At 30.9% G+C, this 72,089-nt stretch overlaps 2 protein-coding genes and 1 long non-coding RNA gene across 6 annotated transcripts in view; 2 read left to right on the forward strand and 1 right to left on the reverse strand.

Moving 5' to 3' along the window:
- The first annotated feature begins 20,683 nt into the window (after positions 1-20,683).
- On the forward strand, positions 20,684-53,544 carry LOC129974862 (uncharacterized). Of its 4 annotated transcripts, none has more exons than XR_008784986.1 (3): positions 20,684-20,941; positions 35,265-35,385; positions 53,132-53,544. It is a non-coding gene; the product is annotated as an uncharacterized LOC129974862 (long non-coding RNA). The 4 variants fall into 4 exon arrangements; XR_008784988.1 differs by lacking the exon at positions 53,132-53,544 and adding an exon at positions 47,922-48,269; XR_008784987.1 differs by lacking the exon at positions 53,132-53,544 and adding an exon at positions 42,923-43,005.
- Positions 36,840-38,589, forward strand: LOC129974861 (zinc finger protein 568-like). Its single transcript, XM_056087630.1, has one exon. It carries the CDS (start codon positions 37,286-37,288, stop codon positions 38,276-38,278), a length of 993 nt encoding a protein of 330 aa, XP_055943605.1. The 5' UTR covers positions 36,840-37,285; the 3' UTR covers positions 38,279-38,589.
- Positions 53,545-67,403: 13,859 nt separating the features above from the next.
- LOC129975871 (zinc finger protein 596-like) overlaps positions 67,404-72,089 on the reverse strand; it is a 6,441-nt gene continuing 1,755 nt past the window's right edge. Inside the window, exon 3 of the mRNA XM_056089126.1 lies at positions 67,404-68,822. Coding sequence (XP_055945101.1) covers positions 67,452-68,273 — 822 coding nt within the window. The 5' untranslated portion in view covers positions 68,274-68,822 and the 3' untranslated portion in view covers positions 67,404-67,451. The remainder of the gene's footprint in view (positions 68,823-72,089) is intronic.

A 72,089-nucleotide genomic window follows, 5' to 3' on the forward strand; every position in this document is an offset into this window, starting at 1 on the left:
ATTTGAAAAACAGGCTTCCATCTCTCCTATATATAGGGGTATCCACAGAGGTAGTTCGATTTTAGATAACCTCATTTTGCTGGAAACCTAAATACGCAAAGCATTTGTGAGGAAGAATCGCCGTGTCTCAATGTTCTTTATATCGAGAAAACATATGACTATGCATGGCGCTATATTATACTACTGACATTTTTTAACTTTGGTTTTAGACAAAACTTGCTAACTAATTAACGGTCAAGTTTTATTTATTTTATCATCGACTAAGTGTTCATGGAACTTTCTATGTTAATGATCTGCAGATCTCATGCGAAGGTAGCAACATGAATTTAATATCGCGGCAAATGCAAATGATAAAGTGGTAAATTCGAGCAATAGTAATCGCCACACTATTTTTCCTATGATGAATCGATGCTTTCACAACTGCAGGAAGTAAAATCTGAATTTATATCCTGTTATCCCCATTCAAAATAAGCCAATTTCAATTGCGACCGAAATATGCTTTTTGGCAGTAGTTTCTTAATCATAAACTCACTTTCCTTCCACATATTTAACTCTTGCGGATGAAATGTGCGAAAAGAATAGCGTAAAAGTACTCTATAAAGCATTTTTGTTCACCGATTGAAAGTCCCTTCTCCATACCCACCAAACGGTGTTTCTTTTCGAGCATAAGTTATGACTGCATGTTGGTTCTGCCCGCCCTTGTGTTTTTCCACCATTTGATACACTGTACCACTATTTTTAAAAATTGTTCTGGACCTTTTTGGCACTTCGCTAGTTGAAAGCTTATGTGTTATTTGTCACCAGTTGACTCTGTATTTGCGAAAGGTTGAAAAGACGAAAAAATTGTTTTTTTTTTCGAGCAAAAACCTATCCCAAATTCCCACGGATTCCTGTTTATCTTCGAAGAATTTATGTTTTATGACTCTCATACTCTTCCTTTTTGGGAGAGAGACAAAAACTTCCTACCTGACTCGGAACTTTACAATGTCGCCATTAAATCTTTTGATGTTTACTCCTTTTACCTTTGGGATATACTACTTTTTTCTTTTTTTTGAAACCTTTATTGGATTTAAAACTGTTTTTATAGTCCCAAATCTCACACTGAATTTAATATCTTCAAGTCATTATGTTTTTGAATTTTCACGGTTAATTGTTTCTGAAAGAACAGACCGATAGACAATCAACCCGCAGTGGGATTAGGTTCAAAATTTGACTGATGTCTACACTATAGATACTTTATCTGTATACCTAATTCTATCTCTCTAGCTCTCTTCATTTGGTAATTATCATGTTAACTCAGCGATTCTGAACCTGTGGGGTGCGCCCCCTTAGGGAGGCGCGAGCACACTAGAAGGGGGAGCGAGAATATCCAAGAAAAAATATTATTTAAAAAAATTGATTAACTGACTGAAAGGAAAGCATACATACACATAAAAACAAAATACATTTCGACATATTTAATAACTCATTAAAATAAAACGATTTACTTAATCAAAATATACCAAATTAAAAACAAATTTAATAACTATTAGTGACTTCCTTGGGCCTGTCTTGCAGAGCAAAGTTTTTCGAGAGAAGACTTAATGTTAGAAATAGTCACTCTTGCTCTTTTTCTATATTTAGCCGAGATCTGTATATTGTCTTCCAAGAAGTCACGGGCCGCGGTGGCCTGGTGGTAAGGTCTCGGCTCGGAGGGTTTCAGGTTCGAGACCCTATTGCACCGAAGAACCGTCGTGTAAGGGGGTCTGTTGCGCGTTAAATCCGTCATGGCCAAACGTCCTCCCACTGGTGTGATGTGGTGTGGAGAGGGGGGTGCCAGCTCAGGTTCGTCCTCGTCATCTGACCGCGGTTCAAAATTACGAGGTCCGTCCCAAAATAGCCCTTGTGTTGCTTCAAACGGGACGTTAATATAACTAAACTAAACTAATCCAAGAAGCCACGCCGGAAAATCCAGTTTAACAAAGGTAGGATGTTGAAAATGGTAATAGAATGCGAAATGCGCTTGTTTTTAGTGCAGAAAAATCATCCTCTACTCCTTCCCAAAATTCAAATAGGGATTTATTACTAAATTGTCTTTTAGTTTCGCCACTTGTCGTGAAGTCTATGAATTTTTCTTCCTCATCAATTGAGAGTCCTTCAGGAGTCTTATGAAATGGATCCCTAATCCACTCGTAACTTGCTATCAGTTTGTCGTCAGCAAGAAAATACTTTTTAAAATTCTTTGTCAGCATGGCTAAATGATTTTCAATGGTTACAAAAATAACTTTTACATGTTCTTCGTCAGCCTTGTAAGTTTTAATACAATCATCCTCATTTGCAAACATTGTTAGGTTTTTTTGCTTTAAATTTCTAAATTCCTGCTCCACAATTCCTACTTTCTACAAAAAGCATTACCTTTATCATTCGTATCCAACATAAGAGTATTTGCTCCTTGGAGTTGAAGATTCAAGTTATTTAATTTCTCGAATATGTCGACCAAGTAGCTCAATTTCATCACAAATAAACTATAGCAAAAATTTTCGGCATCCGGTCTGTTTTCTTTTAGGAAAATGAAGATTTCTTCTCTTAATTCATAAACACGTTGCAAAAATTTCCCACGTGATATCTATCTTGCCTCGCAATAAAATAGTAACACTGAATTTACTGAACCCATGTCTTTACAAAGTGCGGAAAAGATTCTCGATTTCAGGGGTTTCATTTTTATATAATTTACTACGGTTACAACCGTAGTTAACACAGTATTCAGACCAGGGCTCATTTCTTTCGAAGCCAAATATTCTCTGTGGATCATGCAATGTGTCCAGACGCACTGGGGCGAGTTTTTTTTACAAGTGCTGGTATACCTTGGAATCTTGCGGACGAGCACCATCGGTGCCTATTCCGACGCAATTTTTCCATTCAATGTTTGCCTCGTTCATAAAATCATTTAAAACAGCAAATAATTAAGCGCTGTTGTTTTAAGTTCTATTGGTTTGCAGAAAGGTATTCTTCTACTACTGACTATTATCACAAAATCGAACGTAGGCAATTAAATGAGCATCTTTATTATATTTGTTGCTTCATCAAGCTGTATTGAAAACAATTTGCGATGCAACTTCGAGAAAAGCTGACACTGTACATCTTCAGCTATATCACCATTGACGAACAACAGTATCATTTGAAAGAAGTATGGACTGCAATTGTTTTGAAAAATTATCTCCAAACTTAACTTCTACCATCTCAATTTCAGCTGGCAAAATAAGCTCTTCACCAATGGTATGAGGTTTTTACATCTGTCTATTTTATATAAACTTTGTAGAATGCAATTAAAGCTATTTTATTCACAAACAAAGTTTCTTTAAAAAATGATTTTTGCTTTTTATATAATTTTAATTCGAAGAATTCTCTGGGTTTGTTGACGTACTCACTATGAAGCGTTTCCAAATGTCGTTTAAGTTTATTAGGTTTCATGCTGTCTGCGTCCAACATTTTTGAGCAACTTATACACAGGGGCCTTTCTTCTTGATTTACTTCAGTACTGGTAAACCCAAAATTTAGGTATTCTTGAGAATATTTTCTTGATTTTATTTTCGGAACCACTCTCGTCTGTTTACTTGTTGATGCTTGACTATCGTCTATAGCTCGCTTACTTTCGCTTAAAAATTTATCCATGAGTCTGCATAAATCTGCAGCCATGAATATTTAATATGCCGAATTGCAATTAACACGAAAACATATATAACGCACACACATTCACGATAGAATCGATAGTGATAGAAGGATCGACTCGAATGAGACTGGCTGGAATTGAAACTTGCGTTAAGATAATTACAGGCCAGGCACCATCCATGTACTATTTGCGATCTCGAAATCAGCCGGTATTTTTCAAAATACTAAGTCAAACAAAGCCACATTTTGCAATAAAAGACATTCGACAGAAAGCAATTTGACTCCAAGCTTCCGTCCATGCATTATGCACGAGGGAACAATTTAATTTTTTGTCTCTATTTTCTTTAGATTTTTGATATCATTTCACTTTGGTTAATAATTTTCCTGACAAATTTTTCAAGCAAAATATTTTAATTTATATTAGAGAAAGTTTTAATTCTCTCTCAAAGTAAATGCAAAAAGAAGGAAATATGAGCTTTTATGAACAGCAGGTTTGTTATCCTTTGTTTGAATGGGTTGAAAAATGATATATCATGTAAATCCAAATTTTATTTACATTTTTTTTGTGTGTGTGTGTGTTTACGTGTTTGGTTTTTGACCGAAACATTTCTAATAGATGACTTCCTCATAGATCTTATATAACTTAAATACATTACTACTTTCTTTTATCGAGAAATATATCAAAGAAACTTATTTTAAAAATTAAAACTTTAAATTAATAGTTTTATTAAAAAGTACATCTTTTTCAGAATAAATTTTAGGAATTCACTCGTTTATATCTCTGTAATATTAAATTACCTTTTACGTTACATTATTTACAAGATATTATACTAGTGCTTTCATGTAATCTACTTTATCATTATGTTTTAATCCTTCATTAAAGTAATTTCTATAAATAAAAACAGAAAACATGTCTCTAATCATAATAATTGAAGCAGAATGTGATATTTAGCAATAATTATAGTAACCTGAATACAATAACACTTAGCCTACATAGCGCAACTTTGTTTCTTTAATTTTTAAAAAGGCCAATTCCTCTGAAATGCACATTACACGTTTATAATTAAAACTCTGTCTTTGAATTCTTGAATTTTTTTACAAAAATTCCAAAACATGATAAGCCTGAAATAAATATTCTAAAATAAGACGCATGTAACAGTGTTTTAATAAAGGAAAATACTTTATATTTAATAATATGGACAAAACATTTCAAAACTGAATAATTTCTACTTGTGTATTAGCCACATACCAACAATCAATTACCAAAAGATGTCATGTTAATCTATTCAATGCATTCGCTAATATCATGCAAATAAGCGAAATACTATTATAAGAGATTGATACTATATATTCCCAATAAATACGTGTATGGCTAATATCACTATTCCTAGGATGAAATCTGAACAATAATTGGTTGCTAGGAATTTTCACAAAACAAACTTAAAATAAAAATGCAATACAATTTCTAAAATATAGTTTCTATAAAAATATACAAAATAGGAAAGGAGATATTATTAATATAAAAGGTAATACCAGATCAAAAACAGAAAATGTTGGATACTTGTGTGTAAATCACATACCAGAAAATAATCACTAAAAATGTCATGTCTATTGCAACCAAATGTTACTCACCGAAGATGCTAAATTAGTCTGTTGAAATAATTTGACAACGATATGAGGTTAAAGTTAAATTTTTTCAAAGGCATGGATTTCAGTTAAACGTTTGTCAACAGTGCGCCATTAATACAGAAGTTTGGAAAAGAATTAAAACGTTTTGACACTCTTTGTCTATAAAGTCTCATTTCACTGGATAAATAACTTTTCTCTACAATATCCTGAAACATGTCTTGCATAATCAATACAGAAAAATTCATATATCCTGTTTCCGAGGATTGCAGGTATGTATTTCATTTGAAGGAACAAGGTTAAATTAAATTAACAGAATCATCATTAAAACATTTATAATAATTATATTTATAACACTATATGCCGAAAACCAGCAATAAAATTTTGGTACTCCGCTAAATGCTAACTAAATTTTTCTTTTTAATTACTGAGTAGTGTGTTAGTGCCGGAACAAGTATTTTATCTTAATAAACACGCTATATAGAAAGCATTATTGACAAATATTCACACGGGCAAGATCAACAGGTCATGCATCAATAATCATTCTAGCACGGATTCGCAAAATAAATAGATGATTTATGTCTTCATGGCACGTGGTAATTTTTTTCTGAAACATTTGACCCACTTAAGGTTAATTTTGACGGAATTAGACAAATTGGGATATTCTGTAAGATTTCAAAAATCTACTATCGCAGCAAAGAAAAGAAAATATTTAAGACATAAAATAAGGGAAGAAAAACATGGGTCAGATATAGGAAAGATTTTGGCGACACGAAGATTAGCTACTCACTATAAAGAAGGGATTTATTGCTAAATTTAATGAGCTTTCTTAGAACCTATATTAAAAATTATGTCAAGATTTCAGCTTCATTCTCTGATTTTTGTCAGCAACAAATTCTTATAGTCCTGATTTCCTGGTATTTAAGAATCGCGCGGAACGATCGCCTTTGCGTTTTAATGGTAGAAGAAACCTCGCATACAATTGTGAAATTAAGATGTCGGAACTAGAAATGGCTTTGTGTCAAGATACTGATACTAGCCCAGGGCCAAATGGAATCACCTATAACATGCTTCGCCGTTTGAATACCACTTCCCTTTCTAATCTATTAGAGATATTCAACAGAATTTGGAGTGAGCAGAAGTTCCCTTCGCAATGGCGCGAAGCTATTGTGATTCCCATTCTAAAACCTGGTAAGGATTCCTCCAACTCTCTGCATTACAGGCAAATAGCTCTGACGAGCTGCCTTTGCAAGACTTTTGTGCGCATGGTCAATGCTCGACTCGTACACGAATTGGAAAAACAAGGATGCATCTCTCCGTTGCAGAGTGGTTTCCGTAGAGGTAGATCTACTTTCGATAACCTCGTATTGCTGGAAACCAAGATACGGAATGCATTTGTCAGAAGGAACCACCTTGTCTCCATATTCTTCGATATTGAGAAAGCATATGAACGTGCTTGGCACTTTGGCATACTTTCAACACTTTTTAACTTTGGTTTTAGGGACAAGCTGCCTATTTTTTACAAATTTTTTTAACACATCGGACTTTTAGAGTTCGTTTAGAGAACTTTTATTCTGATCTTTTTATTCAAACTGAGGGAGTTCCACAGGGAAGTGTCCCCAGTGTCACACTCTTTATCCTTCATCTCAGTCAAATCCTTAATCATTTGTCTTCTTCTGTATCTTGTAGTTTGTATGTGGATGATCTGCAGATTTCTTATGAAGGTAGTAACATGAGCCTAATTGAGATACAATTACAATTTATCGTGAATAAAGTTGTGGCATGGTGTAGTAGCAATGGATATGCTATCTCTCCTGGAAAGAGTCGCTGTTTACATTTTTGTAAGAAGAGAGGGATTCATCCAGATTCGAATATTTGCATTGAGAATGTTTCTATTCCTGTTGTGAACGAGATACGGTTTTTGGGAGTGATTTTCGATCATAAACTGACTTTCCTTCCTCATATCTTATACCTGAGGAAGAAGTGTTAGAAGTTTTTGAATATTTTGAAGGTACTATCCAGAACATCTTGGGGAGCTGTTCGAACCTCCCTACTCAGTATTCACCAAGCAGTTATTCTCTCCCAATTAGATTACGGTTGTATGATATACGGTTCAGCTTGTGCGTCTGTTTTGCGGCATTTGGATACCATTCACCACTCTGCTTTAATGGTCTACTCGGGGGCATTTCAAACCTCCCCGGTAGACAGCCTGTATGCTATTTGTTACCAATTACCTCTTAATCTAAGACGAAAGAAGTTATCTGCCCTTTATCATTTTCGAAAAAAGTCTCTTTCAGATCATCCTATTTCCCAAACAACTTTACCAGTTGGTCTTCGAAGACTCTATGATGTCCGATCCTCTCACATTCTCCCATTTACTGAGAGGATCAAAGTAATTCTCCATGATTTAGATAATTATGATGTTTCCATAAAATCGCATGATTTTTCTTCCTTTCCACATTGGAATATCCCAAAATTTTCTTTTCTGAATCCCTTCTCGGGATTCTACAAAAGTGCAACTGCTCCAGTTGTTTTTCAACAGGTATTTAACTATCATCGCTGTCAGTATTCTTCATTGACACCAATATCCATTGATGGTTCCAAATCAGTTGTAGGGATGATGAATATTTTAAGAGCGGTTATTACGTAACCAATATCAAAAAGTCACAAATACAAGTGATCAATACTTTTCAAAGAGGGGTGTGATTCAAATCCTTGATACGATCTTACTGGTGATATTTCGATTACAGGTTTTGGATCACGGTAGAAAGTAACAATCGATACGATATCACTGAAATTTGCCGGGGCGGTGACTTTACTGGAAAATAACAATCGATACGATCTGTCCAATGGAAGCTCTCGAAAGAAATCTGTGATTGGATTGAAAAGTGAACGGACCGGTTATTCGAATTATCGTATCGTATCATTGAATTGCATATCACTGAAATTTATCGGACTGGTGATATCATCGGAAAGTGCGAGGCTTCACTGGAAAGTGCGAAGTCACCGCTCCACTTTACGGCAGTGACCGATATTCGTATTTGATGATGCACTATTCCATACAGATCATTTTTAATTGCTCGTGACATGATTGACTTTGATTACATGTATTCTGTTTACTACTGGCGCCATCTATTGGTAGAATATAGGACTAAAGTAAATATTTTAAAGAAATGACTCACCGTTTCCAGAAAATGGTTCACTTTAATAAATAAATTAAATAAATAGTTTTGAGAAAAAAAATAAAATTTAAGAAGTAAGCTGAAACAGATAAATTAATTCATTCACACGTTACTTAAATTAGTAAATTAAGTATTAATTACAATTAATAAATTTTATATTTAATATTAAGTAATAATTTTTAATTAATAATATGATTGAAATAACAGATATTTGGAACGCATATTTAAAAATAACAATCGCAATATTATTTGTTATTCAAAAAATCGTGGATTATGCATCTCTAATCAGTTGATCATGTTGGTTGTGGCATTGTTCTCCCATCTGGTGCTCTGAGCTATCGTATACATAAGTACTGTTCTGTATTTATTGCTGAGCTTGTGGCTATTTTTTATGCTCTCTAGGAAATTTCCTCGTTTGCTCACCGAAATTTTATCATTTATACCGATAGCATGAGTGCATTAGAAATTGTTTCTCATTACCACAATAAGATGCACCCGATTGCTAATAGAATTCTGTTTACTTTGAGACTTCTGAAAATCGACGGTTTTAATGTCATTTTTAGCTGGTTGCCAAGTCATGTTGGTATCTCTGGGAATGAGATGGCGGATTCTTTAGCTAAATCTGCAACCTATTTCCTAAGCCAAGAACTTCCATACTGTGATGTTAAGAAATCATTGGCAAGAATCGTGTGATGTTTATTTGCTTGGCAAGAATCGTGGGATCTATTCACCTACAATAAATTGCACTCCATTGCTATGTGGCCAACTCTTCCTATATGGGAGGTAGATGTCAAGCTAACACGCCTCCGTATAGGACATGCGCGCTGTACTCACAAACATCTGATCTTTGGCAAAAGGGCACCAATGTGTCAGACGTGTCATGTTGATTTAAGTATTAAGCATATTTTAATTGAATGCTCTGCTTACCATTCCCTTCGTGTCAGCTTTTTCAATACATCATCCGTAACTCTAACCGACTTGGTGAGTGAGAAATACCACCCAAATATCTTTACATTTTTAAAACCTATTCATCTTTTTCCTTGCATCTAGCTGCTTTTCAACCTTTTAATGTCTGTTAGTGCTTCATTGTGGAGTTGTATCATTTACCTCACACTTATACTTTGTTTCAAATGTATTTTCTTTCTGTGACTCAGAAATTTTAAAATTTTATTAGTTGATTGCTAAATTGCTTATATTTTGTGCATTTTATCTCAGTTGGTATTATACGTCATTTATTAGGTTCATATTAATGTGCTCTGAAATTAAACCATATGAATGACGCATTATGGCCTCACATGGCACTTCTGTCAATAAACCCTACATACATACCTATCATTCTCTGATTTGACTAAGAAACATAAATCTAATGTTGTCTCTTGAGAGTAAGTGGAGAAAGCTTCACTTTACAAATTGAAGGAATTTTTACATGAAATAACTGATTTAGCTACTTCTGATACCAATCTACCTATTAAAGTGCATTATGACGCATCAGATAATAAAGTAAAAAGATGTCTAATTCAACAAGATGCTAAAGAAAATTATAAACCGATTGCTTTTGCTAGTCAGAGGTTAAATTCCACTTAAATTTATTTGCTAGTTTTGTAAAAGATGCATAAGCAGGGTTATTTGGGTTGAACAAATTTGATACATGAATCTACTGGGCTAGAGTTGAAATTTTTTCGGGTAATAATTCTTTGAAAAATTTTAATCACACCATACCAAATGTCTTAAATTAACCATTTTGGTTCTGGCATTGCAAAGATGGGATAATTTTACTACACATAAGCCAGGTATGCAGCATAGAAGTGCTGATGCTATATCGTGATAAAATTAAGATTTTTATTAATTGATTTTTACTTGTTATATTAAGGCATTGTGGGAATATTGTCAAAGAGACGTTTTTTCGTGTGTAAGTAACTACAATATATGGACAATCAGTTATTTCCTGAGTAATCAGACATCACAGATCTGGTTCTGCAATTTACGGTACAATAATTTAATGCTGAACTTGCTGTTTCCTAGAGTACAATATGTTTTTTCATTGTACTTTATATAAGGGGCAGAAAATGTCTACTGTAATTAAGGAATTAAACATTTGTATTAAATGTTATGATCTTTTCATTCATAATGTATATTGTAGTATTTACCATTGTTGCATTTAGGTATAGTAGTAAAATCAGCCACAGGGAGTTAAGTGTACTTTTAAGCGGGGCGTCTGCGTCGATGCTATCTGGCACTTCTGAAAATCTGGTGAATAAAGTAAGTCGCCAAGCAAAGAGGAAGGGGTAGAGAAAGAGACAGAGGAGAGTCGGGAGAGAAAAGGGAGTCTACAAAGGGCAGAAAAAAGAGGATCTGACATTTTTTATGTGTTTACATGTTGTACTGTATTGTGTCCCATTAGCAAAGTGTGTAAATAAATAATTCTACATTAATCTCTGTTCTTGACGACAAATATATATATATATATATATATATATATATATATATATATATATATATATATATAAGCTTAACATAGTTTAATTAGAATATACATTAAATGTAACCAATTCATTATGCAAAAGATAAAATGTAACTTGTATTGAAACGATGTTATAAAAACGAAAACTCTCGTCCGTAATTTAACGAATTCATCGGAACTGAAAATTTTAATCGTTAAATCAAGAATTATATCGGGATCCAAAATAAATAAAAATTAAATAGATAAATAAAACCGCCGTATTTCACTTATGAAACATTCCTAATAAGACACTACACAAAAATCTTTCGTAATGGTGAGTACATGCCTCTTTAAATTTTTGTATTGAGAAAACGCAGGCGGCTTCTCCTCCACGTGAATCAATTAAAAACAAATTAAATTATTTTACAGAATTTAACAAATAATACTTTAAATTACTTAGAGGAAAAGGATTTCTAAACAAATTCGCAAATGTGAAATTTCATAATTTTTCTATCTTCAGAGTGTGCATAATTAATTAACTCCCTCCCCTCGAAAAAACTACATTCGCATTTCTCCTTCATACGCGCTAGCAAATGTGCTATTAAAAATCTAATTGGCTCAAACCATTCTCTATTGAAGACAGTGACTAAACATCCGGTTCTATTTATACACGTCGGTTAATGGTCCCTTAAATGTATTAGAAAGAAAATATTTTATTATAAGTTATGCAGGCAAAGGGTTTTATTTTAATTTAATAAGTACAGATTTCTTCAAATTTCATCGAAGAGAAAAAGACTTTTTTACAGATATCACAAACTACTGTTTCGTTTTCGTATGCGTCAATAAATGCTTCTTTAAATGTGCATTCTGAGTAAACGAACAATTACAGGTGCCACAAGCATAAGGTCTCTCCTTCGTATGCGTCTGTAAATGTCTTTTTAAGGAGCTACGATCAAAATATGCTTTAGAACATATATCACAAATGTACGGTCTCTTATTCGTATGAGTCAATAAATGCCTCTTTAAATATTTATTCCGAGGAAACGAGCGATTGCAGGTATAACAAATGTATAATTTCTTTTTCGTATGCGTGAGTAAATGTTTGGTTAAATTTCTCTTTTGAGAAAACGCTTTATTGCACATCTCACAAGGATACGGTTTCCCTTTACTATGTGTCAATAAATGTCTGTTTAAATATCCCTTTCGTGAAAATGCCGTATTACATACATTACAAACATGCGGTTTCTCTCCTGTATGCGTTAGTAAATGTAGCTTTAAACTTCCTGCTTGAGGAAACATGTTAAAGCAGATATCACAAACATATGGTTTCTCCATCATCCAGCTACCATCAAAATATGTTTTAGAACATATATCACAAATGTACGGTCTCTCATTCGTATGAGTCAATAAATGCCTCCTTAAATTTGCATTCCTTGTAAACGAGCGATTGCAGGTGTCACAAACATAACGTTTTTCTTTCGTGTGCGTCACTAAATGATTTCCTAAATTGCTCCGATCAAAAAATGCCTTAGAACATATACAACAAACATACGGTCTCTCATTCGTATTGAATCAATAAATGTCTCTTTAAATTTGCTTTTTTAGTAAAAGTGCAATTGCAGGTTTCACAAATATAAGGTCTCTCTTTCGTATGGGTCAGTAAATGTTTCTTTAAATCGTTCTCATCAGAAAATGCCTTAGAACACAAATCGCAAGCATACGGTTTTTCTATCGTATACGTCAGTAAATGTTTCTTGTAAGTGCTCCAATCAGAAAATATATTACAAACATAGGGTTTCTCATTCGTATGAGTCAATAAATGCCTCTTTAAATTTCCATTGTGGGTGAACGAGCGATTGCAGGTGTCACAAACATAAGGTCTCTCATTTGTATGAGTTAGTAAATGCGCCTTTAAAGTGCTCCGAAGAGAAAATGCCTTAGAACATATATCACAAATATATGGTCTCTCTTTCGTATGGATCATTAAATGCTTCATTAAAGCCCTCCGGTCAGAAAAAGCCTTATAACAAATATCACAAATAAACGGCTTCTCTTTCAAATGCGTGAGTAAATGTCTCTTTAAAGATCTCCTTTCAGAAAATGTCTTACAACACTTATCACAAACATGCGATGTTTCTTTCGTATGCGTCAATAAATATGTCTTTAAACTTCTTTCATGAGAAAACGCTTTACTTCTTATCTCACACGAATATGATTCTCCTTTTGTATGTGTTAGTACATGATTCTTTAAATTGACATTTGAGAAAACGCGTAGTTACAAATACCACAAGCGTATGGCTTCCACTTTCTAAGGATCAATAGTTCTGACTGTAAACATTGCTGCAGAGAAGACGCTTCACTACACATCTATCTCGCTGACATACAGTTTCTCAGTCATAAACGTGTATAAATTTCACTCCAAAATGCTTTAATCTGAAAATGGTGTACTATAATATTTAGTGTAATGCTTCAGAGCAAATCTGTTCATATAAAATTCCCACTTGTAATGTTTCTTTTTTTTAAAGCTTTATGAAATTCAGTTACTCATTCAATTGCATATGCGAGACATACGGCTGAAATTTTATATGTCAATAGGTATTTCCAGTGTATATACCAATCAGATGAGTTTTCTTCATTTGTAACATTCACTTTTCAGAAAGTAAATACTCTTGTCGAGTACAGCATTTATCACACTTATTTAATATCAGTCGTCTTCGTCGATTGTTTTGTTCTTTGGACTTATTAACTGTGAGTAATGTCATTAATTTTTCATAGCTTCATTTCCAAAGCGCCTTCGATGAAATGTTTTTAAACTGAAATTTCTGTTGCATCTCATCTTACAGTTTTGGAGACGATACATGTTTATGTTTGTTTCTTCAATTTCCCTGAAAAGAAATTCTGCATTAATCTTTAAAATTTATAAAAGCTTAATACAGTTCAATAAAAAAATATATTTAAAGTAATCAATTCATTATGTAAAAAAATGAAACAGAACCTTCTTCTCTTACAATTAAATGATATTTTTAAAAATTCTGCATTAATCTCTGTTCTTGATATGAAATCTCTAAAATTTATAAAAGGTTAATACAGTTCAATAAAAATATATATTTATAGTAACCAATTCATTATGCAAAAAATGAAACAGAACCTTCTCTTATAATTAAATGATGTTTTAAAAATGTAATATACTTGTTGCCTAATTGAACGAATTCATCGAGTCTGAAAATTTTATTCGTTAAGTCAGGAATGATATCGGGATCCAAAACAAATACTTAAATAAAAATAAATAAATAAAATTTCTGTATTTAACATACGGAGGTCTAATAAGACACTGCACAAAAATATCCCTAATTCAAAAATGGTAAACTTTTACTTTGGCACTTAAATATACAACGAATAATTAAGCAATATTTAATTTGAAAATTTAAAGTATCTTCTAAATAATGGATGGCAATTTATTTCATTCTTCGTGATTTGAAAACGTTGTTTTTCGATTTTTTTTGGAGAGAAGAAAATACAGCATTATTAACATTCTGTAGCATGGAGTAAATTTTAACAATTTCCAAACTATGTAAAGCATAAGAAAAAGTAAAAGTTTTAAATCAGTGTCTCTGCATCAGAATCGCTATTCTTTGGTTCCGTCTTACATGTGACATAGTCATTAGTTTCTCGGAAGCGATTTCTTGATCAGTTTCTACTTGTGAACCCGGAAATCTTGCTTTCTAAAAGCATTTTTCAATTGTATTTTTAGAAACTCGGTTCCACGATTATCTCACAAAATATCCAATGTACAGCATCCAATACATTGGTCTTGCGTTTTTTTTCTTCGCATTTTCGTCCCACGATGCAATAATTATTCTCATAAGCAGCTTTCTATAATCAACTTTTACTGAACGAATTATACGAAATTCAGGGGCTGAGGGAAAAAAATTTTTTGACGTGTTTTAAATTGCATATTGGTGAATATGCGAGACAATGACCGATATTATATATGAGTGATCTTCTGGTATTCAAAGACATATGAAAAACATAAGAAATCTGTAAATAGCAAAGAATTCATCTAGGATTTTTTTTTTTTTGCAGCTTATTTAGTAGGCAAGTTTTTTACATTTTCAAAACATCGCAGTTCTACAAATCCTTCTATCACAAATGCACCAAATTGCCAGTTCTATCAGCATTAACTGCAATAGTCATTTTGCTTCCCAATCTTTTGTTATATTTTTTATTTACATTCGCCTTTCCTCTGTTCAATTTCTTTTGGACTAATTTTTAGCTTTTCCTAAAACAATCGATCCAGCATCCAGCCAATAGATGTAGAAAGGTTGCAAAAAGTACAAAGTTTCAAAAGTACAAAAACACAAAGTTTCACATTGTGTTTTCCGGCAATGTTGAAGAGCTTTTTCATTGATTAGAAGCCCGTAATAGGTATAATCTTGGCATGAATGATTGAGTCAGATTCAAGAAGAGAAAATTTGCATATATAAATAGAGAGATGATAGAACAGGCATATACAAATAGATAGATGAACCGTGGCGTAAGAACCCTTTAAATTGGTTATTATCAGCTACTTTGAAGATCCATTTAATCTCCGAATCCGGCTGTTAATGTAATAAATGCCTGAACATCACACACAAACAGCACTTCTTTAATGAGCATTATAAGATAGAAAATGCGTTCCTTTTAACTATTTATAATAAAACGAATTTCCTTTTCAGAGAAAACGTTTCAATCTAAGTCATATTTCTATGGCTTATCATTCATATCTATCGAAAAATATTTCTTTCCATTTCATTTCTTTTTATTTAAAATTCCCTGCAAAAAAAAAAAAAAATTACACTGTTTACGTTACAGGCAGGAGTAGGGATTGCAATACCGGTATACCAGGATACCGAATACCGGTATTTTGAGCTATTTGTACGATTTTGTAATACCGGTATTCACAAGTTTAAATACCGGTTTTTCGGTATTTACTAGAAATTTTTAAAATTGTCTCCACTAAATGTTCATGAATCGCCAACATAGCAAAATAGTATACGTTTTTGCTTTTATATCTCCCTAATGGACGAAATTAATGGCTTAATTAATTGCTTAAATCTAAATTAGCGAAACATGGATTATCCCTGAAAGAAAATATTTTATCCATAACGACTGATGGAGCAACAGTTATGAACAAAGTTAGAAAGTTGATTGGTGCAAATCAGCAATTGTGTTATGCTGATGGAATTAGGAGTAATAGATATCAAAAAATAAAGAACAGAAGAATGCAAATACTGTGGATATAGAAACTTCGGATTCCAACTTTGAAGAGAGTAAGAGTGAAAGTGAGTGATATTGACAATGAAAATAATGACAATCTCATTGCTGAAGAAGATATTTCTAATCAGGATGAAATATTAACCAATCACAAATTGCTTCCTATAGTTTATAAAGTTCAAAAAATTGTTAAGATATTTAAACGTTCCCCTATAAAAAATGACATATTACTAAAATATATACTAACTGAAAATAAAACAGAATATATGTTAATATTAGATTCTAAAACACGTTGAAACAGTTTACTCCTAATGATGGAACGAGTTTTGAAACTGAGAAATCCAATTCAAAAAGCAATAATCGACTTCAACTCGTAAATTAATTTTTCAGATAATGAATTCGACTCAATATCCAGAACTGCATCAGCTCTACTTCCAATAAAACTGACTGTTGAGGCATTATGTCAGAGAGATTCTAATTTATTAACAGCTAATGCAACAATAAATTTCATGTTGCAGTCACTGAAAGAACAGCACACATCACTATCTGAAGAATTATATATTACATTGAAAAATCACACAGTTGAAAGGCATACCGAAATAGAAAATGTCTTATGGTATTTACTTAATTATAATGATTTTAAAAATGAAAATGAAAAAGAAGAAAAGAAAATAACCAATTCAAATCTGATTAAGTTTAGAGTAAATTTTCTTAAATGTTTTTACTCACAAACCTATACACATTCAGAAGAATACGGTTCACTTATCGAAGATTATGATGACATCAATGTCGATAGTGAAAATGAATTGTCTCTTGAGCAAAAATTAGAATTAGCGATACATAAAAAAAATTTCAAAGAACCAAACTACAATACAAAAATCAGCTATATCAAAAACCACCCGACGAGAAATCGATTTAGTTGAAGATGAGGGATATATAGGTAAATACTTGGAAAAAGTATATCGCTCATTCCTAATAGTACCACCAACTAGCGTAGATGCCAAAAGAGCGTTTTCGACAAGTATCTTTTTTTTTTTTTTTTTTTTTTTTTTGCGTAAAATTTTAAAATGTTTGCACAAAATTACGCTCCAGGTTTAATGATAGTACAATTGATGCATTATGTTTTTTATTATCAAATTTCAAAAAATTTTAATTGTACCACAGACTGAATAGTGATATTTACACTTTTTTTATGATTTAAATAAATAAGATGTTCCTTTACTTTTTTGCGACTCTTTATATACTGTTATATTTTATAAGTTACAAATTATTTTTTGTAACATTTACACTCTCTAATGAAACTGGCAAATAAAACAAAGAAACACCTGTGTTTTCTTTATTTTTCTAAAATTTCTAATACCGGTATTAAAACCGGTATCCCGGTATTAAGATCTGAAAAATACCGAATACCGGTATTGAAATTTTGGTCCGGTATTATAATCCCTAGGCAGGAGTAATCTTTCCCGCCTGAATCAATAAAAATAAATCTACATTATTTTACAGAGTTTAATACTTAATTCACAATATTAGAAAAAAAACTCTTCTAAACAAATTGTAGATATTAAATCTTAGTACATTTTTATCTTCAGTGTATGTGTAATTAATTATGAAAAAAGACCTACAAAAACTACATCCATATTTCTGATTCATATGCGCTCCAAACATATCATTAAAAAATGTTTTCGCTCAAAAAATGCCCTATATAAGTAAATGACAAAGATATGTTTCTTTGTATAAACGACAGTATATGTTTCCTTCAACAGATTGGATCGGAAAATGTTTTATTACACATAATACAGTCAACAGATTTTCTTTTTTATGAGTATTTACATGTTCCTTCAAATTTCGTTGACGAGTAAACTCCTTATTGCAGATACTACAAACATACAGTTTCTCTTCCATAAGAGTCAATAAATGCCTGTTTAAATGTACCTGAGGAGTAAATGTGTAGTTGCAGATATCACAAACATATGGTTTCTCTTTCGAATAAGTTAGTAAATGTTTTCTTAAGGTACTTTGATCCGACAATGCTTTGTAACACTTACGGCAAGCATACGGTTTCTCTTACATATGAATTAGTAAATGTCTCTTTAAACTTCCTTGCTGAGTAAAGGCTTTATTGCAGATCCCTCAGGGATACGGTTTCTCTTTCGTATGAGTCAACAAATGTTTATTTAAATTTCTCTTCTGAGAAAACGCGTTACTGCAAACCTCACAAACATATGGTTTCTCTCTCGTATGTGTTAGTAAATGTGTCTTTACACTTCTTATCTGAGAAAATAAGTTATTGCAGATGCTTCAGACATACGGTTTCTCTTTAGCACGCATCAGTAAATTTTTCTTAAAATGTTCCTTCCGAGAAAACATGTTACTGAACACATTAGAAACATACGGTTGTTCTTTGGTATGCATCAATAAATGTGAGAAGATTTTACACAGCGCATCTCACAGAATTACAATTTCTAAGTCATAAACCAGCATATATTTCACTTCAAATTGCTTTGATTTCAAAATAGTTTACTGCAGTGCTTCATTACTCTACATTCACGAGACTTACTGAATGCCTTTTGAAAACATGCTTTATATAGCAAAACTTAGAACGTAAAAGTTCCATCTAAATAGTTTATAATTTTTATGCTTTATGAAATTCAGTTCCAAATAAAAGATCTGCTACAAATGTATGGGTGAAATTTTACAGGAGTCAGCAGATATTTGCATTCCATTTGACAATCATGTGAGTTTTCTTTTTTCTGTGATTTTGATGAGCATAGCGCTTATTACACTTATTCAACATTAGTGTTGTGGCGAACCAGTTTGTTCACAGGAAATATTACTTGTAATTACATTTTCTCATATCTTAATTTCATTATTTTAAATTTCTGATATATTTATTTTTATTGTTTTGGAAATAGCGCATTTTTTTTTTTGGTTCATTGTTTCAATATACCTGCCTTTTTTTTTTCTCATGAATCTTTATTCTTGAGGTTAAAATTTAAAACAAATAGAAGATTACATTGGTTACATAAATATACATATTAAAATGTAATCAATTCATTAAACAAAAAATTAGACGCCTTCTTGCACTTCGCAAAAATAATGAAAATAATTTTCTTCGGGGAAGAAGTGTAGGGGGAAAAAAGCCCACAGATTAAATTAAAAGCAAATGACAGGAAATGAAGAAATAAATGAATTGTCTTTTTCAGTCTGCAAATAAAATATATAAAGATTTTCTTTTCTTTCTTTCTTTTCCCTCAGAAACAAGCCCAAATTATATAGGAAGTTCTTTTTGCAATGAATGTTAATTTCAATTAGTGTACTTATTACATTACATTATTACATCTATCGATTTTTTATTAAGTTTTTTTGCCCCCAAAACTAATTTACTGTTCAAGTTACAGGTACGAGTCTTCTCTTCTGGATGAATCAATAAAAATAAGTCTAAATTATTTTACAAAGTCTAAATGATACTTTCAATAGACGAGAGGATGGTTGGTTGGTTGGATTTTTTTGGCGCAAGAGCCATTTTTGGCCAAGTTGCGCCAAGCACATGGTATGAAATGCTACTAGATGAAAAAGAACTAGTAGAAAAAGAATGTATATCCATTAAAACTTAGTTACCTTTATTTTAGTACCAAACAAGGGGGCAATTAAGACTTTCAATGTACATTTTAAATCACATGCACTTTGATTATGATTGTGCTTATTATTCAGAGTAAATATTTATTTAAGTTGTTATTGAAATAAGTGATTAATGAAGACACTTCTTTGACAAAATCCAGTTACTATCTACTTTACAACCCCGTATCCAATTGTGGATTCGAAATCGTTTTTCGTTTGAAGATCCGGAATTGAAGCACTCTTCCGAAATGTAGAGACAATCAGTCAGGTTAGCACGTTAGCCAATCATATGTACGATTACATTGCTCATTTGATCAAAGTGGAGAAACAGTGTTTAACCCTTTCTTTGCCAAATTGCGATAATGCGCCAAAGCTGGCAACCGTTTTCTCTAGATTGGCAATCCTATTATGCTCTATGAGTGAACATCTGCTGCGTCGCTTCTGAATTGTAAATTAGTCTGTGATTGGGTAGTTTCAAAACTTACCAAAATTTTGTTTTTTTAAATCTTACCAAATCTTATCTCGTATCTTAAAATCAAATATAGCATTTCTTTTTCATTTTCATATATAGCTAACTGAAAATTTTCTTTATTAAAATAGTATTTTTACAATAATTTAAAAATAATAAAATTAAAAAAAAAAAAAAAACGGGGGTTCAGGGGTCTTCGCCTCCCTGAGAAGGAAAAAAAAAAAAAAAAAATGCTTTAAAAACTGTATTAAAAATAATTATTGATAATTTTGTAAACATAGCTTAAAAATAGCATAGCATAATATATACATAATAATAGCATTCTATATAAAGCTTAAGAAAATGAATAAAAAATAACAATGTGTTATTACGCATTTTTGTTTGTATCTAATTTTCCTAAAAACTATGTTTTAAATGCTCGTTTTCAGTTTTAAAATTTTAAATATAGCTATAAATTATTTAAAATTTAAGCTTTTAACATTGGTATTTTGTTTAATTTTTCAAAATCGTCTTCTCAAAAACCACGGTCTTGCGCCGTGTTTTTCCTCTCACCACGCTCTCCGAAAAACACGCAGCAAGACCGTTGTTGGCGATTTTTGAAAGTTGCCCAAGCAGGGAGTTAAACTCCGGTCGTACCCGTAGACGCTTCTATAGATGAGATGCCGGCGTTTGAATTCAACGTTTGTTTTTAATTTTGAAATAATTGTAAGTAAGTTTTAATAGTTTCGAAAACTCTCTTTCTATTTAAAAGAGCTTATTTTTAAAGTCGCTATATATGGCTAAAATAAGATAGTTGTTGTATTGAAAGTTTAATGTGCTTGCTTCTTCAGTAAATAAAAAGCGCGCGAAATATTGTTTTTATTTTTTTTATAAGAATCTAATATATATATATATATATATAAATGAGTCGTTTATTTTGAAAATGGGGCAAGTCCATTTTTTGTTATTGCGAGATATTTAACGATTTCTTTTTCAATAAATTTAAAAATATTGGTAAGTATTAATAGATATATTTTTTGTATTTTGCAATCATTTATTTAATTGGGAAATAATATTTCAGTTGCATCAGCCTTTTTTAAGAATAAAAACAAAATACTATTAAAATTTTTATAAATATTTATTAATTTGATAAAAAGGGAAACAAAACCAAGAATATTCTAGTAGAAAATATAATATAACAACAAACAATTCAGTTTTATAAGGAATTTCAATGAAATTATATATTTCAGTTTATACGTAGGTATAATCAATTTGAATTTTATTCAAGATTTAACATTTAAAAAAAATTCATGATGAACGGGAGGTATATATGGTAATAACTCTATCATATCCTTGTATTTTTCAGATGCAATAAATCTCCCTTTTTTCTTACATAAAAGATAATTTTATATTTCTGAAATTACTTGGAATTATTTACCTTCCTTGTTATTTTGACAAATCGATAATTTTAAATTCAAAATCTCTTTCTATCGAAGTTTTGTTGAACATTTTGTATGGTGCATCCCTTGTAAATCTGGTCCAGCATATAGTTACTCAATTCATGGTTTCTCCATCGGTATTTTTTTTTCTTTTTAAAACCGCTTTTTCCAAAGGTTGGGTTGAAAATAAATTTCCATGTTTAATTTCATATACTAAAAATTTATTATGTTTTCAACAATTTTGTATTACTTTATAGTAATCCTGGGAAATATGCATGGAACTGGTTTCTGGATTGAAAAGTTACTGGATAGTTCCACTCCAAAATCACGATTGTTCGGTAGAAATGAATGTCCTGACAATAAAAAATTTGTGATCAATTATATTTATTTCGTTGTCACTGGACTGAATAATTGGTAATGGAAGTAAACATTATTATCGACACACAAAATTAATATATACTTTTTATTATTTATAAAATACTGTACAACCACCAATTTTCAATATCAAAAATAGATAAATAGGAACATCCTAGATTTCAGACATGATGTCAAACGGCCATATTTCCTTCACCATAGAGCAACCGGAGCTAAATTTTGCCATAATATATTTGGTCAAATATAATTTCAATCTAAGATGGACTTGCACCACTTTCAAAATAAACAGATTTTCAATACTGTTAAGAGCTAAAACTTTCATTTCCCAAATATTAGATTCTAATTTTTTTTTTTTTTACTATCATTTTTTAAGTCATAAAAGTCAAGTTTTATCTATAACTGCCATTATCTCCATTTTTTTCAAAAATGAACTTGCCCCACTTTCAAAATAAATGGCTCATATATATTTATCATATTTTAACTAATGTTGTAAATGAAGCCAATGTTTTTTTTTATATGTAGATGACATTATTCGCTATGAAAATATATCATATAGGCGTGCAACAGCAAAAAAAAAAAGAAAAATAATCGGTTTGTTTTTCTTACATGTTATTTACATTCTTCTTCATACTGTTGTTTTGAAATTATATTGTATAAATTTCAATTTTCAACTAACAGTAATGACTATTCATATTATAATTTTAATCATTTTGCATATATTTCAACATGTAGAAACATAGAATGATTAGTAAATGTAAGAAAAATAAAATGTATTAAGTACTTATATCAATGTCAGAGATGTTATATATACTGTTTTACGTAATCCACTGGTAAACTAGAAATATTTGCATGGATTTTAAACTCAAAAATTATTTAAGAATCCAAAACATGGAAGAGTTCTCACTGGTCTGCTATAAGAAACTGACTGGCCACAGCAGAAAATAGACAATTGATTATTCTGGAATAGAACTGGTGGAAGGGTTTAGTGTTCCAGGCCTATAAAGTCAGAGGCCTTGTTAGTGTCTTGTTTCTCTCTAAGCATGAGAAAATCATTAAATCCAGCTTCTTTTATGGCTTCAACATATGTTAAAAAGATGCAAGAGCAGCAATAAAAAAGGGTTATATTTGGCAAGAAATTGCCCACAAATAATTCACATGCTGAGGTTTTTAGTGGAAATGGAACCAAAAATATATGAAGTAGATTATGTCAGTTCTGTTTCATTAATTAAGAAGCATAATATTTCTTTGAAGATAAAGATGCTAATTTAGAGAAAAGTTTTTATCCATCATAATAGTATTAACAGTTATATCAGTAAAATCTCATTTCCTATTGTGCATATTCCTATAAAATTTATTTTTAAGATAACAATGCAAACTTGTTTTGATTTTCTGTAACAAAACTCGCAGAAGCCAAATGTGATTGAGTTGATACCCATGGCACATGATTTGTTCATTAAAGATGATCACCCAGATTGATTTGGGGACAGGAAGGTTTTTTGAAATTCTTGTTATTGCTTTTTTGAGGGTGAAGATATTTTTTCTTATGTTTGAAAGAGAAACCCATGCCTTTCAGTGTGCTGAAGAAACTGAGCTCAAATGATTATTAATAAGAGTGTTTAAAAAACAGTTATTCAAAGTGTGAAATGTTACATGTGTTTTTGAGAAGTACTGCTTAAGTAAAAGTACTATCAATTTCAAACTATTATGAAGTTTTGGTAAAAATATTCACCCAAGAATTATCATAATTTACATGTTTTCCTTCCAGTCTTGAATTTTTAAATCTATTTGACTATATAATAGCAAATTTTTTTAATTATAAAAGTCACATTTTTGCCGTGAAAAATATTAAAGATTTTTGGAATATAGTACCTCATTTCATTCTGCTAAAACAATATAATCAGTTAATTCTATTATTCTAAGTGATATGATGTATAATTTTTATCTGTCTAATTCTGAGAGAATCAAAACAAGGGATCCAAGTTCAAGAATTTCAGAAATCATATATATTTGACTTCTTAAATGAAGGAGATGATGACTACAATTTGACAAAGATTAACCTGCCAACAAGGATATTGGAAAAAGCTCTTTTGACATGTGCCAATTTAGAAAATGGAATCTTGATTATCTTTGAAAGGAATGTGTGGGTGTTTATAATTATTATCCCTTTGTTTGTGGTGTGAGAAACACAGTGTTAGCACTTTATTACAGGCATGTTTAAAATAATTAAATGAAAAAGTATAATTTACGTCAGGGAAATTTACATCAGAAAATTCTTGAATAAAGGAATTAGGCTAATTTAAGCTAAACATTAGAATATTAATGAGGGTTTAATTTAAATTAATAGGTCATTACATTATATACGTGTTTTTATTTAAATTCCACTATGCAGATGTATGTATATTTACATGCATAATGATCTATTTAACAATTTATTGAATTATTTCCAAATTTAAATAATCTATAATTAAGTATTCGATTGGGTTTTAAAATGATTTTTGTGTGCTATTATATATTATAAAATACTTGTTCATAATGTTTATTTTTAGTAAGAAGTAATGTATGCAATTTTCGTTATAAAAATTATTTTGTATTCCTGCATTCTCTTAAGGCAATTACCAGCTATTAAGAAGTTGAATTTTTTTCTGATATAGATTTTTTGATAGGTGATAAATTTTTTAATATTTGAAAAATCTTCTACTCTTTAACTTGATTTGTTACAAACTAATGGAAAATCTCTACCGTGTACTTTTTTTTTTTTTACACAATACTTGCCATATCTTGTTTTGTGAATGTAAGCGGATTTATCATCAGGAGAAAACAAAACATACTAACTTTATAAATTACAAAATCCTACTTTGAAAGTTCTGACATTATGTTAATTAGCTGAAGGTTTTTAAATTACAGTTTTTAAAAATTATATTTATCTTTAATTTGCCATATTCTATTGTGGTAACCTTCTTCACTTTATCTTGTATGCATTGTTTTGTGAATTTAAACTAGATGATCACCATGAAAAACAAAATTTATTTACTTTAAAAGGGCAGAAATGTATTTTACAAATACTGAAATATGCTAAGGTAATTTAAATATAGTGTAGGGTGGAGTAAAATGATCTTAAAATAAGTTAGTGTCAACTTTTTAGAGATCATACTGAAGGAGTGGTGAGATTTGTTCCTGACAATCTACATCATACTGAAGGAATGGTGAGATTTGTTCCTAACAATGTGTAGGTAGAAAAAAAGTGCAAAAATTACCACTTAAAAAAGGACAAGGCCTAAGAATTAGATTGGTATGGAGTATAATTAAAAAAATAATAATAATAATTTAAAAATAAGTCTTTTGTAGTGGATTTAATATTACAGAAGATTTTTTGCCAAAGTACTTGCTTGTCTAGTTGGAAATGATTCCTTAATATATGAAACAGTATGTTGTTTCTCTACCAAGATGTAGTTAAAAAAAAAAAAGAAAGAAAGAAAGAAATCTTCTCTATGCTATAACGAGCTCTGATTTTTACTTTTCCTCCTCTTATAAAGTTTTTTTTTTTCTTTTTTGCTGTTGCATGAGCGTTATTTTATTATCATAAAAATTGATCCTTGATGGTCTTTTAAAATGAAAAAATAAATTCTTTGAACCATTAATACCGATTACAAAGATTAGATGAAAAAAATGTGGAATTTGATGACTGCAGACAAACGGGGGCGATCATGCCTTTTCCTAAATTTATTTGTTTTGGGATACTTATTTCATCTTGTATATAAAGAAGAGAAGCACCAATTTTTATGGGCAGATATCTACTGTTTCTTTAACTGCAAATTGTGAGAGAAAATAATATTTTTATTTTTATTCACTAGAGAACTGGCACAAAAAGGAATAATGTTGCAGTTCATATTTTGTCTAAAGTATGCATTATATGATGCTTCTACTTTTCATTCATTTTCTGATCTCTTTCTAAATTGCTGCACTATGTTTTTTTTTTTTTGTTTTTTTTTTTTTTTTTTGCCACTAGTCTTTTTAAACAGTAGCATGCTTTTTCCATTTCACATTCTGAACGCTCTTAAAGAAGGCAAGCAGCAACCAGATCTGCTATTAGAACTTCCTTGCATATTGTGTACTATTATTTTTGTTTCACTCTAAGCTGAAAGTAATAATTTTGAAAGCATATCGATTTTTGATTCTTTCAAAGAAGATAAAACAGCTTTTGGAAGAATAGAAATTGTATCGCATTCTTTTGAAACTGAGGGCATTTCACTATCTCCGTTCAAGTTGTAGCAAGTATATTGTGTAGCATTTACTCTATTATACATTCTTTTATTTAATCTTTATTAAAGAAAGTAAAGAGTGTCTGAGATATGAAAATTAATTATTTATGTTTAAAGAACATAATTTGCCTTAATTTTAAATATTGTCTGAAGTCTAGTCTAGGAAAAAATTGATGTGTATTGTAAATATTTGTCAAAGTGGGGGAGAAATCTTTTATCTGCACTTGGATTTTGTTATATATAGATAATGATTTCTTTTGTTAATTTTCTGGTGCTATACATTTATTTTAAAGTTATTATTTTAATAATTTTCTTGCTTTATCCTCTTTTTGAGCTGTATATTTTTATTCAAAGTGAAATATTATTTTTCTTCAAATATCACTATTGTTTGTAAATTGTTAATGTACAGTACATGATATTTTTTTCTTAGCTTCTAAAAGTTTTAATTTTTATATAAAATAAAGTCAAGATTTTTTAAGAAATTATAAATGCTAAATTATTAAAATTTCGGCTCTTGCTGTTTTTTGATATTTTAATTTTCACTTCAAAATTAAAAATATTATCTCGGACTTATCTTAGACTTCAAAAATTAAAAATATTATCTCAAAATGGAAAGAATAGGAAATTACTTACATTATGCTATTTGTCTGTATAACCGATCACATTAAAAGAATCGAAGGAATATTTTTCAGACAAAGAGGATTTTATTCATTAATTATTATTACCGGGAACACCTCATATATCTTTATTTTCTGAAATATTAATCAAGAAAAATAAACTTACAATATTATTCTGTGTGCAAATAAGAAATTGCTATTTCATAGCAAATTGGGCAATGCAAATAATTAAATGGAGAAGTTCCAAGAGTCGCCCTTTATCTAATTTATTTTTTTCATTATCTTTTCTTCTTCATTATTTAGTTGCATATGCACTATGTAAAGTTTGAGATGTCAGGGAACCGTTGAGACAAGGTATTTGTGTCATTTTTTAAAATATGACTAAGGGACAAAAAGGCCCCATGCACTGTATGTCATTTATTTGCTTCCTCCAGCTACTCTTGATGACTTGCTCACATCTCTATTTTAATCTATTTGTATGCTTTAATTGCCCATTCATTCATCCCCCACCCTCAATAAAGGCTTCCCACTTGTGAGATGTAAAAGGATTCTTACTAGGGAAAGGGGGAATACTGACTTTATAATATCTATAGTATCTAATTCTTAAAATAGTTTCATTAATCAGTTGAATAAATTTGATATATCTTGGCTGCTGGATTATATTATTTCAAGAATCTTTCAAAGATATAAAAAATTAGGTTTACTTTATAATATTACTAGCCGTCTTTGGCGACCAGCCGGTTCGCCAATCTTAATGTTCGTTAAAATTTTAATAATTAAATATTTTATGCAATTCCTACTTTAATAGCTTCTTCATCAAAATATTTTAAAACTTCAAATTTTGATATATAACTCACTCATAATATTATAAACGCCTTCAGTCATAACGTAATATGTATCTCTCTCATTTTCTGTTAGTTCCCGTAGAATTTATACTATAAATTAAAGTGGAAAGTATTAATCTGCAATTAATATAATAATATTTTTTACTGAAACAAAGTATTTTTTTTTCTTTGTAATATGATTACTGAAAACAGTCACTGAGCGTTTAAACTTTATGGGCACTAAAGAATATCTTTCCTAATTTATGTAATATTTCAAGAATTTGTCAACAAATTATTCTCAGATTCATCATGACCAGAACGATTAATTAACAATGTTTCATTTTAAATGCATCAAACACCAAGAAAATAAAACGAATCGCTTAAAATAATCGGTTGAAAACAGGTTAAAAAAGACTACTTAAAAAACGATGTACTTAAAACTATAAGCGTATACAAAAAATATATAACTAACATAAATACAATTTAATTACAAAAACATGCAACTAACCTAAAAATAATTTAAATCATCCGTTGATAATGGTTGTCATGTCAACAATCAGAACACAATGCGCATGCGTGAATTTTCAACGCTAGTTGGGGTAACGCTATGCAGATTAGAAATTTTTAATTTCCTTTATTCTGTTTTATTTTAATTCAAAAGTACTTAAAAATGAATCTGAAAGATCGATTCATTAACAATGTTTAATTTTAAATGCATCAAACATTAAGAAAATAAATAGAATCGTTTCAAATAATCAGCCGAAAAATCTTAAGCCTAGCCGCATGACTGTTGGGGAAAAAAACTGAGGCCGTACTCATTTGGCGGTGCGGAAAATGAACAGATTTTTTTGGCGGGAAAGTTAGTTTTTAATTAATAATTAAAATTCTAATTAAAAATTCAAAAAAAGGGCTATCCTATCTTTTAAGTTAGATCGGACTGCACACTGTGTGCAAATTTTATTAAAATCGGTTAAGTAGTTTAGGAGTCCATCGCGGACAAACAACGTGACACGTAATTTATATATATTAAGATTAAAAAATGTGATAATCCGACTTCAGTTATATTCTACATTCTTTGTAACGTTATTCCTCGTATTAATTACATACATATTAAACTGAATCTTTCTTTCCTAGCTTTCAACAGCAAAAGAAAATCACGTTATTAAATATTTGGCGAAACAGTTGAAGCAGTTTGAATTTTTTTTTGGCACGAACTCCATTGCTGATAATTAATCAAAATATTTTTAATAAATTGTAAAGCTTCGCCGAAAAAATTACAAGGCTAACAAATGCGTGTCTTGTAAAGCTCAATTTTTTTGTAATGGCAGTAATATATTTTTTAATCTTTAATTAATTGAAATATGTGTGTGTGGGGGGACCACATTGAATTCTCGAGCTTGCATGTTTCTGAAAGTAGACCGATAGGCCGTCAATCCGTAGTTCGATTTGGCTCACAATTCGACAGGAATTTATACTGTATATGTTAAATTTGTGTGCCGGATTTTACCGATCTAGCTCTCTTCGTTTTGTAATTATCGTATTAACCTATATTCGAACAGCCAGACAAACGGACTTCCTCTGAGCAGAGTTTACTCAAAATTTGATAGAAATCTGCAAATTTGGTTTAAAGACAGTACAACAAATTTCATCCGACTAGCTCAGAGTTTTTTCAGTTATCTTTGTCACAAACAGATACAGGTATTTTCTAAAAACATGCTTTTTTAATTCAGGGATTCGTCAAAATCTCGAGTTCAAAATTTTTGACAATTACTATACTTTTCCTATACTACGTATATGAGAAAGAAAAAATCAATGAATTTTATTAAAAAACAATTAGATCTTAAATATGAACTCCTAATTTGTCCCAAATAAGATATGCCATCTTATTAGGAAATTAAGTAAATTCGTATGTGAAGGTTCGTATGTTAATGTGTAATCTATAAATATTCTATGAATAACTATTTTAATCATCATTTTATCAAATCATTTTTAACCGAAGTCTATTAAAAATTTAGAAGTATCTGATATTATATAGATTTTCCCGCGATGAGTAATTGAAAGAAAAATTAATTTTTAAAAATGCGTTTTACGATAGCATAGTTTTAATACTGAATGCAGAATCTGAAGTAGTAATTATTTAATAAATTTAGTGCGCACTTGGATAATTGTTTTTGTGTAGCTGAAAAACTACCATACCTCATATATTTATTTTCTGTCGTCAATTGAAGTCGGTAATACTTCTATAGTATAATAATTGCAGCCTGTAAATTAGATTGTAAAAAACAGATTTTTAACGTTAAATAAATTTAATTCATAGTTATACAATTTATTTATTCCAGTGATTTATAATGAATTCACATAATATAGCTACAGTAAAGTAACTCTTCTTCTCATGTATAAGTAACTCATGTTAAAGTAACTCTTCTTCTTCTCATACATATTGCACAAAAGTGTCAAGAGAAAAGAGCGTTTTATTAAACTTAGTCGGAGAATTTGCACAGTGAAATAAATTTACCAAATTCCTTCCCGAGGATGTAACAGATAGATGGAAAAAAAAAAAAACCCCGATTAATTTTAGAACTGTTGTACATTGAATTCTGAATTAGGAAAAAGAACTCTATCGCCCTATCCATGTATAATATAAAAGTATATATAACTGCACTTGTAGGTAATCGAAATACTCGATGAAAATATATTTTTTTTTCTCGTAAGTTATAATAATACCTTAGACGAAAGACAAAGATTAGTAGGTAAACATGCGACGTCTTATTCACTTGTCAGCTTATTGATTATTCTGCTAAATATAGAGCAAATTATAAGCTGGAGGATCAACATTTAAATCTGATGTCTAAAAATCTGCGGACTTAACATAGTCGGCATCCATCCCATTGAGTTCTTAGTTGACCGATCAGAAATTTTTGGCAAAATGCGATATCCAAAACATAGCACATATTATAAAACGAATAAACGATATTTGAATCAGACGTCTAAAATCTGCTGATTTACATCGCATTTAATTCATAGTCGGCTTTCCATAAATTATCAGCAGAATGCGATATCTTATTCACCTTGTCGGATATACTGCCAAAAGTAAAGCAAATTATAAGCTGGATGATCAACATTTAAATCTGATGTCTAAAAATCTGCGGACTTAACATATTCGGCATCCATCCCATTGAGTTCTTAGTTGACCGATCAGAAATTTTTGGCAAAATGCGATATCCAAAACATAGCACATATTATAAAACGAATAAACGATATTTGAATCAGACGTCTAAAATCTGCTGATTTACATCGCATTTAATTCATAGTCGGCTTTCCATAAATTATCAGCAGAATGCGATATCTTATTCACCTTGTCGGATATACTGCCAAAAGTAAAGCAAATTATAAGCTGGATGATCAACATTTAAATCTGATGTCTAAAAATCTGCGGACTTAACATAGTCGGCATCCATCCCGTTGAGTTCTTAGTTGACCGATCAGAAATGTTTGGCAAAATGCGATATCCAAAACATAGCACATATTATAAAACGAATAAACGATATTTGAATCAGACGTCTAAAATCTGCTGATTTACATCGCATTTAATTCATAGTCGGCTTTCCATAAATTATCAGCAGAATGCGATATCTTATTCACCTTGTCGGATATACTGCCAAAAGTAAAGCAAATCATAAGCTTGATGAACGATATTTCAATCAAAACCTAAAAATCTGCGGATTTAACTTCTTTGACATCCATCATATTGCGTTCATAGTCGGCCGATGAAAAATTGTCCACAAAATGTGGCATTTTACTGACCTACCACCCTATTGATTATTTTCCAAATATAGTCAAATCTCTTTAACCGTTACTTGAATATTTCGACATATTAACTTTAAATTTATTTTTAAACTAGCCGCCTTTGGCGACCAGCCGGTTCGCCAATCTTAATGTTCGTTAAAATTTTAATAATTAAATATTTTATGCAATTTCTACTTTAATAGCTTCTTCATCAAAATATTTTAAAACTTCAAATTTTGATTATCATATAATTCATTCATAATATTATAAAGGCCTTCAGTCATAACGTAATATGTATCTCTCTCATTTTCTGTTAGCACCCGTAGAATTTATGCTTTAAATTAAAGTGGAAAGAATTTATCTTCAATTAATATAATAATATTTTTTACTGAAACAAAGCATTTTTTTATAATCTGATTACTGAAAATAGAGTCACTCAGCGTTTAAACTTTATGGGCACTAAAGAATATTTTTTTAAATTTATGTAATATCTCAAGAGTTGGTCAACAAATTTTTCTTAGATTCATTATGAGCAGATCGATTCATTAACAATGTTTAAATTTAAATGCATCAAACACTAAGAAAATAAAACGAATCGTTTAAAATAAACGGTTGAAAACAGGTTTTAAAAAAAACTACTTAAAAAACGTTGTACTTAAAACTATAAGCATATACATGTTGTCATGGCAACAATCAGAACAGAATGCGCATGCGTGAATTTTCTTCGCCGGTTACGTAACGCAAATACGTGATTTTTTCTACGCCAGTTGGGGTAACGCTATGCGGATTAGAAATTTTTAATTTCCTTTATTCTGTTTTATTTTAATTCAAAAGTACTTCAGAATGAATCTGAAAGATTGATTCATTAACAATGTTTAATTTTAAATGCATCAAACATTAAGAAAATAAGCAGAACCGATTGAAATAATCCGCCGAAAAATTTTAACCCTAGCCTCATTACTGTTGGGAGAAAAAAAACAACGGAAGCCTTTCTCGTTTGGCGCTGGGGATAATGGAAGATTTTTTTTGGCGGAAAAGTTGGCGGTGGGGAAAATGGAAGATTCTTTTGGCGGGAAAGTTAGTTTTTAATTAATAATTAAAATTCTAATTAAAATTTCAAAAAAAGGGACCCCAGGTGCACATTCCCGACCTCTAAGGTATACATGTACCAAATTTGATAGCTGTATGTCAAATGACCTGGCCTGTAGAGCGCCAACACACACACACACACACATTGAGCTTTATTATAAGTATAGATTACATTCGAGAAGATGCAACTCTCCAATACCATCCTGAAGTGGTGAAGATTTTTGCCGACGAATCTGTCAATCCCACACTGAAGGGGGACAATTGCCCCCCTGATAACGCCGCCTCTGGTAAGCACCTTTGCAGGGGCCTTTTGTCATATTATGTACTAAAACCTGAAAAAAAAATCTTTATTCCCTGAAGTGGTGCGACTAGACTGACGTATAAAGTATGTAAATCCTAGTAATTTTGTGTATAAAGGTACGTGAATTTTAGTTCAATAAAAACAAGAATAATGGAAGTAGTTGCTTTAGAGAAAAATATATGCAATAAATTACATAATTTTCATATATATAAGAACAAAATTTTTAAAAAGTGAAATGGAATGAGTTGTCTCAATGCCATTGACTTCATAAATATAGCTAAATATTTAATGGCCAAAATTGTGGAAAACTTTTTTGGTATAAAACTCCCCGCATTTTTTAGATTTGTTGGTTCATAAGTTATGGCATCAATTTCAAGATCATTTAAACAAAAATTTTATAAAATAATTTTTGTAATGGATATTTGTATTGGAAAACAGTAGTAAAGAAGTAAAAAGGAAACATAGAAATAATGACATAAGTAAAAAGTCTTACTTATGACAGTTAATTCTTATTTGGATAATATTTAGCAACAATTACGAATTTTGGAAGGTCGTACCTTATAGTTCATCAATGCGTTTAGTTCTTCAGTTGTTATGATGTCATTTATTGTTTCATTAATTGCGCTTTAATAACTAGATTACTTCTGTGTAACAAGTTTCTTAGTTTGCTTCATAGATTTTCTATTTTGATAAAGTTGCTAAATACGATTCCCTTAAAGTCAGCTTTTACATACAATTGCAACGTAACATAGTTGATTCCTGATAAATTTTAGATTCTTCATTCTCTAGAAAAGACCACATACAGAAGGTGGTAGTTTTGGAATGAGTATTTCATTTATGAACTTTGGGGCATTTATATTCTCATTGATCACACTAAATCAACAAAATCACCCATGAATTTTGTTGTCATATAACCCCAGATCATAACACTTACGGGGTGTTTAACATCATTGTAATGTAATCAAGTCTTACTGTTCGTTTAATTATCCTGAGACGACCACTTTCTGACTATTCTATCTAACTAATAGGTGAGACGCGGAAAGAAGTGCGCATTTCCGGAATTAACTTTATTGCTAAATGCAAACACCCCTCTTTTACTCTTTTGTCTCAACCCCATTTGGCTGAATTAAATTCATTCTAACGATACGCGAAGGGCTTTAGAATCCGTTGACAAACAATACAACACACAATACAAATATTTAACACTTTGTTATTTTTAATATACTGACTGGCACATATATGCATGAAAACGATTTAATTAGTTGTCGAATAGTATAGCACGCGAAAGCATCAGATTTTGTATAAACATTTACACTAATGGTCAAAAGTATTGCAAGTTTAAGAAATTTCACGTTTTTTCAAGAATAAGCCCCTCAAAAGTAATATATATTTTTTTTCATTTAAAGTGATATTTCTTTATGTCCATATGTTAAATTAGTCTAAAGGCAAGTTATAATTAAGTTATTGAACAAAAAAATTATTTAATTTCGAAAAGAATAAAATACAAACACAATGCACAGTATCGGAATTCATTTTGGTTCCTCAAGTTTTTTTTATCAGAAAAGATAGTAAAAGTGTTCAAGTTAACTGAAAAGCATCCAATATTTGGTTAGATTGCCTCTGGCTTTAATCTCAGCATCCATTGTATTAGATATGAAATCCACAAGGTTTTGCAACACTTCTTTCGTTATTTCATGGTGCCAAACTTTAATTATTGTTTTTTGAAGTTCTCATTTTATTCTTGAATTATTCTGTTATTTTCTTTCCCATTATATTCCATAACTTCTCAGTGGGGTTTAAATCGGATGACTTTCCTGGTCATTCGAAAAAATAATACTATGTTTTACAAATGCAGCTTTAACCTAAAATAACGAATTTCTCGATATAGATTCCAGAACTGAAATGAAATAAAATTTAAAATTAATTGTAAAGTTTTTCTTATCTTTTTCGATGTATGATAGGGTGCTAGAGTTGGCTGAAATATCCATTTCTGCCTTTGGAACATGTCACGAGCTCTACGGAGCAATTGATCCTTCAGTACACCAACATACTTGTCAACATTCATGGTTCCCTGTACAAAATTATGTCGTCCAGTTGTTTGATATGGTATGCACCCCCACACCATTATGCGTTCTAGACGTTTTGATGTACAAACTAGGTATTCTGGCCTCGTAGTCTCGTTTGCTTTACGCCAAACGTAGCCAGGCTTGTCAGACATTAAAGAAAAGTGATTTCCGTATTTGAATATAACTTGTCTCCATTCCAAAGTACTCCAATTTTTATGCACCTTGTTCCCTCCCCCCCTTCCAATCGTTTTTTCCATATTGATTTCGTCGATAGTGTTTTTTTCTTCTTCTAGGTACTCGTGCCTTATAACCATCTTTACAGAGACTCCTGCGAACTGTTCTGGGACTGGCAATGACAGACGTGGACTCATTCCATTCTCGATCAAGTGTAACTTTAATCTAATATATCTAAAGGTACTAAGGTTTTCAGATAATTATCTTAGAATTAATCTAATATATCTAAAGGACGCTACTCAAGTATTAAAGCAAAATTTTTCTTCCTGATATTTCAAGTATGAAAACACTGTATTATATAGTTGATGAAACAATGAAAACGATTTGAAATTTTCGCAACAAAATGTGTTATTAAAAACTAGACTTTAAAAAAATATTTTCACTAAACTACCAAAAAAAAATTGTCAGTATTCGGGGGGTGGGGAGGGAAATTGCACGGTAGAAAAACTGGTATCGTGAAAAAGAAAATTTTTATATTATTATTTTAAAGTGTTATAGAAATCAATTTAATAAAATAATACTGTTGAGAATTTTCAGGAAAAATATTAAAATTTTATTTTATTTTCAATTAATTAAAATTTTAAAAAAAACATTACTTGTTGCACATTCTAACCCTCCAAACAATATTTGTGCCAAATTTCGTTTCCCTTGACCAATCAATTTATTCTGTGGCACGACAACTCACACTGCGCGTTCTCTTTTATTCTAAGTAAATATACATAATGCAGTTCCTTTATCTCTTATGTAACTGGATGTAAATAGTTTAAAGGATGTGTTATTTCTTCTACAACTATCAAATTTCTTTCAAGTGCACCACGTGAAAAAACTTTATGAAACTCTATTTTTTTCTTTATTATCTCTCTTTCTCTCTCCTTTTCTATTTGTGTGAGCGTGCGTGCGTGTGTATTTAACTAAATTAAACTCGTCTATTTTTCAGACATCATGTAAAAATGTAATTCTAAAAGAAGTTTCTTTACTTTAGCTTAAGATTCGATAGTTTAACATTTACATTAATTGAATTAAATGCATAACCTAATTTTAACATATTTAAAGAGAATTTTTAGTAAAATATGCTATGAGACATTGACTTCTTGATATGAGATTTGATTGATTTTTTTTTTTTTCATATTTATACAAACATTACATTTCTTTAAAAAACATTTATAACTAAGACATGAAAATACTGTACGTTTTATGTATAATACACATTATTAAAAATAAATCGCATAATATAGTGCGTGTTAAAAATATATTGCATATTTCGTTATATACATAATACATATTATAATAAATTGTAATATATTGACAATATATTTTTATTTCATTTTTATAGGTTTGTAATTTTCTTAATTTTCATCGTTTAGTTTCAGGTGCAAAGATTAATAAAATTTTCTTTTGTTAGGTTATGGAACAGACGAAAAGAGCAAAAATATCGCCTATAAATCATCAAGATTAAATATACGAACGATAGAAGTTTAACAATTCCTGTTCGTCAGTCAATACGCTCAAGGTTAAATCTATGCAGTTAACGCTCTACTTTTCAACACGGTTTACAATCTCATATCATTGAACAGAAAAGCTATTACCTTATATATGCAATAAAAAAAAAGTAGTTCTCTGAAAATTTAAAAAAAAAAAAATCTATCGATTTTTGTAAAATATATATCATGCACAAGCAGCATATCTAATGGATACTTTTGCTTAACTTAATAGTACTTATGTTTTAATATGATGAAACCTTTTAATCAGATCTAACTTTTGTTGCAAAAGATTTTATAAAAAGCATGCTTTAACGAAGCATATTTTAACACCTGTGAAAGAAAAGCCTATCTGTGGATCATACAATATAAAATATTTTCAAATCAATGCACTCCAATTTGGAATATATGCAAGCTTACGAAAGAATTCTGCAAAATGTGTACTAAAATCTTTTCTGTGCAGGAATATATAATACCGCAAACATCGACGCATAATATTGAGAAACCATTTGTTTGTGATGTGTGCAATAAAGGGTTTTGTCTACGGGAAAGTTTAAAGATACATTTAAGGACATACGCCAGATAATCCATATGGTTGTTATATGGGCTATAAAGTATTTTCTCACAAAGGAAGGTTAAAGACACATACGAAAAAGAAACCGTGTATTTGTGATGTTTGCAATAAAGCGCTTTCTGTACTGGTAAGTTTAAAGAGACATTTAAGAACGCATACGAAAGAGAAAATGTATGTTTGTGAGATTTGCAGTAAAGCGTTTTCTGAACCAGGAAATTTAAAGAAACATTTAAGAATACATACCAAAGAGAAACCGTATGTTTGTGAGGTTTGCAATAAAGCGTTTACGGAAAAAGGAAATTTAAAAATACATTTACTGACGCATGCGAAAGAGAAACCATGTATTTGTGAGGTTTGCAGTAAAGCGTTTTCTCACAAAAAATATTTAAAGAGACATTTAAGGACGCATGCGAAAGAGAAGCCGTATGTTTGTGAGATTTGCAGTAAAGCATTTCCTCAAGAAGGAAGTCTAAAGAGACATTTAAGATTGCATACCAAAGAGAAACCGTATGTTTGTGAGATTTGCAATAAAGCGTTTTCTGAGGAAGTAAGTTTAAAGATACATTTACTTACGTATACGAAAGAAAAACCACATATTTGTGAGATATGCAATAAACCTTTTTCTAAACGAGGAAATTTGAAGAGACATTTAAGGACGCATACGAAAGAAAAACCATATATTTGTGAGGTTTGCAGTAAAGCTTTTTCTCAAGAAGAAAGTTTAAAGAGACATTTAAGGACGCATACAAAAGAGAAACCGTATATTTGTGAGGTTTGCAGTAAAGCGTTTTCTCGCGAAGGATGTTTAAAGAGACATTTAAGGACGCATACGAAAGAGAAACCATATATTTGTGATGTATGCAACAAAGCGTTTTCTCAAAGAAGTGGTTTAAAGACGCATTTAAGGACGCATACGAAAGAGAAACCGTATGTTTGTGAGGTTTGTAGTAAAGCGTTTACTCGAAAAGAAAGTTTAAAGATACATCTACTGGCTCATACAAAAGAAAAACCGCACCTTTGAAATATATGCAATAAAAGTTTTTCCAGTGGAAACATTTTATAAAAATATTTTCTGACAGATGCGAAACAAAAACTACCCTATGTAATAAGGCATTTACTGCAAAAGGAAATTTGCAGTTCCATTTACCGACCCATTCAAAAGAGTGGCTACATGTTTGTGATCTGTGTAATAATAAAGTATTTTCTGGTCTAAACATTGTAAGGAGATATTCATTGACGCATGCAAAAGAAAATCCTCATGCTTGCAAGATATGCAACAACACGTTTTCTTTGCGAGGAAATATGAAAGTGCGTTTATAGATTGATACGAAATGAAAATGTGAGCAATAAAGCATTTTCTAAACCAGTAAGTTTAAAGAAACATTTACTAACGCATGCAGGAAAACTCCGCATGTTTGTGATGTACACAAGAAAAAATTTTCTCGACGAAGTAATTACCGAAATAATCACTGACGTATAGTATTGAGTAACCGCATCGCTACAAATTGTAAACTTAAGGTGTTTTTTTTTCTAGAGGGAAATTTGTAGTTGCATTTTCTGACACATACGGAAGAGAAATCTTATATATGTATGTGAATGTTGTCCATAATATATATGTTTTTATGTACGGCGTAAAATATATATATATATATGTTTTTTTACTTAAAGGAAACATTAAGAAGAAGTTTTTTGCTAGTTAATGGAATACATATGTATTCCAGTTGGCCCGTGCATCGCATGATTAATATGCTTGCACGAGAACTCAGCTTAAACTCCGACGCCATCTTGATGAAAGCAGAATCATAGTAGAGCAGGTACTGCAATTAGAGGTATCTGGCCCTCGTTATCTCTGATTCCAGTGATTCTATTCGACAGCCAGATCTGGTTACTTAAGGTGGTAGAGTAGAATTCGAAGAGAACGCAGGAGTCGATGAAGGCTCAGGTACTGATTGCTTTGAAGATGGAATTTCAGCTGATGGTGGCTATATGATTGGTGCAGATGACAAATGACAATTTTCGAAGAATGCGTTCTTCACACGATAACTGCCGATCATAGATTCTTTGCCGTTCTTCTCAATTGTGAAGGTTTTATCAGTACGTCTGAGTACACAGTAAGGGCCATCATGCTGTGCGTGCAGGGTTTTTTAATTACGTCGTGTCGGACGAACACATAAGAGCAAGACTAAAGCTTGATATTTCAACACATTTTTATTATCATAAGATGTAGCTAACACAGGTTTGAGTTGCTCCATCACAGTTCGTAAATTTTGTCAAAACCCATGAGACTCCACGTTAAGTGAAGTGGTCTCAAAAATTCCGCAGATAGTTGCAGGGTTAAGACATATCAGTTTTGCTTATGTGCATCGGAGATCCCCCTTTAATGCCGTTCTGAGTCCGAGTAAAACTAGTGGAATGGATTCAGTCCATTTTGAGGGTGCGTGACATCTGAGACTGTTTTAAAGAACGATGAAATCGCTCGATTTATTATTTATCACAATTATTTGCAACAGAGCTCGAGATCGAAGTAAAATTAAAAAAGAAATTTAATTGCATATATTAAAAAGAAATTATGTATGTGGAAACTGTTAACAGATCTCATCTCCTGTATGGCACCATGTTGCGTCATGCATCACATGATGCTTTCCCGCCATTACTGGCAGACGAGAATTGGGTAGTGAGTCTGTAAGACGCACAGCTCACGCTCATGTATCTTTATGTGTTCTTTGTTAGCTTTTTCTAAAAAACTCTATAGCTCTTTATATAAAAACTCTCTTTTTCTATAACTCTAAAAAATTAAAATATCATTTCATTGGAATTTAACATAATTTATTTGAATTATGCAACTGAGATATATATATTTTAATATACAAATTTATTTTTTATTGATGCGATCAAATGATCAAACTCACATATTTCCATATTTCTTTATAATTACACTGTCAGATCTATGTATTTAATAGCACCAAATACCCAACTATATGTTTAAAAATATTCCTTGAAAATATATACTGGCACTGAAATATATATAACAGTACATTAATCAAATCATATTTTTCTTTAAATAAATAGAAAAACTTTCAATTGAGGCTTATTTATAATATAAAACAAAAAATATTTGCTGTATGTTACAAAAACTGCATCTAAATAAATAACATAGCATTGCATTTGGTATTCTGGGATATGTTTGTAAATAAATTGTTCTACTCTTAAATTAATTTAGGTATTTAATTAAATAATAAAAAATAAACCAATCAATTAGTTGATACAGGTGAGAAATTTATAATGTATTCTTTACTTGTGCCATAATCTGTCTTTATTTTTAATTCAATAACACTGTCTTAAAAATAAAAGGCATCTACATTTCATAATTCTAAAGACACATTTCCAATCATTTTTGAACATGCAGCATTAGCAATACAGCTCGGAAACTTGGCAAAGAAATCATGTGTACTGAAAAAACTGTTTTTCACTATGAGCAAAATTTTGCTACTGGCTCTAGAGTCTAGTACCACAACCCCCGATAGGGGGTCGTGCTAGTACTAGTACCAAATGTTGTGTCATTCAAGTTTTATTAACTAAACACATCTTTAAACCTTGATTATTATAGACAAACATTATTTATTTGCACAGTTAATTTTTTCAAATATTTTTTTTTTTCATTCATATATGACTGTATTAATAAAGCACATTTTGTTTTCTGTGTTCACATGATAGGTCTTAATGCTTGAGTTTTTAAATAAAATGAAATTTCTTTTAACTTAGGTTTGAAAATTAATGCTTTTAAAATAAATACTTTTCACATGTGAAACTTCAAGTGATATTATATTGTTCCTTAAAGAATTATGATTACAAAAGAAATAAAAATAATTATTAATATTTTTATTATTCCTATAAAATTTATTGATATGAAATTTGAGATGAATAATTACTTAAATGTATTTATTTATTTGACTCAAATGTATCTATCAAGGCTCTATTAGGGCCTAAAACGGGCCGTTGGTTTAAAGATTCCAGAAAAAACATTCAAAAGCGAAAAATAAGGTAAACAAAAAAGTAAATTGTCGTGTTTGCTGCTCGTGAAAGCTGTGCCATCTTTTGGAGCATGCACAGTTTTGCCTTTGGTAAATTGTTACGGGCGCGGACTAAGGTCTAGTTTTCAATTCCGGATCTTCAAACGAAAAACGATTTGGAATCCGCACTTGGATACGGGGTTGTGAAGTGCATAGTAACTGGATTTTGTCGAAGAAAAGTCTTCATTAATCACTTAAATAAATATATCACCACTTAAATAAATATTTATTCTGAATAATAAGCACAATCATAATCAAAGTGCATGTGATTTAAAATGTACATTCAAAGTCTTAATTGCCCTCTTGTTTGGTACTGAAATAAAGGTAACTAAATTTTAATGGATATACATTCTTTTTCATATTGCAGGAGTGTTTTTTTTTTATGCATTCTAATAGATGTCCTGTTAAACCAGCTAATTTTACCAGACACATGTTTAAACTAGAAATTGTATTTAAATAATTAACTCTAGCACCATACATTGCAGATTCCCTCAATGTTTATCAATTGGGTTCTACAGTTAACTTACCTATTACTGCATTAAAACTGAATTTGTCATTTCTTTCTATCACAAATTTAGTTATCTATATACAATAAGGGTTTTTTTTTACAACCTATCACTGCGGCTAAGAGTTCTTTTTCTATTTGACTATGATTTTGCAGTGTTGCAGTTACTGATGAAGATGCATATGCTATAATGTATCCCTTTTGTAGCAAAAAAATTTCCGAAGCCATATTGCTTAGCATCAATTGAAGTTGTTGACAGTCTATCTTTGTTATAAAATGATAGAACAATTTAATTTTTAGCATATATGTAATATTTGGTCTTCAAATACTTTTTCTTCATTTGAACTCTTCTCTTATTATTTCTGTGCTTTTTTATGGTAGAGGTAAAGTTTGAAATTCTTTTGCCCTTAAGTGATTGAAGGACGGCAGATGTTTCATGATAATTCATTATTTGAATTACCTCATTTCTAGATTCTATTGCTCTGCAATATTGTATATCCTGATCTGAAGGTGGATCCGATTTAATCAAAATGTTTTCTTTAATAGCTGTATCTTTTATACTGGTAATCAAAAAGTCTCTTATTAAGATTCCTTCTTGCTATTTCAAAACTACAATTTAAGTCATTTGATTTAATGATGAAAGAATTAACATTTTCATACTGAGCAAAAAAAATTTATATCCTACAATAATGGTATTTTTCTTGTAAGGAATAATCATTGAAACTTTTGTAACCATACCACACTTTTCTGAAACTCAGTATTTAAATCAAAGCCTATATTTATAAAACATTTTTCACCCCTTGGTTTAACAGCAAAACTTTTGCCTTTTTTTGTTTATTTTTCCTGAAGCTTCTAATTATATGAATAATCTTTGTTTAAATATCTGCCAGTTTTGTACTAAATTACTTTCTAACTTTAAATTTGATGACAATGTGGCTTCCTACTTGAAATATAGGAATATAATCCATATTAATTACAAAAGTGGAACAGAACTTAATCCAAAAATTAATTTCATTCTGTCACCTTGTTTTAAATATTGCTGTTATAAATTTGTTTAAAGGTAATTTATTTTAATTTCTTATACTTTTAGCAAAAATCTGCAAGTTCAGCTGCATTGACTGAAATGTAGATTAAAGAACATATTCCAAAGAAATTATTTTGTCCAATTTAAATAAGGTTTTATAGAATGAAACATGTAAAATCATTTAAGTATTTTTCCATATATTTTGTATAAATGCTTTTGATGTGAGTTTCGATATGGTATTACCTGTTGTAACAATAAGATTTCATTTCATAATGTGCATTTATTTTTAAAGTTAAAGTTAAATTTTAAGAATTATTATAAATTCTGTCAACTTCTAAGTCAGAACTTTTTATAACCAATAAATTTTGCAGTGTTTAAACTGGTACCACTGGTATTAATTGTTTATTATTAATTTTTTTTTACTAACAATTTTGTTATCAGTGCTGAATTAAGTTCTGTATTAACTCGTAAGTGAAACAAATTTTGCACCTCTCCCTAATCTCAGAATTTTACATTTAAATAGGCTAAATATATAAACTCTGTATGAAGAACTTTTAAGGAGCGAATATTGTGAAAGGCTTAAATATTCAATATTCATTTGGAGATCCTTTGAAAATGGTTTCATTATCTCTTGTAAATATTAGTATATATATACATATACATATAAAGTTTAATAAAAGAAGTATTGAAAAACATTAAGATATATTAATCAAAAATATTATTTATTATAACATTTACTAGAACATCATATCTTGATAGAAGGTGAGAAAATTTTTTCATTATGTCTAAACACATATAAATGTTTTTTTATTCTGAGACTAAACAGAATTATTGAAACTACTGAAAAATTTTGATACAAAATCTGAATGTTTTTGTAGAGAAGGGGTAGAAATTTATCACCTCTTCTTGTTCTCTACAATCTGCAAATAACGATTGTTTATTGCTGTTATTTTTCTGGAACCAGTGATTTCATTTCAGAAATTTATTATAATAATTTTCTGCTTTATTCTTTTCGTATATTGAATTTTTAATCTCTAAGAAGAGTAATTTCTCTGTATAAAATGTTAATACTACCTATTTAAAGGATCTTAATGAACATTGTATAATTATTATTTCTTCTTTCCTCCCCTCCCTTTTTTTTACTCTAAAGATATATGTTAATTTTAAATAAAGAGATGTAATCACAGTTAATTTAAGATTTATAAATGTTAAACTATATGAAATTGATCCTTTTGCTTACCATTGTTATTTGGTTTATTTATTTCAATATTTTAAAATGTGGTTTCAAAATGGAATTGAATTGAATATACTTCACACATATTATTCGTCTGAGTATTTGAGCTGATAAATATTTTTGAATGAAGGGAATATTTTTGAGCTAGTATAAAAATAATTCCAGTATTTAATTATTGTTGAGGACACTCTAAAAACGTTTTTACTTTCTAGGATACTATTTAAATATAAATTTCCAACTCACATTATTTGAATATTTATATTTCAATCTATTTTTCTCACTTTTTTTTTATATAGTAACCATATGCTGTTATGTACTATATTATAAAGCAGTTTTTGATTTACGATCCATAATGAGACATTTATTAAGCGATGGAGAAATCGTATCTTTGTGATTATCTTATAAAGTATTTTAAGAGTGAAAATATTTTTATGATATATTGGCGTATACGAATGAAAAGGTACGAAAGTAATTTTTATATTAATTAATTTTTAATTAATTACACATACAATGAAGGTAGATAAACACATACATTTTATATCTGCAATGTATTAAAAGAACTCTTCCTCTCGTCTATTGAAAGTATCATTTATTAAACTCTATAAAATAATTTAGACTTATTTTTATTGATTCATCCAGAAGAGAAGACTCGTATTTGTAACTTGAACAGTAAATTAGTTTTGGGGGCAAAAAAACTTAATAAACAATCGATAGATATGAATGAGAAGCCACAGAAAGCTGATAACGTGCGAAGTACGTAGAAATGTGTAATAAGTACACTAATTGAAATTAACATTCATTGCAAAAAGAACTTCCTATATAATTTGGCATGTTTCTGAGGGGAAAAAAGATCTTAATATAATTTATTTGCACATTGAAAAAGACAATTTTTTTCTTCATTTCCTGTCATTTGCTTTTAATATAATCTGTGGGCTTTTTCTCCCTACACTTCTTTCCCGAAGAGAATTATTTTCATTACTTTTGCGAAGTGCAAGAAGGCATTTAATTTTTTGTTTAATGAATTGATTATATTTTAATATATATATATTTATGTAACCACTGTAATCTTCTATTTGTTTTAAATTTTAACCTCAAGAGTAAAGATTCATGGGAGGAAAAAAAAAAAAAAAGGCAGGTGTATGGAAACAATGAACCAAAAAAAAAAAAAAACGCTATTTCCAAAACAATAAAAATAAATATATCAGAAATTTAAAATCATGAAATTAAGATATGAAAAAATTTGATTACAAGTAATATTTCCTGTGAACAAACTGGTTCGCCACTACACTAATGTTGAATAAGTGTAATAAGCGCTATATTCATCAAAATCACAGAAAAAAGAAAACTCACGTGATTGTCAAATCCAATGCAAATATCTGCTGACTTCTGCAAAATTTCATCAGTACATTTGCGTCAGATCTTTTATTTGGAACTGAATTTCATAAAGCATAAAAAATATAAATTATTTAGATAGAACTTTTACATTCAAAGTTTTGCTATATAAAGCATGTTTTCAAAAGGCATTCAGTAAGTCTCGTGAATGTAGAGTAGTGAAGCACTTTAGTAAACCATTTTGAAATCAAAACAGTTTGAAGTGAAATATATTCTGGTTTATAACAGAGGAATTGTATGTCTGTGAGATTCGCTGTGTAGCATCTTCTGACATTTATTGATGCATACCAAACAACAACCGTATGTTTGTAATGTGTGCAGTAACATGCTTTCTCGGAAGGAACATTTAAAAAAAATTTACTGATGCGTGCGAAAGAGAAGCTGTACGCCTGAAGCATCTGCAATAATTTGTTTTCTCAGATAAGAAGTTTAAAGACACATACGAGAGAGAAACCGTATGTTTTTGAGGTTTGCAGTAACGCGTTTTCTCAGAAAGGAAATTTAAAGAAACATTTGTTGACTCATACGAAAGAGAAACCGTATCCCTGAGGGATGTGCAATAAAGCGTTTACTCAGCAAGGAAGTTTAAAGAGACATTTACTGATCCATATGAAAGAGAAACCGTATGCTTGCCGTAAGTGTTACAAAGCATTGTCGGATCAAAGTACCTTAAGAAAATATTTACTAACCTATTCGAAAGACAAACCATATGTTTGTGATATCTGCAACTACACATTTACTCCTCAGGAACATTTAAACAGGCATTTATTGACTCTTATGGAATAGAAAGTGCATGTTTGTAGTATCTGCAATAAGGAGTTTACTCATCAACGAAATTTGGAGGAACATGTAAATACTATTAAAAAAGAAAATCTGTTGCTTGTATTATGTGTAATAAAACATTTTCCGATCCAATCTGTTGAAGAAAATATATACTTTCGTTTATGCAAAGAAACATACCTTTGTCATTAACTTATATAGAGAATTTTTTGAACGAAGAAAATTTTTAATGATACGTTTGCTAACCCATATGAATTAGAAATACGGATGTAGTTTTTGTAGTCCTTTTTTCGTAACTAATTACACATACACTGAATATAGAAATATACTAAGATTTTACATCTACAATTTGTTTAGAAGAGCTTTTTCTCTACTATTGTGAATTAAGTTTTAAACTCTGTAGAATAATTTAGATTTATTTTTATTGATTCCCTTCAGAAAAGAATACTCCTGCCTGTAATTTGAACAGTGTATTTTTTTTTTTCGCAGGGAACTTAAAATAAAAAGAAGTGAAATGGAAACAAATATTTTTCAATAAAAATAAATGATAAGCCATAGAAATATGACTTATATTGAAACGTTTCCTCTGAAAAGGAGATAAGTTACATATATGAATTTTTTTCTATATAGTAATTTGTAGAATATGTAACTCAACAAATCATGTTAAGTTGAGTTACGTATGTGTGAATTCCATTCATTGTGTATGCTTCAAAATTGACATTTTCGTTTTATTATGAATAGTTAAAACGAACGCATTTTCTATGCAATTTAAAACACGTCAAAAAGTTTTTTTTTCGCTCAGCCCCTGAATTTCGTATAATTCGTTCAGTAAAAGTTGATTATAGAAAGCTGCCTATGAGAATAATTATTGCATCGTTGGACGAAAATGCGAAGAAAAAAACGCAATACCAATGTATTGGATGCTGTACATTGGATATTTTGTGAGATAATCGTGGAACCGAGTTTCTAAAAATACAATTGAAAAATGCTGTTAGAAAGCGAGATTTCCGGGTTCACAAGTAGAAACTGATCAAGAAATCGCTTCTGAGAAACTAATGATTATGTCACATGTGAGACGGAACCAAAGAATAGCGATTCTGATGCAGAAACACTGATTTAAAACTTTTACTTTTTCTTATGCTTTACATAGTTTGGAAATTGTTAAAATTTACTCCATGCTACAGAATGTTAATAATGCTGTATTTTCTTCTCTCCAAAAAATCGAAAAACAACGTTTTCAAATCACGAAGAATAAAATAAATTGCCATCCATTATTTAGAAGATACTTTAAATTTTCAAATTAAATATTGCTTAATTATTCGTTGTATATTTAAGTGCCAAAGAAAAAGTTTACCATTTTTGAATTAGGGATATTTTTGTGCAGTGTCTTATTAGACCTCCGTATGTTAAATACAGAAATTTTATTTATTTATTTATTTGGATCCCGATATCATTCCTGACTTAACGAATAAAATTTTCGATGAATTCGTTCAATTAGGCAACAAGTATATTACATTTTAAAAATATCATTTAATTGTAAGAGAAGAAGGTTCTGTTTCATTTTTTTGCATGATGAATTGATTACTTTAAATATATATTTTTATTGAACTGTATTAAGCTTTTATAAATTTTAAAGATTAATGCAGAATTTCTTTTCAGGGAAATTGAAGAAACAAACCTAAATATGTATCGTCTCCAAAAAGAATGGCTATGCAATATTATGAGCTCGATCCGGTACATTTTGTAACAAGCGCAGAATTGGCGTGGAATGCGGGATTAAAATTTACAAAGGTGGAATTACAACTTTTAAGTAACGTAAATGATTATATATGGTTTGAATCGCAAATGAGAGGAGGAATTTGCTTTCTGGGAATATGATATGAAAGAGCAAACAATCCTTACATATCAGAAACTTATGATGATACAAAACCTCGCAAATATATTTTAGCATTAGATGCAAACAATTTGTACGGCTATGTAATGAGCCAACCTCTACCCATCGGAAAGTTTTCGTGGCTAACAAACGAAGAACTTTTAAGTTTTAACATTTTTATGATGAATCTTCTGATGTTGGCTTTATACTAGAAGTTGATTTGTATTGCCCAGAAAGTCTACATCAAAAGACGAACGATCTACCTTTTGCGGTTGAACACTTAAAAATTACATATGACATGCTATCTCCATATACTAAGAATCTCTGTGACAAATTCAATTTAAAACATACTTTTCCTTGTAAAAAAACTTACTCCCAATTTTTATCCCCAAAAAAATTACATAACACACTATCTAAATTTACAGTTTTATATTAAAGAAGGTATGGTAGTAGAAAAAATTCATAAAATACTCGCGTTTAAACAACGACCATGGCTTAAAGATAACATCAATTTTAACAATGAAAAAAGAAAAGCCGCAACCGACGAGTTCACTCGTTCATTTTTTAAAAAATTAAACAATTCTTTTTTCGGACGGTTAATGCTCAACCAAAGGAAGAAAATATCCGTTTTAGGATCAGTCACAGAAAAAGATTGCAGAAAAAATCTTTCTAGTCCTCTATTAGATTATTTTGAACCTGTTAATGACAATTTAATTCTTTTTAAAATGCGCAAGCCGAATTTAATTTTAGATAAACCGATATATGGAGGCTTTTGCATACTTGAACTTTCGAAGCTTCATATGTACAAGCTGTATTATTCTAATTTTAAAAAAATATATATGGTCCTAAATGCAATCTACTCTACATGGATACGGATTCTTTGTATATTTCTATTCGAATCAATGATGCCTTCCTCGATATTAAAAATTATTTTAGTAATATTTTTGATTTGAGTAACTATCCACGCGATCATTTTTTATTTGAACGATTCAAACAAAGGCCGCCTAGGCTTCTTAAAAAGTGAAGCAATTCAACCAATACGAGAGTTTGTTGGATTTAAAGCGAAAATGTATGCTTTTTCGTATGGAGATACGTGTAAAAAAACCGCTAAAGGCATAAAAAATTCAACTCTAAAAAATTTCACATTTGATTCATACAAAGAAGTTTTAATAAAGGAATCTTATGTCAGACAGACCCAATGTTCGATTGTTTCAAAGAAACATGAACTTCATACGATTGTTCAAAACAAAATCGGGCTTTCTGCATTCTATGACAAAAAATACCTTACCGATGGAGGTATTAATTCTTTAGCATATGGGCACTACATGGTCTAAAATAGAGAGGAAGATGAAGACATGTAATGTATTTCAATTTTTGTGTGAGTTTACACAATTGCTAGAAAATGTATCTTTTTTTATTGCTGTGCTTTTATAATGCTTTGTATATTTGCTCTTATATGTATAACCACATTTTTCAAATTGTACTTACATTTCTATTTTGTGGAACCTCTATGTAACTTTTGTATTTTGTAGAAAGCTAATAAAGATCAGGACCTCCTCCCGGAGGTCTGAAGAACTATGCATCCGTCTGTTGTGATTTTTGATATTCAACAGTCGGATGCATTGTTCTACAGGCCATCGAATCGGCCGGATGAGAAATCTCTTTTTTACCTCCGAACTCGAGCAACAATCACGCTCGAGTCGATGTCGGAGAAAACAAAAAATAGATTCTCTGCATACTTTTGTTTTATTGTCTTATGAGAAATATCTTTTTTACCTTCGAACTCGAGCAACAATCACACTCGAGTCGATGTCGGAGAAAAAAACAAAACAGGCGAAGCCTTTAAGGTATTCTACGAGCAAATATTTTCATTATTTCATATTTGCTCGCAAAATATCTAACAGGCTAAATATCCAAAAAAAGTGAGCGAGAAAAGAATGTTAAGTCGATATTCTCATTCCACCACTCTACACTAATGTCAAAAAGGTAAGATGAGGATTTTAATTATGCACATTATCTCTATTCTCCACACCTCTTCCTCTCTGTAGTATTACCGTCGCACTCAAGCAAGTAGTTCAGATATTAGAAAACCTGTCGCCTCATCGCAATCCATATCACGGTTCGACATACTCCGCGCATTGAAACCTGCTACTTCAGCACGCAGCCACACACACATACTCGCGCGCGTGCAAGTGGACCAGATATTAACAACGACACAGCAAGGTGCTCCAGTTATTAGCAACGCAAAATAGGGGTGGTCTAGTTATTAGCACGGTAATACTACTGATGCAACAGAAATTTCAGTTTAAAAACATTTCATCGAAGGCTCTTTGGAAATGAAGCTATGAAAAATTAATGGCATTACTCACAGTTTATAAGTCCAAAGAACAAAACAATCGACGAAGACGACTGATATTAAAGAAGTGTGATAAATGCTGTACTCGACAAGACTATTTACTTTCTGAAAATTGAATGTTACAAATGAAGAAAACTCATCTGATTGGCATATACACTGGAAATACCTATTCACATATAAAATTTCAGCCGTATTTCTTGCATATGCAATTGAATATTTCGCGAGTAACTGAATTTCATAAAGCATCATGAAATTCATCATGAAATTTATACACATGTATGACTGAGAAACTGTATGTCAGCGAGATGTGTAGTGAAGCGTCTTCTCTGCAACAATGTTTACAGCCAGAACTATTGACCCTTAGAAAGGAGAAGCCGTACACTTGTGGTATTTGTAATAACAAGTTTTCTCACATGTCAATTTTAAAGAGTCATGTACTAACACATATAAAAGGAAAGTCATATTCTTGTGAGATGTGCAGTAAAGCGTTTCTCATGAAAGAAGTTTAAAGACACATTTATTGACGCATATGAAAGAAACATCGCACGTTTGTGATAAGTGTTATAAGACATTTTCTGATAGAAGTTCTTTAAAGAGATATTTACTCACGTATTTGAAAGAGAAGTCGTTTATTTGTGATATTTGTTATAAGGCGTTTTCTGATCGGAGAGCTTTAAAGAAGCAGTTAATGATTCATACGAAAGAGAGACCATATGTTTGACACCTGCAATCGCTCGTTCACCCACAATGGAAATTTAAAGAGGCATTTATTGACTCATACGAATGAGAAACCCTATGTTTGTAATATATGTTCTAAGACATTTTCTGATCGGAGCACTTACAAAAACCATTTACTGAGTATACGATAGAAAAACCATATGCTTGCGACTTGTGTTCTAAGGCATTTTCTGATGAGAACGATTTAAAGAAACATTTACTGACCCATACGAAAGAGAGACCTTATATTTGTGAAACCTGCATTTGCACTTTTACTAAAAAAGCAAATTTAAAGAGGCATTTATTGATTCATACGAATGAGAAACCGTATATTTGTGATATATGTTCTAAGGCATTTTTTGATCGGAGCAATTTAAGGAATCATTTAATGACGCACACGAAAGAAAAACGTTATGTTTGTGACACCTGCCATCGCTCGTTTACTAGGAATGCAAATTTAAGGAGGCATTTATTGACTCATACGAATGAGAGACCGTACATTTGTGATATATGTTCTAAGACATATTTTGATGGTAGTTCCTTAAAAAGACATTTACGGACGCATACGAAAGAGAAACCATATGTTTGCTATATCTGCTTTAACATGTTTTCTCAAGTAGGAAGTTTAAAGCTGCATTTACTAATGCATACAGGAGAGAAACCGCATCTTTGTAATGTATGTAATATGGCATTTTCACGAAAGGGATATTTAAGCAGACATTTACTGACACATAGTAAAGGGAAACCGTATCCTTGTGAGATGTGCAATAAAGCGTTTTCTCAAAAGAGCAATTTAACCAAACATTTACTCACGCATACGAAAAAGAAATTATACATTTTTGATACGTGCAATTGCTCGTTTCCTCGGAATAAATATTTAAAGATGCATAATATTTTATTTACTCATACGAATAAGATACCGTACATTTGTGATATATGTTCTAAGGCATATTTTGATCGTAGTTCCTTAAAAAGACATTTCCAGACGCATACGAACGAGAGACCTTATGCTTGTGGCACCTGTAATTCTTCGTTTACTCAGAATGCACATTTAAAGAAGCATTTATTGACGCATACGAAAACGAAACAGTAGTTTGTGATATCTGTAAAAAAGTCTTTTTCTCTTCGATGAAATTTGAAGAAATCTGTACTTATTCAATTAAAATAAAACCCTTTCCCTGCATAGCTTGTAATAAAATATTTTCTTTCTAATACATTTAAGGGACCATTAACCGACGCGTATAAAGAGAACCGGATGTTTAGTCACTGTCTTGAATAGAGAATGTTTTGAGCCTAATAGATTTTTAATAGCACATTTGCTAGTGGGTATGAATGAGAAATGCGAATGTAGTTTTTTCGATGGGAGGGAGTTAATTAATTATGCACACTCTGAAGATAGAAATATTCTGAAATTTCACATATGCGAATTTTTTATAAGTCCTTTTCCTCTAAGTGATTAAAAGTATTATTTGTTAAATTCTGTGAAATAATTTAATTTTTTTTTAATTGATTCACGCGAAGGAGAAGCCGTCTGCGTTTTCTCAATACAAAAATTTAAAGAGGCATGTACTCACCATTACGAAAGATTTTTGTGTAGTGTCTTATTAGGAATGTTTCATAAGTGAAATACGGCGATTTTATTTATCTATTTACTTTTTATTTAATTATTTTCTTTAACCCCGAAATCATTCCTGATTTAACGATTAAAATGTTCAGTTCCGATGAATTCGTTGAATTACGGACCGAGAGTTTTCGTTTTTGTAACATCGTTTAAATACAAGTTACATTTCATCTTTTGCATAATGAATTGGTTACATTTAATATATATTCTAATTACAGTATGTTAAGCTTATATAAATTTTAAAGGAGTTTTTTTTTTTTTTTTTGTCAAGAACAAAGATTAATGCAGAATTTTCTTTTTAGGGGAATTGAAGCAACAAACCTATCGTGTTCAAAACAGTAAGATGTGAAACACTAGAAATCTTAATATAAAAACATATCGTCAAGGCGCCATGGAAATGAAACTATGAAAAATTAATGACATTACTCACAGCTAATAAGTCCAATGAACAAAACAGCCGGCGAAGAAAACCATATGTTTGTGACACCTGCAATCGCTCGTTTACTCAGAAGACACATTTAAAAAGGCATTTATTGACTCACACGAAGGAGGGACAGTATGCCTGTAATATTTGTTCTAAGACATTTTCTCAACGGAACACTGTATGGTATCATTAAATGACGCATACGAAAGAGAAACCATATTCCTGAGAGTTGTGCAATAAAGCATTTTCCCAGTTGATAAGTTTAAAGAATCATTTATTGATGCAAACGAAGGAGAGACCATATGTTTGTGACATCTGTTACTGTTCGTTTACTCAGAATGCAAAATTAAAGAAGCATACGAATGAGAAACAATAGTTTGTGATTTCTGCAATAAAGCTTTTTATTATAAATTAAATTTGAAGATACACGTACTTATTCATTAAAAATAAAATTCTTATCTTGCATAATGTGTAATAAAACAAAATCGTCGACAAGTGTAAGTTTTTATTTCATAAAACTAAGGACACATAACGAATGAAAGTGAACAGAATTCACTAATCAACTTCCAATTGGAACAAGAATAATTTTGGTGTAATAATATTTTTACTGAAAAATTAATTGATTTATAAAATAAAATTTCCATCCCTAACAAAAACTTGATCGTCTACTTTTTCTAAGAGCAAAGTCTGCTATTGCTGTAACAATATCTATAGCACTACATCCTGCTTGCTGAACAGACCAGACAACAGGATTAGTTATTGCTTAAACTTTAACTCTGAAAGGCTTGCATTTGGTATAGCAGTTATGAGAAATATTCAAAATATTATAGTATTGGGTAGAGTATCTTTCAGCATGTATTTTACAATGAATTGTAATTGTAATGAGAGTTCTTTTAATTATTTTTGCAAATGTGTGAACTGTAATCGGAGATAAAGGATGACGATGTTAGTTCGAGGATTATTTATTTACACACTTTGCTAATGGGACACAATACAGTACAACATGTAAACACATAAAAAATGTCAGATCCTCTTTTTTCTGCCCTTTGTAGACACCGTTTTCTCTACCGACTCTCCTCCGTCTCTCTTTCTCTATCCCTTCCTCTTTGGTTGGCGACTTACTTTATTCACCAGATCTTTAGAAGGAGCTCCAGATCGAATGGACGCCTTACACGCCCTGCTTAAGAGTACACTTAACTCCCTGGCTGATTTTACTACTATACCTAAATGCAACAATGGTTAATACTACAATATACATTATAAATGAGAAGATCATAACATATAATACAAATGTTTAATTCCTTAATTAAAGTAGACATTTTCTGTCCGTTATATTAAATACAATGAAAAAACATTCTGTACTCGAGGAAACAGCAAGTTCAGCATTAAATTATTGTACTGTAAATTGCAGAACCAGATCAGTTATATCTCATTACTCAGGAAAGAACTTTTTGTCCAGATATTGTAGATACTTACACACGAAAAAACGTCTCTTTGACAATATTCCCACAATGCCTTAATATAACAAGTAAAAAACAATTAATAAAAATCTTAATTTTATCTCTATATAGCATCAGCACTTCTATGCTGCATACATATGTAGCAATCGACTAATAAAATTTTAAAATTTCTGAGTCACAGAAAGAAAATAATTTTGAAACAAAGTAAAAGTGTGAGGTAAATGATACAACTCCACAATGAAGCGCTAACAGACATTAAAAGGTTGAAAAGCAGCATATGCAAGTAAAAAAGATGAATAGGTTTTAAAAATGTATAAATATTTGGGTGGTATTTCTTACTCACCAAGTCGGTTAGAGTTTCGGATGATTAGGTTGACATCTACCTCACGTATAAGAAGAGTTGGCCACATAGCAATGGAGTGCAATTTATTGTAGGTCAATAGATCCCACGTTTCTTGCCAAGCAAAGAAGACGACACGCCAATGATTTCTTAACATCACAGTATGGAAGTTCTTGGTTTAGGAAAGAGGTTGCATATTTAGCTAAAGAATCTGCCATCTCATTCCCAGAGATACCAACATGACTTGGTACCCAGCTAAAAATGACATTAAAACCGTCGATTTTCAGAAGACTCAAAGTAAACAGCAATTAGCAATCGGATGCATCTTATTGTGGTAGTGAAAAAGAGTTTCTAATGCACTCATGCTATCGGTATAAATCATAAAATTTCGGTGAGCCAACGAGGAAATGTCCCGGAGAGCATAAAAAATAGCCACTAGCTCAGCAGTAAATACAAACAGTACTTATGTATACGATAGTTCAGAACACCAGATGGGAGAACAATGCCACAACCAACATGATCAACTGATTTGGAACCATCAGGGAATATTGGTGTAAATGAAGAATACTGACAGCAATGATAGTTAAATAGCTGTTAAAAACTGAAGCAGTTGAATTTTTGTAGATTCCCGAGAAGGGATTCAGAAAGGAAAATTTTGGGATATTCCAATATGGAAAGGAAGAAAAATCATGCGATTTTATGGAAACATCATTAATATCTGTATCATGGAGAATTACTTTGATCCTCTCAGTGAATGGGAGAATGTGAGAGGAGCGGACATCATAGAGTCTTCGAAAACCAACTGGTAAAGTTGTTTGGGAAATAGGATGATCTGAAAGAGACTTTGTTCGAAAATGATAAAGGGCAGATAACTTCTTTCGTCTTAGATAAAGAGGTAATTGGTAACAAATAGCATACAGGCTCTCTACTGGGGAGGCTCGAAATGCTGCCGAGAAGATCCTTAAAGAAGAATGGTGAATGGTATCCAAATCCCGCAAAACAGACGCACGAGTTGAACCGTATATCATACAACCGTAATATAATCGGGAGAGAATTAAAGCTTGGTAAATACGGAGTAGGGAGGTTCCATCAGCTCCCGAAGATGTTCTGGATAGTACCTTCAAAATATTCAAGAACTTCTCACACTTCTTCCTCAGGTATAAGATATGAGGAAGAAAAGTCAGTTTATGATCGAAAATCACTCCCAAAAACCGTATCTTGTTCACAACAGGAATAGAAACATTCTCAATGCAAATATTCGAATCTGGATGAATCCCTCTCTTTCTTCAAAAATGTAAACATCGACTCTTTCCAGGAGAGATAGCATATTTATTGCGACTACACCATGCCACAACTTTATTCACGGCGATTTGAAATTGCCTCTCAATTAGGCTCATGTTACTACCTTCATTATAAATCTGCAGATCATGCACGTACAAACTACAAGATACAGAAGAAGGCAAATGATTAAGGGTTTGACTGAGATGAAGGATAAAGAGTGTGGCACTGAGGACACTTCCCTGTGGAACTCCCTCAGTTTGAATAAAATGATCAGAATAAAAATTCCCTAAACGAACTCTAAAAGTCCCATGTGATAAAAAATTTTGTAAAAAAATTGGCGGGTTGCCCCTAAAACCAAAGTTAAAAAGTGTTGAAAGTATGCCAAAACGCCAAGAACGGCCATATGCTTTCTCAATATCGAAGAATATGGAGACAAGGTTGTTCCATCTGACAAATGCATTGCGTATCTTGGTTTCCAGCAATACGAGGTTATCGAAAGTTGATCTACCTTTACGGCAACCACTCTGCAACGGAGAGATGCATCTTTGTTTTTCCAATTCGTATACGAGTCGAGCATTGATCATGGAAAAAAAAAAGGCCTTGAAGGCCTTATTTTTATAGGAATCACAATGTAAAAAAATCTGGTTAACTGAAGAAAAAAAAATCTTATTGGAAATCCAATAAATTGCTCAGAAAAAGAAAAATGTAGGATATTTCAACGGTAAAAGGAATAAATATCAAAGGACTTAATGGCAACATTGTAAAGTCCGAGTCATGTAGGAAATTTTTGACTCTCTCCCAAAAAGGAAGAGTATGAGAGAGTCGTAAATCATAAATTCTTTGAAGGCAAACAGAAAGATCCGTGGGAATTTGGGATAGGTTTTTGCACGAAAAAATAGACAACTTCTTCGTCTTTTCAACCTTTCGCAAATAAAGAGGCAACTGGTGACAAATAACACATAAGCTTTCAACTAGAGAAGTGCCAAAAAGGTCCAGAACAATTTCTAAAAATAGTGGCATGGTATATCAAAAGGTGGGAAAACACAAGGGCGGGCACAACCACCATGCAGTCATAATTTATGCTTGAAAAGGAACACGGCTTGGTAAGTATGGAGAAGGGAGATTCAATCGGTGCACAAAAATGTTTTATAGAGTACTTTTACGTTATTCTTTTCTCACATTTCTTACGCAAGTGTTAAATATGTGGGAGGAAAGTGAGTTTATGATAAAAAAAGTACTCCTAAAAAGCGTATTTCGGTCGCAATTGAAATTGTTTTATTTTGTATGGGGATAACAGGATATAAATCCAGATTTCTCTTCCTGCAGTTGTGAAAGCATCGATTCATCTCAGGAAACATAGTGTGACGATTACTATTGCTTCAATTTACCACTTTATCATTTGCATTTGCCGCTCTATTAAATTCATGTTGCTACCTTCGCATGAGATCTGCAGATCATTAACATAGAAAGCTCCATGAATACTTAGTTGATGGTAAAACACATAAAATTTGACCAAAAATCTAAGAAAATGTTCCTGCGGAATTTCCTCAGCTGGAATAAAATTATTAGAAAAAAAAATACTATCACAAAAAGTATGATGTTATTAAAAAATTTTTTAAAAAATATGAGCAAGTTTTCTCTAAAACCAAAGTTAAAAAGTGTCAATAGAATAACATAGCACCATGCATGGTTATATGCTTTCGATATCAAAGAATATGCAGATACGGTGATTTTTCCTCACAAATGCTTTGCGTATTTAGGTTTCCAGCAAAATGAGGTTATCCAAAATCGATCTATAGTTCGTTTATGTATCCTGAGACAACCACTTTTCGACGATTCTATCTCACTAAGGGTGAGACGCGAATGGATTAGCTCATTTCCGGAATAAAATTTATTTCTAAATGTAAACATCTCCTTTCATCGTACCTCTCACCCTTGTTTTGTCGAATTAAACCCATCCTAACGCATGCGTAAAAGCTTGGAAGATTTTACAATTCTTTGGCAAACAATACCTCTACAGAAACCCCTCTGTATAGGAGAGACGGTACCATATTTTTCCAATTCATAAATTGCAGGAGCATTGACCATGCTTTCAAAAGTCTTACAAAGGCAATTCTCTCCAGCAATTGACCTACAATGCATATGGTTTGCAGGATCTTTTCCAAGATTTAAGGTTGGAAATACACTAGATTCCTGCCAATGGCAAGGTTACTTCTCAGTCCAGATTCTGTTGAACAATAATAACAGATTGGAAAGGGAAATGGTGTTCAAATGGCGAAGCATGTTATAGATTATTCCATATGGCCCTTGGCTCATGGGCTTGACACAAAGCCATTTTCAGTCTCCGCATCTTAAATTTACAATTGTATGGAAAGATTCTTCAGGCATTAAAACACAAAGGCAACCGTTCCGTGCGATTCATAATACCAGGTAATTCGAAAGAAGAAGCTATTGTGGGCACTTAAGCGAATGCTTGGCCTAGAATATTGGCTACATTTAAAATGGCGGAATGCATCATATTTCTTGTTTCTGAAACAAGAAAGGATGATTCACTATAAATCCCATTAGCATCCTTTATCTTCCTACACAAATTTCCAATTAAAATTTAGAAGGTAACAGTAAGATATAAAGCATATCCAAGATTCCCTAGAATGCAATGAGCCAGCGCTTTGTCACCTTTAAAAGCAAGATTTTCTGTTCTTTTAAATATGTTCCAGTGCTTTTTTTAAAATTATAACTGCCAAGACAAGCTTCATTCCACTCCTGCCTACGAAATTTTCTTTATTCAAATTCAATTTATTTCAAAGATTAAATGCAATTAAATCACTTCATTTTTACTGCTCATCTAATTTCTCTCTAAATCAAAATATAAATAAATAAAATTTATAAAAATCCTAATGGAAAATTTGCATCGAAAATTGAGAGCAAATTAACGCATTTATATAAATACAAGATACAAAAAAGGTAAATGTGATTTCAAATAATATTCATTTGGTTTAGACAAACTTTAGTAACCATATAAATAAAACAAGCATCTTCTTAAAAACTTAATGAAACTCCCTTGCGCTGAGATAATATTTTATTCTCTTCATAAAATAAATAGTTATCAATGACTTTTATATCAAATTAATAATCATATCTTTTAAAAAAACATTGTGACGAAATTTTATTGTATTTATAGTCATTATACGAAATGAATCACTTAAAAGAATTGTCAGAAACAATCGAGGTTTCTTATATTTGTACTGAGAGTTTCATTTTGGAAGAATTCAAATAGTTATATATTCTTTTTTCTTTCTTTCCTTTCTGTTTTTTTTTTTTTTAATCTAAACTTGTCGGTTAAAATCAACAAGCAAAATAAGTCGCCAGTAAAATCAATATCAAAGTTCACATTACATTCATTATCATCATTATTTAATTTTCTGCTAAATAATTGTAAATTTCTTTTAATTCTCAAAGTGTAAATAAAATTTAATTACATCACTTGGAAGTGGGAAAAAACATTAAAATTTACGCCAGCTGGACTAAATTGCATTCTAAATTATTATCAACACAATATTTGCATACTTCTACATGCATGAGTTAATTTGAATACACTCATCAAAAGATGAGTACATTCAAAAACTAGCAGTATAAAGAGCTATCATGGAGTTTACTATCATGGAGTTATAAGAAGGGAAAATGCTCCGAGCTCTTGAAAACAGAGTAACCCTTGAGATAGAATTTTTAAATAAGTGTCATTTACATGCAAATTTCCCTCAAAACAAGCAGCAATCCTTAATAATTTAATTCCGATATTGTAATTCTTCCTCGATTTTGTTACAGGAGAGAGAATCTTTCAGAGTTGTGTAATTCTAATCAGCCAGCTAGCTGCAAGGGGGAGTAATTTATCTGAATGGGAAAAAAATCATAAGAAAAAAATGTACTGAAATTTTTTTTGTAGTTATTGAACTATGGCGAAGGGCCCAACGAAAACAATTGGTTCAACTGGCTATAGAAAAGTCTTAATTACAAATTGAACTAAACACGTACATATATACAGTGGTGGCCAAAAGTGTGGATATTTTTTGAAAGTTTCATGTTTTTCAAATTTGTGTGCTTGTAGAATATATTAATTTTCACTTAAATACAAATGTTTATACATCAAATTGAAGGTAATTTAATGCAGAATTTACTAACAAAAACAGTATTACAATATCTGTATTACAAAAAAAGTTACCCTCATTTTAGTAAGATCTATCTTATATTTGCATTTTTTTAAAGTGATACTTACACAATCAATACTTAGTAGGATAACCCTTATTTTTTAAGACAGCTTCACAGCTTCTTTTCATCGAGTTAACGAGTGTTTGGAGTTCAACTTTCGTAATCACTTGGTGCCAAAAATCAATTATAGATTAAATAAGTTGTCTTTTATTGGATGGACGTTTTTTTCGTACAAGAATTTTCAAACGTCGCCACAAATTTTCAATTGGATTGAGATCAGGGCTGTTTGCTGGCCATGGTAATACATCTATGGCTTTATTTTGAAACCATGCGTTGCATGCTTTTGCTGTGTGGTATGGAGCTGAATCCTGCTGAAAAATAAATGGTGCTTTGTTGGGGAAGAAATCCCTGATGGAAGGTATCAATTTTGGTTCCAGAACAGTTTCGGAGTATTTTTTGGCATTCAGGATGCCATCAATCACTTGAATTCGGCCCACACCATCTGCAGACATACATGCCCAAATCATGGCATTTGTTGTTGTTTCTATAGTTGCTTCAATGCAATCAGGAAGAAGCGCTTCACCTACTCTACGTCTCACGTATTTGCTACCATCACAACCAAAGAGCGATATTTTAGTCTCATCGCTCCAGATTACTTGCTTCCATTGATTTTCTGACCATTTAATGTGTTCTTTTGCCCACTTAACTCGTTTTTCGCGTTGCTTTTGATTTAAATATGGTTTTTTCCTTGGAATTCTAGCATGTAGTCAAAATCCTGATAACCTTCTGCTTATTGTTCTTGAACTTACTGCAATACCCGCTGCATTCATTTCACATCTAATGGCATCTGATGAAATTTTTCTATCTTGAAGGCATAGCCATTTAATTTTTCTATCGGCAGTAGCACTTGTGCACTTTTTTCGGCCTGATTTGGCCTTATTTTCCACTGATTTCGTTTTTTCATAACGTAAACAGAACTTTCGTACACCAGAAGAAGTTACTGAACCACCAACTTATCTTGCAATTTCAGCATAAGAGAGGCCATTTTCTCTCAATATGACAATTCGGCTTCTTTTTGTAGATGTCCAATCAGTTCTTCTTGTTGGTGACATTGTTTAAAATTAGTTTAATTAAAAAAAAAAGGACTTAAAATATTCAAAATCAATACTCTATTTAATTGTACTAGTATGCACCATTCCGCAAAATAATATCCACAACAATAACTCTTTTATCATCCAAACAACCTAAACTATAATTACAGACATTTGATGGGTCTTCAGAACAGTGTTTGTGATTGGCTAGTACACTTTTATTACAAAACACGTTATTATTCAAAATGATTTGTGTTTGTTCTACTAAAATGAGCGAAACTTTTTTTGTAATACAGATATTGTAATACTGTTTTTGTTATTAAATTCTACATTAAATTACCTTCAATTTGATATATAAACATTTGTATTTAAGTAAAAATTAATATACTCTACAAGCACGCAAAGTTGAAAAACATGAAACTTTCAAAAAATGTCCCCACTTTTGGCCACCACTGTATACATATATATGCATGGTATTTTACGTTAAAAAAAGTAGCTTCTACTTTTATAATTGAAATAAATTTCAAATATGCTTTTTCTTTATTTTTAAAAACAATTAATAATTTTTATACATACACAAATTTAAATTTTAAACAGGTTTCTAAATTCATAGAAAAAAAAATAGACGATGTACCTAATTCTAATTAGAAGCTGAATTGTGTTTTATATTTTTTAGCTTTTATTCATTATGTGATTTTATGTAATAAGAACTTATCGACGAATATCATAAATATTGAGCATATATGATACTACACGGGGTGTTCAAATGAAAAGTTACGAAATGATACTGTAGGTATAAATGAAGACTTTATTCAAAGTATACATACACCATAGGCCTGAGTACAACGATCCCATTGATTAACGAGCCGAAGGATTCTTTGTTCCCAGAATTCCTGTGGCCGTGACGAGACCCAGTCCTTAATAGCGTCCTTCAGTTCGCCGTCCGAGTTGAAGCGCTACCCATTCAGATGTGTTTTTAGGGGACCAAACACATGAAAATCGTAGGGCAACATGTCCGGGCTGTAGGACGGATGGTCCAGCTGCTCTCACTTGAATTTGGCCAGTTCCGCTTGTGTGGCCCTGGAGGAGTGTGGACGCGTTTTATCGTGGAGCACAACCACACTTACGTAAGTAGCCCCGGTCTTTTTTCTTGATGGACCTGCGTAGTCTTCGGAATGTCTCCCACTACACATCGGAGTTAATAGTTTTTCTGTGCTCGTGGAATTCAACAAGTAGCGGACCTTGGACGGCGAAATCACGGACGCTGTGAAGGACTGGATCTCGTTACGGCCGCAGGAATTCTGGGAACAAGGAATCCTTCGGTTCGTTAATCAGTGGGATCGATGTGCTCAGGCCTATGGTGTATACTTTGAATAAAGTCATCATTTATACCCTCAGTGTCGTTTCGTAACTTTTCATTTGAATACGCCTTGTATATTGCGTTCCATTAGCAAAATTCGTTCGGGGGAATTGTGGCCCAGCAATTTCCCCGATGTCTCCATTTTCTTAATGGATACCTATGTCTCATCATTATCGTTTAATGCATTCCTATAGAAAACGATAGAGGTATCCGATATAGCGTCTCTCATCAGCCCAAAAGTCTCAGAAGAAAACAATGTGTGAGAAATAACATTTTTATTATTCCAGTGAAAGAAAATAATTGAATGGCTTGGTGATGAAAATAATGATGGATGATTTGACACGTCATCCATTGAATGGCTTCATGGATGATGTGTTAATTTTTTCAAGGAGGAGCATTTGACCCACCTGAGGTTAATTTTGACAGAATTACACAAATTGGAATTTTCTGTCAAACCTGACTAATGTACTATACCAGCAAACAAAATAAAATATTTGAGGCACGTAATAGGGAAAGAAAAACATAGATCAGATGATGAAAAGTTCTTAGCGATACGAATATTAAGCAGCCTTGCTACAAAGAAGGGATTAGAAAGAAGAGTTAGAGATAAATTTAATGCGCTTTTTTAGAACCTATATTCCTAACTAGCCGCCTTTGGCGACCAGCCGGTTCGCCAATCTTAATGCTCTTTAAAATTTTAATAATTAAATATTTTATGTAACTCCTATTTTAATAGCTTCTTCATCAAAATATTTTAAAGCTTCAAATTTTGATAGTCATATAATTCATTCATAATATTATAAAGGCCTTCAGCCATAACGTAATATGTATCTCTCTAATTTTGTTAGCTTCCGTAGAATTTTTGCTTTAAATTAAAGAGGAAAGGATTAATCTGCAATTAATATAATAATATTTTTTACTGAAACAAAGCATTTTTTTTATAATATGATTACTGAAAACTCAGTATTTAAACCTTATGACCACTAAAGAATATCTTTCTTAATTTATGTAATATCTGAAGAAGTTTCCTACAAAATTTTCTCAGATTCATCATGAACAGATCAATTAATTAACAATGTTTAGTTTTAAATGAAAAGCTAAGAAAGTCATTTGAAATAACAGGTCGGAAACATGTTAAGCCTCCAAAACCAAGTCCGCTATCCGTTCAAAATAGAGTTGTCAACAATCAGAACACAGTGCGCATGCGTGAATTTTCAACGCTAATTATGGTAACGAAAATGCGTGAATTTTCTATGCCAGTTGGGGTAACGCTACGCAGATTAGAAATTTTCAACTTCCTTTATTCTGTTTTATTTTAATTCAAAAGTACTTCAGATTGAATCTGAAAGATCGATTAATTAACAATGTTTAATTTTAAATGCATCAAACACTAAGAAAATAAGCAGAATCGTTAGAAATAATCGGCTGAAAATAAGTTAAGCCTATCCTCGTTAACGTGGGGGAAAAAACTGAAGCCTTACTCATTTGGCAGTGGGGAAACGAAAACATTTTTTGGCGGGAAAGTTAGTTTTTAATTAATAATTAAAATTCAAAAAAAGGGACCCCAGGTGCACATTTCCGACCTCCAAGGTATACATGTGCCAAATTTGGTAGCTGTAGGTCGAACGATCTGGCCTGTAGAGCGCCAACACACACACATTGAGCTTATATAAGTATAGATTATGCCGAGATTTCAGCTCCACTCTCTGATTTAACAAAGAAAAATAAATCTAATTTTGTCTCTTGAGAGCCAGAGGAGAAAGTTTCACTTGACAAACTGAAGGAACTTTTATGCGAGATAACTGATTAAGTTACTTTTGATGCCAATTTATTTTTTCAAGAGCATTTGATATATCAGATTCTAAAAGAAATTATAAACCGATAGCTTTTGTTAATGGAAGGTTAAACTCCTCTCAAATATGTTGGCTATTGTTGTAAAAGATACATAAGTAGCGTTATTTGGGTTGAACAAATTTGACACATGAGTCTACGTAGCTTGAGTCGGAATTGATTTCGATAATAATTAATTGAAATACTTGAATCAAGTCATAAATTATCCATTTGGGCTCTGGCATTGCAAAGATGGGGTAATTTTATTAGTAATAGGGCAGGTGTGTAGCATAGAACTGCTGATGCTTTATCAAGATTAAACTAAGCATTTTATCAATTATTTTTTATTTGCTGTCTTAATGTTTCGGGTGAATATTGTCGCAGAGAAGTGTTTTAGTGTAATTACTATATCTCAACAATCAGTTATTTCCCGAGTAATGAGGCATGCACAGTCAAATATATTATTTTGCAATTTGCGGAATATTACGTGTCCAATTAGCAAAGTGTGTAAATAAATAATCCTCGAACTAAAATTGTCATTTCATATCTCCGATCACAGTTCACACATTGGCAAAAATAATTAAAAGAGCTCTCATTACAATTACAATTTATTGGAAAATCCAAGCTGGAAGATACTTTACTCAATATTATAATAATATTCCGAATATTTCTCATAAATGCTATATGCTATACCAACAACAAGAGAAGCCTTTCAAAATTAAAGTTTAAACAATAGCTAATCTGGTTGTCTCGTCTGTTCAGCAAGCGGGATGTAAAGCTATAGACAGTGATAGAGCAATAATAGACTTTGCTCTTAGAAAAAGTAGACGAGCCAAGTTTTTGATAGAAAATTTATTTTATAAATCAATTAATTTTTCAGTAAAAATAATACCGCACCAAAATCATTCTAGTTCTAATTGGAAGTTGATTAGTGTTTTATATTCTGTTCACTTTCATTCGTTATGTGTCCTCAGTTTTATGTAATAAGAACTTACACTTGTCGACGCATATCATAAATGTTGTGTACATGTTAACAATTGACATATGTATAAGAACTTTTGTAGCAAATGTGTTTATTATATTAAAAATATAAATACATTATTTTTTTTATCTGTATCTCATATAATACACAATAATAAACTTATTTCTGCAGAAACTATGTTCGGAGTTTATATAGATTTTTGAGTCTTATGTATTTAAAACTTAAATACCGGAGCGGGTAACTTGTCATAAGCCACAGACGATTGAATCTCACGCCGCGGACTGTAATACTCTTGTAATAAATTTATAATTATAAATACCTTTCAAATAAAAAAAATTAGAAAGAAAACATAAACCCTAATATTCATCGCATACGACCATAAAGTATAAACCTCAAATTATTTGAAAAAATGTCGTCGAAAATAATCATTTCCGAAATAAATTCGTTTGACATCGTCTAATAAAATGGAAATACTTATTCTGGTCTGCATTTGGCTTAAAATTTGACAAATTCCCCCTCACGTGATTTAAAGAATAGCAGTATTAGCAAATCATTTTACAAAACTTTTCTAAAAATTCTACATCCGAATACTTTCTCAGTCATATGCGACATTAATTTTTTTTCACCTGATGCTTTAATACCAGTCAAATCTCTAGATTTTCTCCTTTTGAGTGAGCCAATAAATATATCTTTAAATTTCCATGAAAAAAAAAAAAAACGTTTTATTGATAGCATTACAAACACATAGTTACTCTTTCATATAGATGAAAAAATGCGCTGGTTGGAAGAATGCTTTACAATACATTCGGGTTATCTTTCATATGCGTCAGGGAGTGGTTGCGTCAAGTGCGAGAATAAAAATACATTTTATCAACACTCCAAGCAGTTTTTGTTTCAAAATCTGTTTTCTGAGAAAATCCTTTATTGCGCATTTCGCAGATATACGTTTTCTTTTTTTTTCCCGAATGCATTAGCGAATGTGCCTTTAAATTTCCTTATTGAAAAAGCAATTTATAGTAAATATCAGAAACATACGGTTTCTCATATGCATGCAACAATAAATGCTTTCCTAAATTTATTCTAAGACAAAACGGTATTATTGCACACTTCGCAGGCATATTGTTCTTCATTCGTATGGGTGAATACACGTCTCTTTAAACCTTTCTATTGAGAAATGCAGGTGTCTTGTCTTCTGCCTTAATAAATAAAAAGCAGTGAAAATTATTTTGCAGAATTTAATAAATGATACTTTCAATCACCTGCATTTCTCAGTCTCTCCTAAATACATTCGCAGATGTAAAATTTCAGTATATATCTATTAAGTGTATGTGCAATTAATTATTAATTCCAAAAAAAAAAAAAAAGACCTACAAAAACGACGTTTGCATTTATCATTCATATAAGCTAACAAACGTATCATTAAAACTTTTCTTGGCACAAAAAATTATCTATTTAGACAATGACAAAGGAACGGGTTTTCTTCATATACATTAGTTAATTATACCTTAAATTTATTAGACAAAAAAAAATGTTTTATTACATGTTATGCAGGCAAATGTTTTTATTTTAAATGAATAAGTACAAGTTTCTTCAAAGTTCATCAATGAGAAAAATACTTTATTAAAGATATCACGAACTTCTGTTTCTTTTACGTATGCGTCAATAAATGCTTCTTTAAATGTCCATTCTGAGTAAACGAACAGTTACAGGTGTCACAAAAATAAGGTCTCTCGTTCGTATGCGTACGTAAATGTTTTTTTAAAACTGACATCTGGGCAAAAGCTTTACCGCATAAATCGCAGGAATATGGTTTCTCTTTCGTATGCGTCATTAAATGATACCTTAAAGTGCTCTGATCAGAAAATGTCTTGGAACATATATCACAAACATACGGTCTCTCCTTCGTATGAATCAATAAATGGCGCTTTAAATTTCCATTCTGTGCAAATGAGCGATTGCAGGTGTTACAAATATATGATCTTTCTTTTGTATGTGTCAGTAAATGTTTCCTTAAACCGCACGGATCAAAAAATGTCTTGCAACATGTATCACATATATACGGTCTCTCCTTCGTATGAGTAGCTAAATGCCTCTTTAAATGTGCATTCCGAGTGTACGCGCAATCACAGATGTGACAAATATAAGGTTTCTCTTTCGTGTGGACCAGTGAATGTCTCTTTAAATGTGACACCTTGGAAAATGCTTTATTGCACAACTCGCACGGATACGGTTTCTCTCTCGTATGCGTCAATAAATGACTCCTTAAATTGGCTCGACTAGAAAATGTCTTAGAACATATATCACAAGTATACGGTCTTTCATTTGTATGAGTGGTATAATGCCTCTTTAAATTTTCCTTCAGAGTAAACGCGCGATTGCAGGTTTCACAAATATAAGGTCTCTCTTTCGTATGGGCCAGTAAATGTTTCTTTAAACTTGCCTGATGAGGAGACGCTTCACTACACATCATGCTGACATACAATTTCTCTTTGATAAATGCATATAAATTTCACTCCAAAATGCTTTAATCTGAAAATGGTTTACTGCATTGCAATTTTTCTTTCATGTGAGTTATTAAATGCCTATTAAAATCAGACTTCATAGCAAATCTTTTTATATAAAAGTATAATTTGTAATGTTTCCATTTTTTATGCTTTATGAAATTCACTTGCTCGCGAACAGTTCACCTACATATGCCCTTGACTATATATTGCTGAAATTTTATATCAACAGGTATTTCCAGTGTATATACTAATCAAATGAGTTTTCTCCATTCATAACATTCAGATTTTCAGAAAGTAAATACTCTTGAGGAGTGAGCATTTATTACACTTATTTAATATCAGCCGTCTTGGTCGACTGTTTTGCTCACTAGGCTTATTAGCTGTGAGTAATGTCATTTTTCATAGCTTCCTTTCCACGCAGATGTGAGAGAAATGTTTTAAAATTTAAATTTCTGTTGCATCTCATCTTACTGTTTCGAAGACGGTACATGTTTAGGTTTGTTTCTACAATTTACCTGAAAAAAAAAATTCTTCATTAATATCAGTTTTTGATATAAAACCTTTAAAATTTATATAAGCTTAACACAGTTCAATAAAAGTATATATTAAACGTGGCAAGTTCATTACACAAAAAACGAAATATAATTTTATATTTAAAGGATGTTATAAAAATGTAAAACTCCCGGTCCCTAATTCGATGAATTCACAGCGAAATGAAAATTTTATTGGTTAAATTAGAAATGATATCAAGGTCCAAAAAAAAAAAAATTTTTGTATTTAATTTATGGAACAGGCCTAATAAGATACTACACAAAAACATCCATGATTAAAAATTGTACACCTTTTATTTGGCAGTTAAATATACAACAAAATAATTAAGCCCTATTTAATTTGAAAACTTAAATTATGTTCTAAATAATGTTTGGCAATTGCTTTGATTATTTCCTAATTTCACAATTTTCTTTATCGATTTTTTTTTTTTTTTTTTTTTTTGGACAGAAGAAAATATAGCATTTTTTACATATTTGCAGCATGAAGTAAATTTCCCAAACTGTGTAAAGCATCAGAAGAAGTAACAGTTTTAAATCAGTGTTTTTGCATTACAATTGCTACTATTCATTGGTTCCAATAAATAAATAGTTTCGTTAGCTTCATTTAGACACATAAGCAATCCGTCATCACATATGCCATTAATAACAATGGCAAGTAAAAGGATCAATTTCATACAATTTAGCATTTATAGATCCTCAATTAATTTTGATTTCATCTTTTCATTTAAAATTAATGTATATCCTTTAAAGTTAAAAAAAATGAGAAAAAATTTATGATGCAATGTTTATTAAGTACCTTCAAATTGGTAGTATTAATATTTTAAACAGAAAAATGATACTACTCATTGAATAAAAATACAACATATAAAAAGTACAAAACAGAAAATTACTATAGTAATTTTTTGAAATCAAATCCCTGATTTCAGAAATATTACAGCAATAGAACCACATTACTTGCATGGAAGAAAGTAATATAGAAACCAAGAGTAGATGATAAGTTTCTCCCCCTACCCTTAGCAAAAAAATTTAGATTTCATATTAAAATTTTTCAGTAGCTAACACAGTTTAGTCTAAAAATCAAAAAAACATTTACATTTTTTTAAACATAATGAATTAATTTTCTCATTTATTACCAAAATATGATGCTCTAAAATTTTTTATAATAAATAGCATTTATGATCAATATTTCATAATATTTTGCTTTGTTTTCTGGTAAATCATGGACCGTTTAAATTCATAGAACAATGCATACAAGATACAGCAAACATTTATATCATAATGTGATACATTTCTAAAGCACATTTGCAAAAAAATATAAGAAGATCATCAAGAATTTCATGAATCAAGAAATAAAAATACATAAAAAAAATTCTTCAGCAAATTTAAAAATAAAATACATGAAGACAAAATAATTTGGCGACACAACAAAATTTACTTAGTAGCTATTTACACTTTGCATTAATTTGGCTGTTGTTATTATCATGATAACAATAATAATGAAAATTAATGTTCAAAATTGGAATTGTGTGGAATGTTGTTTCATTAAGGTAGACATATCATCAGTTCAGAAGTTTTATATAAATTATTTATGATCTGGTACTATACCAAGAAATTCTTGTATGATTCAGAATGTGTTTACATCTATCCTGAGAAATCATAGCAATTCAAATAAAAAATTTGGTCTGCAGGTCATTCCATAATATGTTAAGATGAAACTTTATATAAATTGTGGCAGTTATGGCCTTTTAATTTAATTAAGAATTAAACTCCCCACAATCATATAAAATATAGACACATACATAAGATAAAATATCATCATATAAAGTCTAACCAACAGAAATTTTAAACAGAAAAGAATATTTAAATTCTTCGTTAAAAAATCAGTGTAAAGCTTAGAACAATTCAAATATTTAATTATTTTACCACTTATAAGAATATATTTGTTTTCAGATACTATTAATAAATGTTAGCAAACCAATCCCAAAAAAAATCACCGAAGATATAAAGCTTATTGCAATTAATCGTTGCAAAAACAGTAAAGATGGTAACTGTTGATGCAAGTACCTATGTTTATGTAGTAGAATTCCAACAATATTTTATTCAGTAATTATTTGTCACAATTCTGAGAAAATGAAGGCAAAAAGCATTGTTACATTTATTCATTGCGATGCAATTTCAAGATAATTAAGAAATTCCGTTCCATAATAATTCCATTTCTTGACTTTTATATTATACATTTTAAAATGTACAAAATATGTTTTCATAATTACGACATCATATCAAGTTTAATAAATCAGGTAGAGAGAAAATTCATTGCAGGAAGATGCAATTTGTATGTCACTACTATCAGCCGATCATCGATTTTTGTACTTTTATACAATAAACAAAATAATAATGTCATAGAGAGATCAAAATTGCTTCCTACAATAAAATTTCAAAGTTAGTTTATATCAATTATATTATATAGAATATATTTAACTTAAAAACAAGTTTTAATAAGAAATAATAATACAGAAAGAAGAAAGAACTTTGCTTTTTTATCTATACAAAATAGGGTTGCAATTCCTGGAGGATCAAATGTGAACAAACTTTGTAGCATTTTAAGGGAATATAATTTTATAATTTAATTAGTTTTATGTGAGACATATTGTCATACTTAGTCAATTTTAAATCAAGTAGCACTTAAATATGAGAAGATAAATCTAATGATATTTTTTTCCCATGCTTTGAAATTCATTTATAGATCAGTATGATCTATTTATTTTTTTCAAATAGCAGACTAACAAGATCGCAACTTTGCATAATTTCAATAATTTGCATATTTTATTTATTTAATTTTTGCCTTTTTAAAAATAAATGAGTATATATATATCTATACACACACACACAAGAGATAATGAAACCATCTTGAAGGTGACCTCCAAATGAATATTTAAGTTTATCATAATATATGTTCTTTAAAAATTCTTTATACCATGTTTATATATTTAGCCTATTTAAATTTAAAAATCTGAAGTCAGTGAGAAGAGCAAAATTTGTATCACTTATGAATTAATACAGAACTCAATTCAACATTGATAACAAAACAAAAAAATTAATAAGAAAATTTTATAAAACAATTAGTTCTAAGGGTGTCAGTTTAAACACTGCAAAATTTATTCACTGTAAATAGTTTCGACTAAGAAAGTTGAAAGAATGCATAATAATTCAAAATAATTAATTTTTGTAGAA

Source organism: Argiope bruennichi, chromosome 7 (assembly GCF_947563725.1).
Source record: "Argiope bruennichi chromosome 7, qqArgBrue1.1, whole genome shotgun sequence".
NCBI classification, from domain to species: Eukaryota; Metazoa; Arthropoda; class Arachnida; order Araneae; family Araneidae; genus Argiope; species Argiope bruennichi.

What these genes read in the sequence shown, in the direction of transcription:
- LOC129974861 (XM_056087630.1), top strand. Translation starts at nt 37,286, where the DNA reads ATGGGCTATAAAGTATTTTCTCACAAAGGAAGGTTAAAGACACATACG.